We start from the raw sequence: 72,089 nt of genomic DNA, 5'->3' as shown, positions 1-72,089 counted from the left end.
TCCGGAAAATGTCAGCGGGTTAGATTGTGACTGCGACTGCAGACTGTTCGACCGACATAAGACCCTGAAGCCTCGCCTTAAACTAACACCTCAACACCCAGGCAACACAGCCCCCAACACAGTCCTCAACACAGCATAAAAACAGACATCCAGCCTGTGACTATCAAGAAGAATTTACGAAACGTTCAAAATTACAACCAAACGGTGATTGAAGAACCCAAGGCTGAAGACTGGCTGTGTGACGCCTGGGATGACATGCTGAAGCTTTCTACGGAACCGCTGACCCTGACAACTCGATTCCACTGGCATACCCAACATGAAACTACCATTGGATTGACCAGATTGGTGTTCAGCTAGGACTTCTTAATCTGTCATACCTTTCAAATACCTTTCAAACAAGAGTTATCACAGAATGGACAAACGCCTTGCACCATAGGTTTTAAAGATCATCAAAGCAACATTGGGTATGATTCTAGAAAACGTTGTTGGGGCTGTACTCCACAAAGCATGCATTGGATGTGAAGTGGACCACCTGAGCTAGAAGAGACAATCTTGTCTCGATCAGGCTGATAATTTTTTTGAGACCCATTATGATGACATTGTGGAGACAGTTTTAACACAGCAACTAAAACATGTTGGTCAAGGCTTTGAACGCATCGGGCTTTCATGCACCTCTGACCGATGTTCTGGTGCCCGCTGAGAACTTTCTGCATGAGCTCAAGTTGGAGTTGAACATCACACAGATACTGAGTGAGAACAGGGATGAATACATGGAGAAATTTAATGAGGGTGCTGTATGTGACGTAGTGGCATCATGGTGTGATGAATGCAAAGAGTCTGTTGTTTAAGGATGGGTAACTTCAGTTCTCGTGTTAACATGTATATAAACAAACCCTATGAGAAATCTGAATGCTTGTGTAACTTTTCAGATTTTCTTGGATGTGTAATTTCTAAAATTCTAATAAATAAACAATGTTAAACATGTATTACTTCTCATTACTCCTCGATTGCTCTACAATATCTGAACAGGTTATGAAATGTATTTACTACGACCCGGCAAACCCTGGTGCTTATGGGGGTAGAGAGGGTTTGAAAAGAGCATACTTGGAGAAAACCGGGGAGATCCTCAAAAATGGTGAGGCCAATGACTGGCTGCTCGACCAGTATACATACATGCTACACAGGCCTGTAGCTATACATTTTCAAAGAAATAGAGTTATTGTTCATGATATAAATTCACAATATCAGCTGGATTTGGTTGATACGATTGATTAAGGTGTGGTAAACGATAACATGAAATGTATGTTAACATGCATAGATGTATTAAGCAAATACGCATGGATTTGTGTGCTGAGAAATAAAAGCGCTATCGAGGTAAAGCGAGCATTTGAATACATATTAAAAGAAGGAAGAACAGCACAAAAAGTCAAAACGGACAAGGAGAAGAAGTCTTTTAATTCACATTTTGAAATGTTAATGAAGAAGTACAACATAATTTCCTGTAGCAAAATGTTTTATGTCCAAGCGAGTATCGTTGAGACTTTTAATAAAACAATGAAATCATGAATGTGGAGGTATCTCACAGCTGCCAACACTCATCGCTATGTTGAGGTTATTCAAGATTTAGTTCAAAGACACAACCATAGCTACCATCGGTCTATTAAGATGAAGCCTGCTGACGTTTGTAAAGAAAATGTTAGGCTGGTTCTCAAGAACCTGTATGGAACAACAATAATGAGAAATTGTAATCAAATTTAGAATTTCCGGGTTGGGGATACTGTGAGACTCTCAAAGTTGAGAGGAGCGTTTACAAAAGGCTATGAAAAAGGGTACACAGATGAATATTTTACAATAACAGAATGCATTCCTCGGGTACCTCCTGTATATTGAAAAAAAGATTACGATGGTGATGTGATAGTTGGGACCTTTTATGAACAGGAATTACTGAAAATTATCGTGACTAAGGATGACACTTTTAAAGTGAAAGCAGTTCTGGATGAGAAAGTAAAGAAAGGGAAGAAAATGAGTCTTGTGAAATGGCTTGGTTGGCCTGAGAAATTCAACAGCTGGATACCCTCAACACAGGTTATTACAACGGCATAGTAAAACTAATGGCAGAGCTCAACAGTTATATAAAACCACATGGTGTATGGGTGGGATATGATGAATATGAAAACAGAATGTTTCTAAAAGGCAAGCCCCGTTTTAGTTTTAAATTTAGTGCAAAACTGGAACAGATATTAGGCTTAAAACCAGGCGAGTGGTGGTTCGCCCCATGGTACGGAACATACCCCACAGATATTCACAGATATACCCGATACATCCACACAGATATAATTGATTATCAATGTGTTAGTGACAGTCATGTCCCGCTGTTGAGACCTGTACATATTGCAGGGAAAAAGAACAAAGTTGTCACAGTGACGTACGACAAGCCACACTATGTACCTCTTAGTAAGAGTCAGTTTGATGAGATATGTATTGAAGTAAAATCTGAACAAAACCAGCTGGTTTCATTTGTAGTGGGGAAGGTGATTGCAGAATTACACTTCAGACCTGTCAAACGATATTTTAGACTATAAGATGCAGCATCAGAAACTCTACGATGATCCTCCAAGGTATGTTGAATACTACACAACACAGGCCGGTAACGGTTTACTGGGGTATCATGGTAGTGCTGCAATATATGGGACTGGTCTAGGGGGGCTTTTCTAAGGACTTTTCCGGATGGCAATACCTTTGTTGAAGCGCAGGTTCTCAATAGCAAAACCACATCTGAAAAATGCAGCGAGGAATGTAGTTGCCGATGTTGTCAGCAGTGTTATGTCACAACAAACAAAACAGCAGGACGAATCTGGATTGATGGTTCTGACTCGAGGTGTTAGAAAGAGACCAACTGGCAGGAATCCAGAAAATCACATTGTATGATTTTTAAATAATTAATTTGCATAACATGGTGGAGGGGTTTTGAGTACCCGAGTGACCCTAGGAGCTATGTTGTCTGGGGCTATATGCCCCTGGTAGGGTCTCCCAAGGCAAACAGGTCCTAGGCGACGGGTCAGACTAAGAGCGGTTCAAAACCCTTTAATGATGTGTAACCTTTCGAGCACCGTGACGTCGCCCGGTATGGCGCAGCCGGGGCCCCACCCTGGAGGGGTTGGGGCTCGTATGCGAGCGCCTGGTGGCTGGGCCTTTCCCCATGGGGCCCGGCCGGGCTCAGCCCGAACGAGCGACGTGGGGCCGCCTTCCCATGGGCTCACCACCTACAGGAGGGACCATAAGGGGTCGGTGCGGAGAGGAGAAACGTGCTTACATTTAGTCAGTATTTCAATATTCTAATGTGTTCCAGGAATATGCATTTCTTATGTATTTCTATTTAGGTCATGGTCACAAATTTCTAAATTTCCTATTGCGTGATCCGTAGTTGGGAACGCTCTTCATGCGCGTTTTCAGCAGTTTGCTCGAGTGTGTTAAATTCACGTCGGCTATGTATATGCTAGCTCTCACGTGTTCATTTGTTAACGAGCTGCACGGTTAAGGTGCTATGATGTCCTGAATGTAGTTCACATGTATTTCTTATTAGTTTTAAAATGAGTACAAATGAAATACAACAGTAATAGTGCAAATTTGCCTTTATTCATGTGTAATTTGTCATTGCTCTTTTGTGTGTTGCAGTTTCACTATTTTCCTTGTAACTCCATTAAACCTGTGGAATTAAGAATCAATCTTCAGAGTCTTGGTGTTTGGAAAAAGTTTAGCTGGCTGTCAGGATATTAAGCAGACATATGGAGGACGGCACATTGTCTATTTGTTATTCTTAACGATTAAACTCGCTGCTACCTATCTTGGCAAGGATGCTCCTTAAAAACAGATTTTTAATCCCAATTAGCCTTTCCTGGTTAATTACATGAGTAAGCCAATTTGAACACTTAGTTGCCTTTTGCCAGACCACCTAAGCGGAGACGGCTAAGAAGAGCAAATATCACTGACTGACTGACTGACTGACTCTTGTTAAATAGCGTAGTGGTTAGAGAAGTGGACTTGTGAACTAGAGGTCCTGAGTCCCAATCTCCTCGCAGACTAAGCGAGGTATGCATTGTGAATTATTCAGTATTCACGATAACTTTGCTGGGTTAAACTTTATACGGTTATATTGTGACTGTTTCTGGCATGGAATAGTTCATTGTCAGTCACGCTAGCAATTGCTCAATTCTCAGGAAGTTAGTAGATACTAGTAAGCCTATTATTGGCTAATAAGCTGTTAAAACGGCCGGTGGCAAAAGCAATACAGTTCATAGGCGGTATGTGTGGTGGGGGTAAACTTTATAAGACGTTTGTCAGTTTAACACAATCCTCAATCGAGTCTAGCAACTGCCAAATTGTGTAATGCCGTGGCGTAGGGGTTAAAGACAGTGCCTCTCATGTGGAAGACCTAAGTTAAAATCTATTGAGAGCAACAGTATTTATTTAATTATTTCTGGTAGATTCCACAATTCTCTCATCTTTTCACTTGATGAAAAAGTTAGTTATCATCCCCTTTATTGATAGTTATTGTATAAATGTCATTTACAAATGAAAGAAAAAATGTTGTTTTGCCATGAATGAAAAAAATACATTATGTCATAAAATGAAATAGCATTGGCAGACTCGCTAGCAATTGCTCAATTTATACGACTATTCCAGTAAGTTAGTAGATATCGGTAAAGCTTTTTACTGGCTAAAAAAATACATTATGTCATAAAATGAAATAGCATTGGCAGACTCGCTAGCAATTGCTCAATTTATACGACTATTCCAGTAAGCTTTACCGATATCTACTAACTTACTGGAATAGTCGTATAAATTGAGCAATTGCTAGCGAGTCTGCCAATGCTATTCCATTGGCCAACGCAATACATAGCCACTATTTGTGCTGGAGGTAAACTGAGTAAGAAACGTTAGTCAGTTTAACTGTATCAATGTCATTCACGAATGGACAATTAACTATTAAAACAGCCAGTGGCAAAAGAGGATTTGTTCAGATAGAGACAAGAGGCTATACTGACACCTGGAAAATGTACAGCTCTCTGGTGTAGTGATTAATGACACAGCTTTTCACATGGGTGACCTGGGTTCGAATCTCAAGGTAGCAAATTTTTCTGTTGCGGGCTGGCTGAACTAGGCTTGCCTGGTTTCTTGTTCTTGAACCCAAGAACTGTTACATGTAGGGAAGTCTCAATCATAGATCTCCCGGTATACTGTAGGAATAACCATGTGTGTGTGAATGTAACATTAATAATGAGTTTGAGTGTAACATTGGAAGATAGTGTAATGGTTAGTTGTGCAGATTGGTTGCCATGACATGACAAATCAGTCAACTAATAAAGCACTGTTATTTCAAAACCCAATAGATGCCCATGTTTTGTAAGCTGTTTTACCACAGATTTACTTTGCGAATGTTGTCTGCTGTGCCTCTTTAAATTTTATAATTTGTATCAGAATGTACGTTTGGGTGTATATTTTTTACTTGCAGAAACCCAAATTAAGTTCAATACACAATCGCATGTCTATTCATTAATGTAACAAGCCTACAGTGTAAATGAACTGTAGCTGTTGATGTTGCTCAGTCTGATTGACCAATGGAGATGCATTTCCATCCTTAAACCCGCCCACTGTGAAATTTGTGTCAAAAACTCACAACGTAAAAAAGAAATTGAGAGAAAAATCCAGGGTCAAGTAACCAAAGATAGAAAAAAAAAATTAGCCAAAGATAATCTTTTTAACGCAATTGCTTTATCAAGAAAAAATATTTCCTCTCAAATCATTATTTGCATTAATTTTCAATCAATTTGTTTTCACATTTCAACAGATTTAATTAGCAATATAATTTTTTTTTATCTCAATACCTTTAAGTTGATGTTTTGCTTTGATATAAAGAATAAAATAGTTTTCAAATTCCTTTACAACAGTCTCCCTAGGGAGGTGTTCCAGGCATGTCCAGCTGGGAGGAGACCTCGGGGTAGGCCCACGACTAGGTGGAGAGATTATATTTCGACACTGGCCTGGGAACGCCTCGGGATCCCCCAATCAGAGCTGGCAAATGTGGCTCGGGAAAGGGAAGTTTAGGGTCCCCTGCTGGAGCTGCTACCCCTGCGACCCGATACCGGATAAGCGGATGAAGATGAGAGTTGCAAATAACTGTCCATTCCATTACCGCAGAAAATAAGCAGTTGTCATTAATGTTGAGCTCATACAAACCAATTATATTTATCCTAGAAGACATGCAGCGATGAGAGCAGAAATTGTAGAACATTTTAGAAAATATGAGTAGGACATACATTTTTATACATATATCACTTTTGATTTTCTAATTATAATTTAGTTTTTATTGTAGGCTAATTGTTAACGCATTCCTACTGAAAGTGACAGATGAAGACAAATAGAATATAATTTGTGCGGGCCAAAATTGCATTGACTCTGAATGATCTGCACAATACATGATGCGTACAACATAACGGGGAGCTGTTATAAAGAATTATACAGTTATTATAAAGAATCGACACATCAAATAAGCCCATCCTTAGCTAATTAGGAACTTAAAATGCTCAGGGAAGTGCATGCACCCACAAGTCAGTACCGGTAAGAAATGTAATCCATTTTCACCTCTGATCATCAGATAATTGACTTGAAAAATCACTTGCCAGTCACCGAAGGGTTCCTGATACAACGAAATGCAGTTAGCATCGAACAAGAAGTGTGAATAGAAGAGGGCAGACAATTTACTTGCATTAAGTATAATGTATGTTACAGATGTGACATACAGATGTGAAATGTATAGATGTGCAATGAAGGCAAATGCAGTACAAATGGCAATTCACAATGCCACCAAACATGCAACCATACAGAGATTTACATGTTATTGTAGTATTTGTTGTTTTACAACTGCTGTTGTAAAAAGGGCTTTATAAATAAATTTGATTGATTTTGATTGATTGATTTGTTAATTATTAAAAAATCTATATTATTTTATTGTAATGGCTTTTTAAATGCACTAGAACAACATTTATATAAGGGAAAAATATCCGATCACCCTTTTTGAGCTAGAAACCAGAGTTGCTATTGGGATTGTTAAAAATCGGGATAATTTTGCCCAGGATAATCGTGGCATGAAATTCTCATATCGTCCCACCCCTACACACCACCTAGCGTTGGTACCCAGGGAGATGCAAATGGTACCCAGGTGCTAATCACCCCTCACTGAATACATGACGTCAATGGATGAATGTGCAATACTCCTAGATGAAAGAAGTCTTGGTTGAATTTGAATGAACTTACAAATGAAATACAAGATTTCCATGACCATTCAACAAATGAATTAGGCTATTATTGAAACATAATACAAATTATATAAGCTACTCGAAAATTCGACATCAACTTGATAGTCCCACTACATCCCCCGGGAGAGATCTGCAAAGATGCACTTTTTGCATAGCCTGTTCATTTGGAGAAATGGACTCCTCTCAGTTAGATAACTTATTCATGTCAACTATAGACAATGCATGTCACCTATACATTTTGTTCATTTGTAGGGCCTAATAAACAACTGAACATACTATAGCCTGTGTACTTATTATCAAATTATTATTTGTATTCCTTTCTTAATTATTTAATTTATTTGTTATTTTTGTATGATAAGACCTTCATTACAAATACATTCTTGTATTCTTCAGATTCATTAAGATTTTAAACAAACAAATTCTCAAATTTATAATTTATTGACTGTTCTATATAGTTTGATAACGACCCAGTAGATTAACTGATGCTCTGGCTGAATGGTGATGCTGCAGAGGAGAATGTCCATGCTAATAGGGCCAAATCGTATGGTAATGACGCCAAACGGCATTTGTCTCTGGCGGATACTGGGGGTCTGAAAGGCCTGGTGTTAAGCTGGGGATCTGGGAACATCCTGGGCTTAATTTGGTGTAACTGCTGGGTTGGAATTTGGTCATGTAGGGAAGAACAATCGAAAGTCAACCTGGCACACACAAAAAGCCCAAGAACCTGGTTCACAGGAAGGTACTTGCGTGGTCTTCGGGTGGTTTTCCCTGGTGTTGTCTGTGTCATTTCTGGAAGTTGTGCTGGGGTGGAGCAAACAGGAAGGTACAATTGGAAAACAGGAACTGGGTTTTATTTTGGTGCTGGGTCAGGGTCTGTGTCCATGGTTGCAATGTAAATTGTTTGTTTTTATAGAATATACACCATTTCAACTGATGGTTGGCACATATAATAAAATAAATAAATTGACCATGCATTCACCCATTTAAAACAAGTACAGTATTTGAGTAAAGAAAACATCACCCAAAGTGTTATTCTCTGATGAAAACTATATACAGAGCTATTAGGAATAGATGGAGGACAGTTCACCATTCCAGACAGTTCATATCTTTGAAATCCACTTTGTCACACATGTCCAATGTGTTTCATTAGTTTTTAAGAGTTTACTAGCATTGTGATGAACTAAGTAAGACTTGAGATCCTGATCTCTGAATCATCTTGAGTAATTTAGTCTGTAGAATGTGCCCACAGGAGTTTGTGTATTGACCCGCTTGGGTTCTGGTCTGCAGGCCTATGTATTAGGATTAAAAAGTCAAAGTCATTTTTGATGAGATAGTAGACCATGTTGGTCCAGAGCAGGCCTGTGAGAAAGAGGCATAGTAAAGAGCTGGTGTATGGGTATCTGATCTGGACATGACCTCCACACCAGCAGTCACAGGGGGTGTCACTGTAAGGGGCTCTGAAGACACACCAGGCTCTCAGTGTCCGCTGGGGCTCAGTGTCCGCTGGAGTAGTGATGCCTAACAAAGTTTAAATATATGCTCTGTCAGAAAGGCAATCTTCTTTATTTGTATTATTTTCCATAATGAGTTGACCACACCCCTGTATCAACAATAAAAAAATATACAAATGAAATATAACTACAGATGTTATTTTTGTACTTATCCAGTTAATAGGTAATTCTGAATTTATGTAATGTAGTGTGATCATCACTGTGATGTACATGTTAATAAAAGAGTAATGAACTTTAAATACTAAAAAGTGCTTCTGGAAATTATTCAGGCTCCTTGTGTGAGATTTCGTTTATATAAAAAAAATAATTTGTTCCAATTCATTGAAAATAAAAACACGTTGTGTGTACATATAACTATTCAGACTATTTATTCAGGATTTATAGAAGCGCCAACAAACTGCGATATTTAGATTTTGGCCACTCAAGGACATTCACAGAGATGTCCTGAAGCTACTCCAGCATTGTCTTGGCTGTGGGATTTGGGTCGTTGCTGTGCTGAATAATATTTGTGCTCCAGATCATTCTTCATGGACCTCTGTGTATTTTGCTCCGTTGATCATTTAGTTCTGATTAGTATCTCATGCCCTGCTGCTGAGAAGCATCCCCATAGCATGATGGTTTTATCAAATCAAATTTATTTATAAAGCCCTTTTTACAACAGCTGGCCCTAAACCCCAAGGAGCAAACAACAATAGTGTTGAATTTCAGTGGCTAGGAAAAACTCCCTAAGGTCGAATTTTAGGAAGAAACATAGAGAGGACCCAGGCTCAGAGGGGTGACCAGTCCTCTTCTGGCTGTGTCGGGTGAGATATTAAGAGTCCAATTGGAATAATAAATACATTTCTCTGGGCTAAATCCAGAGTCTATTTGATTTTAGACTAGGTCAGAAATATGACCAGGTGGACAAGGACAGCAACGGGCCCCCCAAACCAGGTAATCCGCAGGTGTGGACCAGGACCTCATCTCCTCCTAAAATTTAAAACTGGAGGAGACTTTAGTAGTACATCCCTCATATCCCCCAGCACAATAATATAGCAGCGTAACACCTTGGAACTGAGACGGGGGGGTCCGGTGACACTGTGGCCCTACCCGGGGGAGGCCCCGGGCAGGGCCCAACAGGCAGGAAATCAATCCACCCACATTGCCAGGCATCAACCAAAGGGACACCCACCAACCGCAACCCTCCTGAATGAGGGCTGAGTATTGCTAGCAGCGTACAGCCCAATTGCACAGGTGCACAACAGAGAGTCAACAACAAGTCAGTGACTCTTCCCCCGAAAGGCATTGGAGGGAGGGCATCCCAGTGGCGACGAGAGCCCACCTGGCCAGACAGCAAGGGTGGACAGTATCAAGCCTACTGGTCACCTTCACGCCCCCGGGCCAGGCTACACCTAATTATAAACCGTGCTGTAGAGATGAGTTTTTAGTAGACACTTGAAAGTTTGCACTGAGATTGCATTTCTAACCTTAATTGGCAGATCATTCCACAGGAGTGGAGCTCTATGAGAAAAGGCCCTGCCGCCAATTAAAAGGCCTGCATCTTGCGATCTAAGGTTACGTGTAGGTATGTATGGCTGGATCATTTCAGCAAGGTAAGTAGGAGCAAGTCCATGTATTGATTTATAGGTTAACAGTAAAACCTTAAAATCAGCCCTAACCCTAACAGGCAGCCAGTGTAAGGACGCCAGGACAGGAGTAATGTGTTCCAATTTTTTTGTTCTAGTTAGGACTCTAGCAGCCGTGTGCAGCACTAATTGAAGTTTATTTATTAATTTGTCTGGATAACCCGAGAGAAGAGCATTGCAGTAATCTAGTCTAGAAGTAACGAAAGCATGGATAAATTTTTCTGCATCAGTTTTTGATAGAAAGTTTCTAATGTTTGCAATGTTTTGAAGATGAAAATAAGCAACTCTCCAGACATATTTTATATGTTGTTCAAAGGAGAGGTCAGGGTCAAGGGTAACGCCAAGGTTTTTTACAGTTTTTTGGGATACGACCATGCAGCCGTCAAGGTTCACATTGAGATCTGCTAACAACGCTCTTTGTTTTTTGGGTCCTAAAACGAGCATTTCTGTTTTATTTGAGTTTAAGAGCAAGAAATTCTCTGTCATCCACTTCCTAATATCTGAAACGCATGCTTCCAAAATAGCTAATTTAGGGGCTTCTCCATGCTTCATTGAAATATATAACTGTGTGTCATCAGCATAACAGTTAAAAGTTAATATTGTGATTTCGGATTACATCGCCCAGAGGGAGCATATATAGTGAGAACAATAATGGGCCCAGAACCGAGCCTTGAGGAACTCCAAAGCATACCTTTGACTTGTCAGAGGATATGCCATCCACACTAACGATTTAAACCAGGCTAGAACATGTGCACGTAGCCCAATATGGGTTTCCAGTCTCTCTAAGAGAAGGGAGTGATCAATAGTGTCAAAAGCAGCGCTAAGATCAAGAAGTAACAGGACGGATGCGGAACCTTTGTCTGAGGCCATTAGAAGGTCATTTGTTACTTTCACGAGTGCAGTCTCAGTACTATGATGGGATCTGAAACCGGACTGGAGTATTTCATAAATGTCTTTAGGAAGGCATTCATTTGTTGGGAAATAAATTTTTCTAAGATTTTTGAGAGGAACGGGAGGTTCGATATTGGCCTATAATTGTTTAGTATGTCGGGATCCAGATTAGATTTTTTTAGAAGAGGCTTAATTTCCGCTATTTCTAATGAGTTTGGTACGCATCCGGAGGAAGGGGAGCAATTTATTATGTTCAGCATTGGCTGACCTATCACAGGAAATAGCTCCTTAAGTAATTTTGTAGGAATCGGGTCTAGCTGAGAGTTTGTGGGTTTAGAACCCATTACAAATTTTGTAAATGTGTCAAGTGATACGGTATCAAAAAATTCAAGTGTCCCCATTGACACCTGGTCAGGGAGGTTCAGGACATTTTTTGGACAACTGAGATTTTGAGGACCATAACTATTTAAGGAGTCAGTTATTTGTTTTCTAATGGTGACGATCTTTTCATCAAAATATTCATTACAACTAAAGTGAAGACCCACTTCACTTGCTAAGCTTTGCTTTTTTGTTAACTTTGCAACTGTATCAAAGAGACATTTTGGATTGTTTTTGTTCGCCTCAATCATGTTGGAGAAATAAGCTGATCGAGCAGACGTGAGTGATTTTCGGTATTGTAGTGTACTGTCTATCCAGGCTAGTCTAAATACTTCCAACTTGGTGGAGCGCCACTTTCGCTCAAATTTTCTGGAGGCTTGCTTAAGTGCTCTAGTATTGTCTGTGTACCAGGGAGCAAGTTTCTTGTTGCGTATTTCTTTTGTTTTAAGTGGTGCAACTGTGTCTAATGTATTTCGCAGTATTGAGTTTAGATCCTCAATTTGATCGTTTACAGATTTATTTACTCTGTCGTTAATGAGCGAACTTGTTTGAATATCAAGGAATTTATTTGTAGTCCGAGAATTTATAGTACGGCTTTTGAAACTCATTGTTTGGGGGGCAAGTGGATTTCTTGTTTTAACGGTAAATGTAATAAGACAGTGATCCGATAATCCAGAATTTTGGGGGTGAATTATTATATCTTCAATATCTATTTCTCGTGACAGGACTAAATCTAAGGTATGATTGTGGCAATGTGTTGGACCTGAGACATGTTGGATGAAACCCATTGAGTCAATTATGGCTTCAAAGGCTTTTTGAAGAGGATCATTGGACTTTTCCATATGAATATTGAAATCGCCAAAAATTAGAATACTATCTGCCATGACTACAAGGTTAGACAAGAATTCTGGAAACTCATTGAGGAACAATGTGTATGGCCCGGGGGGCCTTTAAATAGTAGCTATGTAAAACGATTTATCGGCCTGGTTAACTTTCATGAGTAAAACTTCAAAAGAATGAAACTCAGTGATATGTTTGAGAGTAAATTTATATTTACTGTCATAAATATTAGCAACAACCCATCCTTTTCGGGACGCACAAGGGATATGATCACTAGTATAACCAGGAGGAAAGGCCTCATTTAAGGCAATGAATTCATTAGGCTTTAGCCACATTTCACATAAACCAATAGCATCTAGTTTATGATCAGAGATTAATTCATTTACTGCAACTGCCTTTGGAGCAAGGGATCTAACATTTAGGAGTCCCATTTTGAGATGCGAAGTGATACAATCATTTTTATTTTTGACCGAGGTGGATGAAGGCTTTATCTTAATAAGGTTGTTTTTGTTAGCACTACCTTTTCTCAGCCTGGAACGAGTCACAGTGGCAATAGGTAAAGCTGTACTAACTACTCTGGCTATGCTATTGACAGACTCCACTATGCTAGCAGGCTGGCTAACAGCCTGACCTGCACCCTATCTCATGTTAAAGCTATAGGAGTGAGACTCCTGTCAATGTTCCTAGATAAAAGAAAAGCACCACTCCAGCTAGGATGGAGTCCGTCGCTCCTCAGCAGATCAGGCCTGGCCCTATTTCTGGGAGAGTCCCAAAAAGAAGGCCAGTTATCTACAAACTCTACCTCCTGTGACGGGCAGAACTCTGTTTTCAGCCAGCGATTGAGTTGCGCAAGTCTGCTGTAGAGCTCGTCACCACCCCTAGCTGGGAGGGGGCCAGAGACAATTACTCGATGCCGACACATCTTTCTAGCTAGTTTACACGCTGATGCTATGTTCTGCTTCGTAACCTCTGACTGTTTCATCCTAACGTCGTTTATCACCATACTTCATCATAACTTCAGAATTAACGCTTGACATGCAGGTCTAACAGTTTGATTTTGGTCTTATCAAACAAGAGAATCATTTTCCTCTGCACAGATATCTAAAAAACAGTTTTTGCTTCATCATTATTGGGTATTGTGTCTTGATTAATTGTAAAAAAATATATAAAATACATTTTCAATTAAGTATATAACACAACGAAGTATGGAGAAATATGATTATTCCCACACAGAAGTATTACATTTTGACAAATATTTCAAAAGCCATATATAGCCATATATTTCTTACATATATTTACATATTAGATATTTACCCAATATATTTTAATATGTCTTACATACATGAAAAAATTATAGTTGGTAATATGCATTTAGCATTTACATCTAACCGATATATTTCCATATTTGTACTTTTTCCTGTTGTGTGTTTATTATGTTATCTAGACATTTTTAAACTACTTCTACAGAAAGGAATGGCATTCATTATACTGTGTGAAAATGCATGTTTTCATAATGAGTCTGTTTTGAAATGTATACTTGGAGTAAAAAGTGGTTCATTAGAGTAAAATTGAATAAGGTGCTTTATGCTAAAGTCAAAACTTTGGTGTATTAAAAAAATGTATAATTAATTGTGACACAATGGCAGTTGTAAATAAAGGTCCTTATTAAATTAAGATCACTGACACTAACCAGTTGTTTCTTTACTTGCATTTAAAATGTTTATTAGAAATTATTGTAAATACATACTGTATAATCTACAAATAGCTCTTGTTTGTGAAAGATAATAATTGTCTTTTTCACAGTAATTAATGAAATGCAATATGGCCTAGACTGGTGGTTATGTTGGTCTGCTCCCCATTTTGACAACGATAATTAGTTAAACTAACTATAACAAGGAGATTCTCAGAAAAATAATGTCTTGAAGGTTAATTCCACAATGTGTTGATGAGAAATGCTTAAAGTACTATATATTCATATATTTTATGATTGTAACACATAATATTCAACGTTAAAATATATGAGATGCATTGTATTATGCGCAAGTTATATATTACATAAACATATTCAGAGCACATATGTAAATATATGTTGAGAAATTCTCTACATATATGTGCATACATGTTTTGGATGAGTTTTCCATGTAGATTTGTTCATAATGATGTTTCTTTGTTCGTGTTCATTATGTGAAAAAGGCCAGTCATCGGTATAACATATAAATTATTTTGGAATCAATAAATCCCACCCTACACTATGTTCATTTAATCATGTACATGTATATCATTGGACGTTTTACCCATTACATGTTTCTTAGTGTTCCTCTCTGGCCTCAGTAATATAATAAAACATTTAGGAGCAAAAATACAAAAAAGTAAACCAAAACTGGAGGCCAAAATAGCGAATATCTCTACAGCTACAGTGAACTTCCCAGGAGAGCTGACATAAGCAGGGATAAAGGTGATCCAAACTGCACAGAAGATCAGCATGCTGAAGGTGATGAATTTGGCCTCGTTGAAGTTATCAGGCAGCTTCCGGGCCAGAAAAGCCAACACAAAACACAAGACAGCCAGGAGTCCTATATAACCCAACACAGCCCAGAAACCAATCGCTGAACCCACATTACACTCCAGGATGACTATTTCCTTATAGTGTAACATATTCTTGTAGGGGAATGGAGGAGAGATTGTTAACCAAATAACACAGATCAGGACCTGTATGAAAGTTAAAGCTAGAACACAGAGTCTCTGCAGTGGAGGTCCGAACCATTTCATGACATTACTGCCTGGAAGTGTAGCCCTGAAGGCCATCAACACCACTAGTGTTTTCCCCAGAACACAAGAGATACAGAGGACAAAGGCAATCCCAAAAGCTGTGTGACGCAGCATACAGGACCACTCAGACGGCCGGCCAATGAAAGTAAGAGAACACAGAAAACACAGAGTCAAGGAGAAAAGGAGCAGGAAGCTCAGCTCAGAGTTGTTGGCCCTGACGATTGGAGTGTCTCTATGGATAAAAAACACAACAGCTACCAGGGTAGTAACACCAGTCCCAAACAAGGAGAAACAGACCAGAACTATACCCATGATTTCTTCAAAGGAGAGGAATTCAACAGGTTTCAACACACAGTGATCCCTGTTCTCATTTGACCAATACTCCAAGTCACAAAGATAGCACACATTAGAATCTGTAGGGAGATTAAAATGTGATTGTTAATTCAATTCCATGGGGCCTAACATCTTATATCTGTTTGTCATTACATTGTGGTAGAAGATAAAATGCACATATACAGTACATAAATATATATATATATATATATATACCTGTGATATTGCTGATTTCTCCCTCAGCACACGGTATACAGTCATAACAGCAAACATGCTTTCCTTTCTGCACGGCCTTACGAGTACCAGGAGGACAGCTCTGACTGCAAACTGAAACAGGCACCTGAAGTGGAATAAAAATATTTAAAAAACTATTGGAATTAATTTAATAGGAGTTAAATGTAAACATGTATAGATTGTTTTGATAAAGTGATTTGAAAAATATAATTCAGGAATGAATATTTTCATCATTAGTGCTAACAGAATAAAATACATTTAAAAAAAGAAGTGCATTTGAAAGGTTTTCATTAATGCAAACACAAAAAAACTAAATAAAGCATTATGTTTCAAGATTAATCACAAGTGCTTGCTTCTTGTTTCTGCAACACAGTCAACATTTAGTTTTTTTCTACCTCTGCCTGGCCGCCTGCCCAGACCATTTTCTTCTGGTTGATCATCAACGTTTTTTCAGGGGACATTGAAGTGTCATACAGTCCAACTGAATGGAAATTTAGGGTCCCATCCGCCTCCTGCTGCCAGTTTATCAATTCGTATCGTGCCACTGTGTCCCCGTGGCCATTGAACAATATCTCCTCTCCTGTCTTCATTGTAAACCTCACTTCCCTTAGGTAGTCCAGCACCTGAAAACATGGAGGGGAAGAGTGAGAGAGATGAGACTCATATGATGGTGGTGGTTATATTATGGAGCATCTGAATCTTGATAGTACACACTTGCCTGCTGTGGTGTGTAGGTAGTAACTGATCTGTTGCTTCTGCCACTGTCATTTTTTAAATCTGTTAGAAGGTCGTGCAAAGAGTGTGCGATAGCATATACAGCTGTGTACACTTTGCTGGAAATTCGAAGATCTGACACGTCATTGTACTGGTTCTTCAGCCCTGCTAAGCTCTCTGCCCCAGTGCACAATGTGCCTCTGTTTTCCTCTCTGCTCCTGTTGAAGGAGCACTGAAACACCGTCTCCCAGAACTCCCTCAGCAGGGAATTGTCTGGGTCCTGTGAAGGGTGGACACTGTCAAGAAACCACTCCAGACCATCCAGCTTGACGTTTCCAAAGGCAAAGCCCACTGCCCCCCTCAGGAAGCTGTATGACTGTTTCTCCGCCAGCATTCTTGCTGTGATCCAGGACTCACTGCCAACCCACTGCAGCCCTGGGTCCCCTTCCTGGGCCAGCACATTCAGCAGGGGGATGAGGTCCCCCAGTCCCACGAATAGTACCACGACCCTGGCTGTGGCTCTCCTCATCACCCTTACCATCTTCAGGAGCTTCTCTCTGGAGTCTGTGCGGAAGATTGCCTCTTGGTATTCCACACAGACCCCCTCCTGATGTGCAGCCTCTATGAAGGTGGCCATTCCGTTGTTGCCATAGTCACTATTGCTGTTCACCACACCAACCCAGGTCCAGCCAAAGTGCTTCACCAGCTTTGCTAAAGCTTGGCTCTGATAGAGGTCACTGGGGATGGTTCTGAAGAAAGAAGGGTATTTTTTTCTGTTACTCAGACAATCACAGGTGGCGAAGTGGCTGATCTGTGTGGAAGAAATGGGAAGATTTGTATCAAATATTAAGGCATAGCTAACAATGAGCGTACTGACTCTGAAGAGCCAAAACCTGACTCTCTCACCACAGGCATGCTGAATGGTCCAGCTACAGATAATATTCCGATGGTAGGAGTGGAGCTGGACTGCCCTACGATTCCCAGCACTGCTGGATGTCTGGAACAAGAGGAGGGTTCACTCAGACTGTCATGAATCCCTGGGCTGTTCATCAGTGCCAGGGCTGATTGAATGGCCTTAGGCACAGATCCGCAGGCGTCATAGACCTGGTAACCCAGAGATAAACCAGGCAACAGATCACTACGGTTGTTGATCTCCTCCAGGGCAAAGATCAGTGTCTGAGCAAACTGGAATTCACGCAGGTTAAAGCTGGTCAAGAAGAGAAAAGTTCATGCCATTAATTAAATATGCTGGTATTGTTTGTCAATTGTGTCTATTTGAATTAATATTTGTTTCTAAAAGTAAACACACATTAAATATGCAATAGTTTTTCAGCTGTGTGAATATTTTAATTGCACAGTAATAAAAGTATGACATAATATACGAAAAATGTAGAATAACCCAGATAGTTGTTTTCAAACAGTTACCTGATACAGGCCGTCTTCTCTGGTATAGAGGTGAACGAATGGACCTTGAAGAGAGGTTGGCTGTGTATGGAGAACACCGCCCCGATGTTAACGTCCCCATCAGCAGACAGCACAGGCAGAGTGGTTTGGCCCAGCAGGGAACATGATTGGTCTCCTACACACCCCACCACCATCACCAGTACCATCACTGTCCTTAATGCCATGCCAGCCTTCAGCAGGGCAGATGTGTCTGATATGGCAGACAGAGAGGTTCCTCTCTTTATAGACCTTAGAGTCCCCCCCTCCGCAACACATTGCCGAAACCCCCTGTCATAATTTCTGCATGTGGTCTTAGTGTTTGTTCAGTCCCAAGGGAACATCATTGGAGAAGAAGAGGTTTGCCGACAGAAGCAAAAGAAAGGATGCTAGTTTTATCTAGCTGGTGTTAATTGTATGGTTTAGGAATGTTGGGTAAAAAAGAAATCCAACAACATCCTGCAAGTTTTCCCATGTTTATTTTTAAATAAATCATGAAAACTTCACTGATGAGTTTTTACAGTTAAATTGAATTAAAAGGATTTTTACTGGTACTTATCAAAATATGTTTGTTCCATTTTTGTTTTTGTTATCATTCCATTTGTATTATAATTATTTATCCTATTCAATACTTTTTAGGATAATTACTTCCTGTTTAATAGCGAAGCATTACATTTTTTGGAGCTAGTTTACAGACTAGTAAAGTAGAAATTGCAAATGGACCCTGTTGGGTGCAAAATGTTTCACTCTTTTCTTGATGTACAGCAAAATGCATGGCTCAGACCACTTGCGAATGGACCTTCACATATGCAGTATTTAGCTAATTACTTTGATGTTTATAGCTATGGAAACGGACAGACACACATAAAGCTCTGGAAAACATTGAGACCACTCCTAATTCTTAATAAATCAGAATCTCTACATGTATGAAAGCCATTCCATTCCAGTGTCTGTTAAATTCCAACACAGGCACACCTCATTTTACTGAATGAGGTACTGCTTAAGGGATTACCTGAACCAAATCTAATTTAATGAGGAGTATAAAAACCACTGCTGTGGTCATCACTATCCTATTGCAATAGGACCAGCTGGATGGCAAAAACAGTGCAAGTAGTACCTAAAGGTAAAAATGACTATTCAGCATGATAAAGAGTTGAAAAGAAAAGCCTTGAGTGATGAAAAGAAGGGTTAAATGCTGACTTTACTGGCTGAGGGATACAGTGAGCGTCAGGTTGCTTCCATCCTGAAAATGTCAAAGACGGCGGTTCATAAGAACAAGGTCACAGACACTGGGGACAACAAAGCTCCAGACTGGCAGAGGGCAAAAACAACTGTCCACTGACCGAGATGACCGCCAACTCATTGAAATGTCACCCAACAACCGTAGGATGTCATCAAGTGACCTACAAAAATAATGACAAACAGCAGCTGCGGTGAAGTGCACAACGAGGATGGTTCAAAACAGTCTCCTAGGGGCAGGGCTGAAGTCATGCAAAGCTAGAAAAAAGCCCTTCATCAATGAGAAGCAAAGAAGTGCCAGGCTGAAGTTTGCAAAAGACCATAAGGATTGGACCATAGAGGAATGAAGTAAGGTCATCTTCAGTTTTCATGACGTATGAGTCCATGAGTCCAGTTTTCAGCTTTGCCCAACACCTGGTCATCTAATTGTTAGACAGTGTGATGGTATTTCTATCGATCGACACTCTTAAATAAGGAAGTACAGAGATGAAGTTCTCTAGGCACAATTAACAGTTTTTTAATGATTTATTTGCAAATAAGAGAGACGCGTCAACCGCTTACCAACATAATCGTCTGAGGAGTCTCTAACTCAATATAGCTCATTCAACAGTATATATCACATACAAAAAGGGGTGTGGTAAGTTGTTAGCCATCTGTCTTGTGTCACATAGGTTTTACCCAAAGGGCGGGCTGTCCCCCCACTTTATCCTTCCTGCCATAATGTTTACTGTAGTGTTTACCTAAAGGGGCCAACTGATCTTACTTCCCCCAAGGATCACATTCCTGAGGAACAAAAGACTGACACCCTTCTTTATCTAGGCATGAGGACATGGCCCAAATACCTAATAATCCTCTGATATTATACAGACATGTGTGTCACAATCAAAGTAAAGATTTACATACCAGCCAATGGAAAGACAGACATTTCTCAAATGCACCTTAGTTAAAAAGTTCCATAACAACAGAGACCTGGAGAGGCCTACTGTGAAATTTGGTGGAGGATCATGATGATCTGGGGATGCTTCAGCAAGGCTGGAATCAGGCAGATTTGTCTTTGTGAAGGATGCATGAATCAAGCCAAGTACAAGGTTATCCTGAAGAACACCTACTTCCTTCTGCTCTGACAATGTTCCCCAACTCTTAGAATCGTTTTTTCCAGCAGGACATCGCTCCATGCCGCACAGCCAGGTCAATCAAGGTGTGGATGGAGGACCACCAGAACAAGACCCTATCATGACCAGCCCAGTCTCCAGACCTGAACCCAATTGAGAACCTCTGGAATTTGAACAAGAGGAAGATGTATGGTCACAAGCCATCAAACAAAGTCGAGCTACCTGCATTTTTGTGCCAGGAGTGGCATAAAGTCACCCAACAGCAATGTGACAGACTGCTGGAGAGCATGCCAAGATGAATAAATCAGGGATATTCCACCAAATATTGATTTCTGAACTCTTCCTAAATGAAAACATGAGTATTTTGTGGTTGAAAATTTAATTTGAATTTGTCTTCTTTGCATTATTTGAGGTCAGAAAACAATGCATATTTGTTTGGTTATTTTGAGCAGTTGTTTTTTTGCAATTTGGGAGTAATGTTGTCAGAGGATTATAGAATAAAACAAAAATGTTCATTTTACTCAAACACATACATATTAATTTTAAAACCAGAGAAACCGATAACTTTGCAGTGGTCTCCAAATTTTTTCCATAGCTGTATATTCTGTAAGAAGATGGTCGAGGGTGTGTTCAAGAACTGAAACATCCACTAGTCAGACTATCAAACACACACCCTTTTCACCACCACCATGTGCTTGGCATAACCATCCCCTCTTCACATGTGGCAAACACCACAAACTGTGTGTTCTTTCAATGAACCAGAAAAGGAGCAGTGACACTTCCAGTAGTGGTGACCCACTGTAATCAAAACATAAAACAAACACCACCACATTGTAAACCCCCAACTATTTACTATTATTTAAGTTACAGTACTTACTGACCAGCAATGTAACTTTGCAACAACCTAATTTGTCAAATATTCTCCAACAAAGCTTAAACCCACTGTTTTGAACAACCTTCCTACCCCAACATCCACTTTGAGTGGAACTCTTTGATCCACAATACACTCTTGAGAGCCCATCAACATTTTCATTCATTGCACCACTTCATCTTTCATCTATATCAGACGAGCATGATCTGTAACCAAGTTGAACCTGCAACCCAGTAAGTAATATTTCAGGGCTTCCACCGACCACATGATCGCTATGCATTCCTTTTCAACTACTGTATACCTAGCTTCCCTGGGTAGCAGTTTTTGGCTGAGGTACATTGGGGGTTCTCCTAACCATCAATCCCCTTGAAAAGTCTGCCACTGCCAGTACAGGTTTGCTGCACAACACTTTTGACATCATAAAGGCTGGTCCATGTAGGGTGCAGTATTTTTTATTATTAGTTGCCCACCAACCTGCTACATAACCACATAACAATGCACTTACTTTTATTCACCTTGTTGTGTGCATGTCTCTCCTCTTCCGACCTATGAACTATATACAGTCAATTCTTTTTTTTAAAAATCAGAATCTGAGCCAGTGTCACTGCCACTGACCATGATTATGTCCATTTCACTTGGCCACTGAGTGTAGTTTGGCCGTCTCCTCCTCTTTTTTGCAGAAAGCCAGCGTTTGACACATGGTTCTGGATCAAACTGTTCAAGTGATGGGCCTTCAGTGCTGATCCTGATCAAATCTTCCAAGGTTGACACATGGAGTGAATTGCGAACTTTAGATTTGATCCTGTTTTGAGCTGAAAAACCACGTTCACACTGAGCAGCCGAAATTGGTAGGACAAGCATTATCTCAACTAGATGCAAAACATTCTGGAAATCTGTGCAGTAGGGCTCTTTTGTTAGTAGGACTTCCCACAAGCTGCAATAGGATTTATCTGAAAACTGTCCTTTAACAAGGGTTTTCAACAATCTCCATTCTGCCTGTACAGCAGTGATGTCACATCCATTTTTCAGCAAGTCTTGATACCATTTCAGCAGTGTGTCAATTTAATTTACCCCAAACATATAGATGTCGTTTGGCCAAGAATCATGACAAAAGATTGAGAAGCACTGAATGATCTCTGTCCCTTGTGTGTTTTTGTGCTGTGTGTTGTCTCTCATTATTTCAAACCTCCTTTCAAGCTCCTTAACTGTAATGTCTACAGTTTCATCAATGAGGTGGTTTAGTTCTTCACTGAAACCTTGGAGATCACAGCCTTTCAGCTGTATGTTTTGAAAATAAATGCCCACATAGTCAGATGAGGCTGCTTTTTTCTGCCTTCTGGTCTGTTTTTCTCTTTGGCGGTGTCCTGCTGCACCACATTTTCATGCTGAGAAACTGAATTTAAGTTTGTGTGACTGAGAAATTCCTCCAACTTTCCATTTCTCACTGGTTTGTCCTTCATTCCCTTGATTGTACAAACACAGGAATCAATACCTGCTTTAGCCTGAGGTAGAATAAGCGAGTTCTTCTGAAGCACAAGACTCAACTTTGAGATTTCTCCAAACAGGTCATGGAGAAAGTGACAAAACCCCACAAAAGGCAACTTTTCTATTTGTTGTGATATGTGTTTTGCTCTTCCTTTTATTTCAGTGTTTTTGGATGAGGCAGCAAGGTGTTGCATGTAGGAGGTGCACAGCTGTATATTGGCCCTGGCCTGGCCTAGTCTGATCAGATGCCAGAAAAACAGAAAGGGCTCTGTAAATGTGAGGCAGCCAGCGCTGGGTCTTCACAGAAGAAGGTGTTCGTATGGCACAGCCTAACTCCATGCCAATGGCTTTCAACTCACGCTTGCTTTTGGGGATAAAATGGTAGGTTTTCCATATTAGCTGTAGCAAGTCATAGACATTTTCAATCATTGGAACAGACTTCCGAACATCCAGCATGGCTAATTCCAGTCTGTGTGGCATACAGTGGAAGGAAAGAATGTGCTGTCCTATTTCTTCCTATTTCAGCAGCTCTTCCCGTGCGATCATATAGGCTGTGTTAAATTACATTTTTAACTCCTTTCATTCCTTTTTGTCCCGCAGCTCGCATGCACAAGAAACTGCATATGGTGTAGTCTGTTGAGCATTCTTCGCGATTATGTGATCACGTGCATTTTTATGCTTGTTACTGTCCCCGTGTTTTCTCACAGTCTCTTTATTGAAATGGTTAGAACTCTGTTTTCCCCGTTATTTCTTTGCCCGCTCTTGAACAAAAGTCACAAAAAAATTTTTGAGTCTCGTGATCATACCTCAGCCAAGAAAACTCCTGAATCCAGGACCTTTTGAAATGTCTTTCGGCACAGTGTTCACTAACTGATGCGGAAAGATTAACCCCTGTGTCTGAATCTCTGGCGTTCTCTAACACGCTCGTGCTGGCACAGCTGCTGGAGCCTGCTTTTTTGTTAGCAGGTGTATCATCCGTGCTGGTGATTGACAGAGATGAGGATTGCTTGAAAAAGTCAGATATTTTTCCCTTTGACATTTTTGTCTGGCATGGAAAGGTGACATTCACTTTACCCGTTCATATAGGCCTACTTCAACAGAATACCCGCTTTCGTTACGACCAAACGTTAGCGATTGGTTATGGCAGATCCAATAGTTATAAACTTCAACAGAATACCCGCCTTCGGTTAAACTAATTGGTTAACCGGTTTCAACCGGCTAATGAGGCTTGGCGGTCGGTCAAGAACATTTTTAGTTTTCGCCATAGTGGAAGGGGGCCAGACTATGTACAAATGAATGACGTCAACAAAACAAATGAAGCAATAGGCTACTGGTTATAAAACATGCACGTAGGATGCAAATTTTACAATCAAAGGGAGTACATTTGTATTGTCGCCAATGGCGACCTTGGCAGAAATTTCACTCGCAAATAAATATATTTGGTGGCAAATGCGACCATTTTAGTCACAGTTTGGAGCCCTGTATTAGGCGCTGAGCAACATGCAGCCCAGATGGCATTACCTTGTACTGGTACAGGCCCCACAAAGTGACAAAGGCCCTTTGGTTAAATCAAAGGTTGTCAGATATTTTGCTTTTCCTAGCTACTCAATGATTTAATCAACCTGTTGCATTGGGTATGCATCAAACTTGGACACATTGTTCAACTTGCGGAAGTCATTACAAACCCTCAGCAACCCATTCAGTTTTGGAACCAGTACAATTAAATGAGTTAATTTTAAATTATTTTCCTTCGTTACCTTTTTTACTTGTCGTGATATGCTTATTTTGCTCGTGTGAAGCTGTCTGGTTGCTTTTGATCACCTACATCGAAATCAGGGCAGGCAAAATAAAGTAATTTTCGCTCAAAGAAAACCTTTTTCTCCTGCTGCCAAATACGAGCCAACAAGATGCTGCAGTGAAACTTGGTGTTTCTCAGACAAAACCACGATCCAGCCATCAATGGACAGGTTTGTGAAATTATGTTTCCAGCTGCACAGAACCCATACGTCATAAAACAGAGGAAAGCAATTTTTTGTTGGCTAGTTATTGTTATGCAGCTTTAATTTTTTTACTAAGATCAGAATATTTTTGGTTACATTTGTTTTAAAACTCTGCAACCAGTTTGGCATTGACAGCCTACAGTTTACTTAATGTATTTTATTTCAAATGCACTGAAACTATTGTAGCCTACCAGAAAGCTGTTGTTAGCTTAATTGCAATGACGTACTGTGAAAGTCAATAAACTTCAGTTAATAGCAAAGCTGTCCATTTCATTACTTTATATTTATGTAATAAATACATAAATGTTAATGAAATGGTAATCTGCATGAGAAATACATGTAGAGAAAATAAAATGTAAAAAAATCGGTTATAAGTATCATCCGCTTATAAGGATCACATTTGCCAGGTCGGATGTGTTCGCCATAAGTGGACTCCACTGTATATCTGTTCAGGCTTTCACCGTCCAAGCTGTCTAACTCTGTAATCTACTAGACTGACTTGCTCAATTACCTCATAGGGTCTCTGCCAATGAGTAAAATGCTTACTTTCTGGAGTTTGCACAACCAACAGTACTCTGTCCCCAGGTTGGAAAGTTCTTGCAGACTTGCTAGTAGTGTGCTTGCAGAGTCTGAGCTTCTTCCATATGCGATTGGGGCTACCATCTCAATCCAATTAATCTTGCATTTATAACACATGCCCCACCACATTTTTACCTGTAGAGCCTTCCTCTTCCCACATCTCCTTTGCTATGTCCAGAATCCCAGTTTCTTTTGCAATTGAATTGTTCACATTATAGGTCACATTAAAAGTGGAAAAAGTTCTGACATGATTTATCTTTGTCTCATTCTTTTACATCACAAAAACCTGGCATTTTAACAGGGGTGTGTATTCTTTTTATATCCACTGTGTATATATATATACTGTATATGCAGAGTTGGGGAGTAACAGACAGTAACTGTAGTCCATCATGTTACCAACAAAAATATTGTAATCAGATTACAGATACTTTTAAAGAAAGAAAACAATGATGACTTTTGGATTACATCAATTAAAAAAGAGTAGGTGCATGAAATAATTATGACATTTTGTATGTAATGTTTAAAAAAAACAAAATAACAGTAGTGCGCCTCAGTTGTGTGTGTGAGCATGCTTGCAAAGGTGGGTGCGCACAACCAGCTTAGTGACTGATGAAGTGCTGGTGGAATTTTCACAGATTTTGGTTGGTTGGATGGCTGGTAAAACAGACTCGGCATATATCTACGATATTAGCTGACTCATATAAAATATGATTTAGCTATCTACTCGACTCATCTTTCTCAGATAATCCAATCGTACTTCCCATTCGTGTTCTAACTGAGTGCAGTATGCAAATTCAAAGTGGGCATTTTTCAAGAAACAATAAAACATTTCAGTTTCAACATTGGATATGCAGCCGACGGTTTGCAGCCGAGTGTGAAGCGGTGGGGATGAAAATCAGTACCTCCAAATCCGAGGCCATGGTCCTCAGTCGGAAAAGGGTGGCTTGCCCACTTCAGGTTGGTGGAGAGTGCCTGCCTCAAGTGGAGGAGTTTAAGTATCTAGGGGTCCTGTTCACGAGTGAGGGAAGGATGGAACGGGAGATTGACAGACGGATCGGTGCAGCTTCTGCAGTAATGCGGTCGATGTATCGGTCTGTCGTGGTGAAGAAAGAGCTGAGCCGCAAGGCGAAGCTCTCGATTTACCGGTCAATCTACGTTCCTACTCTCACCTATGGTCATGAGCTTTGGGTCATGACCGAAAGGACAAAATCCCGGATACAGGCGGCCGAAATGAGCTTTCTCCGCAGGGTGGCTGGGCGATCCCTTAGAGATAGGGTGAGAAGCTCGGTCACCCGGGAGGAGCTCAGAGTAGAGCCGCTGCTCCTCCACATCGAGAGGGGTCAGCTGAGGTGGCTTGGGCATCTGTTTCGGATGCCTCCGGAACGCCTTCCTGGGAAGGTGTTCCGGTCCTGTCCCACCGGGAGGAGACCCCGGGGAAGACCTAGGACACGCTGGAGGGACTATGTCTCCCGGCTGGCCTGGGAACGCCTCGGTGTCCCCCCGGAAGAGCTGGAGGAAGTGTCTGGGGAGAGGGAAGTCTGGGCATCCCTGCTTAGACTGCTGCCCCCGCGACCCGGCCCCGGATAAGCGGAAGATGATGCTATGCTATGTATTGGATATGCAGTCTTCGTACTATTTTCTATTAAATATAGAGTTTAAATGATTGGCACATCTTTGAATTCTGTTTTTATTTCCATTTTACAGTGTCCCAACTTTTTTGGAAACAATGTTGTATCATTTAGGGAAAAAGATACAGAAAAGCAGCCCATAGCTAGAAGCCAGAATAGCAAAGATGACCGCAGCTACCACAAGATAGAGCTGTCCACATTGGAAAGCGTGTTTTATGCCAGGAACATTGTGATTGGACACTTGAGAACAAACAATCAGATGAGCACAGTCAATCAAGCAGCACACAAACAGGTTTCAGTGCTTCCTTGTCTGTTATGGATACATAATTTTGTTGCTTTGAGAACTTTTTAACCAGAGAATTTATCTCGTTGGCATGTGCCAGGTCGGGAAGGCTGGACAAAACCTACACAACTCAAGTTGTGTTCTCCACTTCCCCTTTATAATCAGATTTAACATTCATAATAACACATCACTCCCGACATCCCCCAAATATTTATATTGGCCTACATGGCAGGCATACTATACATTGATATATGCAATTATCATGTAATAAGAAATGTTGGTTGAGGAAGAGTGGAAGTGTATTTGACAATGAGTCTCCAACACACCCTTGGTCATGTTAATCAGTGGTCATGCATAACATTTGCTTCTCTAAAGATCTGGAGCACCAGGTGTGGGCCATCAGCCCCACCCTCCTGTGCTCACCTGGAGAGGTATGAAACTCTGAGCAAACTGGAATGTACTAAATGGATGAAATTGTGGATACTATTCTGTAGTGTTTGGATTTCCCCTGTTCCCCATAAGGGGCAGAAAAGGCTGATATAAACTTCACAAAAACATTGTAGAAATGATTGTCCTTGACAACAACTAGCAGCAACGCCCCATCCATTCAATAATTTTGCACCCTCTCATCCACTGGGGTATACTCTGCATTTAGCGGCACTCTTCATAGCGGAGTATCCAAACCCTCACCCGGCGCCTCACACCCTGGGGAACTCCTGAGAAGAACAGAGTCCATCCCCTATCCAGGAGTACGGATCCAGAACCGAGACTGTGTGTAGACGTAAGCCCCACCAGGTCTAACTGTTAGCGCTCCACCTCCCCTACAAGTTCCGGCTCCTTCCCCCACAGAGAGGTGAAGTTCCACATCCCCAGAGCAAGCCCCTGCCGCCCGGGTCTGATCCATCGAGGCCCCTGGCCTTCACTGCCACCCATATGGCAGCGGCCCCGACCCCATTGGTTCCTCCCATGAGTGGTGGGCCCATAGGATGGAGAGGTGGGTGCCACGTTGCTTTTTCGGGCTATGCCAGACCGGGCTCCGTGGCAAACCCGGCCACCAGGCGCTCGCCGGCGAGCCCTCCCTCTGCGCCTAGCTCCAGGCGGGGGCCCCGGGCTTCCTCCTGGCAGGGTAATACCTCCTCTTCCTCGTTTGTGCATAGTTATTTTTTTACCATTCTTAGTCTGGCTCCTCCCCTGAGACCACTTTGCCATGGGAAACCCTACCAGGAGCACTAAGGCCCAGACAACACGGCCCTCAGGTTCATAGGAACACACAAACCTCTCCACCACGATAAGGTGATGGCTCCCCAGAGGACTCCGGAGACGGTTGCAGTGTACCGACGGACCCAAAGGGCTGCGACCTCTGTTGTGAAAGAGGCAAAACAGCTGGTGTGGGAGGAGTTTGGGGAAACCATGGAGAAGGACTTTCGGGCAGCACCAAGGTGCTTCTGGAAAACCGTCCGCCACCTCAGGAGGGGAAAACGGGGAACCATCCAAGCTGTGTACAGTAAGGATGGGACACTGTTGACCTCAACTGAAGAGGTAATTGGGCGATGGAAGGAACACTTTGAGGAACTCCTAAATCCAACAAACATGCCCTCTATAGTGGAGGCCGAGCTGGAGGCTGATGAGGAAGCATCGTCAATCTCCATGGCAGAATTTACTGAGGTAGTCAAACAACTGCACAGTGGCAAAGCTCTGGGGACTGACGAGATCCGTCCAGAAATGTTGAAAGCATTGGGTGTGGAAGGGATGTCTTGGATGACAGGCCTCTTCAACATTGCGTGGGAGTCAGGGACAGTGCCAAAGGAGTGGCGGACCAGGGTGGTGGTTCCCCTGTTCAAAAAGGGGGACTAGAGGGTGTGTGCCAATTACAGGGGTGTCACACTTCTCAGCCTCCCTGGGAAAGTCTACTCAAAGGTACTGGAAAGGAGGGTTCAACAGATAGTCGAACCTCAGATTGAAGAGGAACAATGCATAACATTTGCGACCGTCCTGGTCGCGGAACAACCGATCAGCTCTTTACTCTTGCAAGGATCCTGGAGGGGGCCTGGGAATATGCCCATCCAGTCTACATGTGTTTTGTGGATCTGGAGAAGGCGTATGACCGGGTCCCCCGGGAGATACTGTATGAGCTGAGGAGGTCCCTTCTGATGACTATCCAATCCCTGTACGTCCAAAGCGAGAGCTGTGTTCGGGTTCTCGGTAGTAAGTCAAACTCGTTCCAGGTGGGGGTTGGCCTCCGCCAGGGCTGCGATTTGTCACCAATCCTGTTTGTAACTTTCATGGACAGGATATCGAGGCCTAGTCGGGGTGGAGAGGGGTTGCAGTTCGGTGGGCTGGGGATCTCATCGCTGCTTTTTGCGGATTTGTGGTCCTGATGGCATCATCGGTCTGTGACCTTCAACACTCACTGGACCGGTTCGCAGCCGAGTGCGAAGCAGTTGGGATGAGGATTAGCACCTCTAAATCTGAGGCCATGGTTCTTAGCAGGAAACCGATGGAGTGCCTCCTCCGGGTAGGGAATGAGGCGTTACCCCAAGTAAAGGAATTGAAGTATCTCGGGGTCTTGTTCGCGAGTGAGAGGACAATGGAGCGGGAGAATCGGAGCAGCGGGGGCAATATTGCATTTGTTTTACCGCACCGTTGAGACGAATAGAGAGCAGAGCCGGAAGGCAAAGCTCTCGATATACCAGTCAATTTTCGTTCCTACCCGCACCTATGGTCATGAAGGCTGGGTCATTTCTCAGAAGGGCGGCTGGCTTCTTCCTTAGAGATAGGGTGAGAAGCTCAATCATCCGTGAAGAACTCGGAGTAGAGCCGCTGCTCCTTTGAATCGAAAGGAGCCAGTTGAGGTGGTTCGGGCATCTGGTAAGGATGCCCCCAGGACATTTCCCTAGGGAGGTTTTCCAGGCATGTCCAGCTGGGAGGAGACCACGGGGTAGGCCCAGGACTAGGTGGAGAGATTGTATTTCGACACTAGCTTGGGAACGCCTCTGGACCCCCCAGTCAGAGCTGGCAAATGTGTCTCAGGAAAGGGAAGTTTGGGGTCCCCTGCTGGAGCTTCTGCCCCCGTGACCTGATACCGGATAAGCGGATGAAGATGAGAAAGCCACAAGCGTGGGAAATTCAACGCTGAAAACGTCTAAATGATTAGACCTACATAAATAGTATCTGTTCAGGATGTGTAAGATCACAACCGGGCAGTCCAACTGACACCGATGCTTGTTACGTGGTCTGAAATAAAAACAGAGGGTTAACAGACAACCAAGCGTATACAGGTATTTAAAGCTGATGATTAATAATATTAAAAGACTGCTTACCAATGTTTGAAAGTTTTATTCCACTCAACCTAAACCATAAAAATAAAACAGACAATATGAAAGACAGATAGAAGCTTAACATTTGGATTGCTCCATCATGTTCATTATGTAATTTTTTTATACATTCCTAAAAAGTTCAAATGTGTCGTTTGTTAGCGTTTATTATTGCAACCCAATTCAATTAAATTATTTCAAATGAAATAACTTGTACTTACTATGTAAGTGCCCTACTCCATGCTGGGAAACAACAGATGTCTTCTGTGGCAGCTACAGATTTAATAATGACAACAAAACCGGGATGCCTCCAAAAGGTTACGCCTCTTAACTTTGTCATCAGCTCAGCTGCGACTTTAAGTAATTTTATTTGATCTATTAATGACAAACTCATCCGATTACATACTAGCCAGCGTTTATCTTAATATTGCCATTAATCGCTTCAAACATTTAACAAACATAATATAAGTTCATAATATAGCAATCAAAAATCTGATTTCTTGACTTGCTTCAAATCATTACAAGAACACAACACATCTTACCTGGAAATCCCACATCCGCACACACTAACACACACACATAGTTTGTAAGCATCGTTGCCTATTAAACATTTCTACCAATGTGAAGAAAACAATCTAAAGCTATGGTAAATTGTTTTGTGCCTTGTAACAGTTGGACATTATTATTCAACAAAATGGTGACAGGGTCCAGCAATTCTAAACCCCCCCCCCCCCAGAGTTTTATACCAGATGTGGTATACGAGATGTCCTACAACCATTGTTTGTTAACCTTCCATGTTTTTTGGGATGATTGGCGTGGTCTGTGTATTTAAACCACGCAGACATCGGTGATGGTCATTCAGTCTTGCCTGAGTAAACTTACCTACACATAACAAAACATAGCGAATGTTTTGGGTGTTTTGGGTGAAACAACGTTAAAAGGTAATTTCTTAAACGCAGCTCAGCGATTTGGTAAGAAATTACAAATGGACAGCAGAGATGCAATCAACAAGGCAGCGCCGAAGAAACCGATGCAGAGTTTAACCCAAATCCATCAACTACACTAGGATATGTTGGAACAGGAATGGAAATTGGACGATGGTCGGATCGGTGGATACATTTTCAACCCAGAGCTACTGGAGGTTGCATTTTATGAATTACCCGAATGCCATGAGTTTAAGGCGGGTGTGACTGATCATATGGTTTTTAATTCCAGTTTATGGGACACCTATTGAAAGGTGTTTTATTTGGGGCTAAAACAAAGCTCACATAATATGGTAGATGTACTGTTTAAAGTTGTCGAGGGGATGAAACACTATGATTGGAACTATTTCCGGAAAATGTCAGCGGGTTAGATTGTGACTGCGACTGCAGACTGTTCGACCGACATAAGACCCTGAAGCCTCGCCTTAAACTAACACCTCAACACCCAGGCAACACAGCCCCCAACACAGTCCTCAACACAGCATAAAAACAGACATCCAGCCTGTGACTATCAAGAAGAATTTACGAAACGTTCAAAATTACAACCAAACGGTGATTGAAGAACCCAAGGCTGAAGACTGGCTGTGTGACGCCTGGGATGACATGCTGAAGCTTTCTACGGAACCGCTGACCCTGACAACTCGATTCCACTGGCATACCCAACATGAAACTACCATTGGATTGACCAGATTGGTGTTCAGCTAGGACTTCTTAATCTGTCATACCTTTCAAATACCTTTCAAACAAGAGTTATCACAGAATGGACAAACGCCTTGCACCAAACGTTTTAAAGATCATCAAAGCAACATTGGGTATGATTCTAGAAAACGTTGTTGGGGCTGTACTCCACAAAGCATGCATTGGATGTGAAGTGGACCACCTGAGCTAGAAGAGACAATCTTGTCTCGATCAGGCTGATAATTTTTTTGAGACCCATTATGATGACATTGTGGAGACAGTTTTAACACAGCAACTAAAACATGTTGGTCAAGGCTTTGAACGCATCGGGCTTTCATGCACCTCTGACCGATGTTCTGGTGCCCGCTGAGAACTTTCTGCATGAGCTCAAGTTGGAGTTGAACATCACACAGATACTGAGTGAGAACAGGGATGAATACATGGAGAAATTTAATGAGGGTGCTGTATGTGACGTAGTGGCATCATGGTGTGATGAATGCAAAGAGTCTGTTGTTTAAGGATGGGTAACTTCAGTTCTCGTGTTAACATGTATATAAACAAACCCTATGAGAAATCTGAATGCTTGTGTAACTTTTCAGATTTTCTTGGATGTGTAATTTCTAAAATTCTAATAAATAAACAATGTTAAACATGTATTACTTCTCATTACTCCTCGATTGCTCTACAATATCTGAACAGGTTATGAAATGTATTTACTACGACCCGGCAAACCCTGGTGCTTATGGGGGTAGAGAGGGTTTGAAAAGAGCATACTTGGAGAAAACCGGGGAGATCCTCAAAAATGGTGAGGCCAATGACTGGCTGCTCGACCAGTATACATACATGCTACACAGGCCTGTAGCTATACATTTTCAAAGAAATAGAGTTATTGTTCATGATATAAATTCACAATATCAGCTGGATTTGGTTGATACGATTGATTAAGGTGTGGTAAACGATAACATGAAATGTATGTTAACATGCATAGATGTATTAAGCAAATACGCATGGATTTGTGTGCTGAGAAATAAAAGCGCTATCGAGGTAAAGCGAGCATTTGAATACATATTAAAAGAAGGAAGAACAGCACAAAAAGTCAAAACGGACAAGGAGAAGAAGTCTTTTAATTCACATTTTGAAATGTTAATGAAGAAGTACAACATAATTTCCTGTAGCAAAATGTTTTATGTCCAAGCGAGTATCGTTGAGACTTTTAATAAAACAATGAAATCATGAATGTGGAGGTATCTCACAGCTGCCAACACTCATCGCTATGTTGAGGTTATTCAAGATTTAGTTCAAAGACACAACCATAGCTACCATCGGTCTATTAAGATGAAGCCTGCTGACGTTTGTAAAGAAAATGTTAGGCTGGTTCTCAAGAACCTGTATGGAACAACAATAATGAGAAATTGTAATCAAATTTAGAATTTCCGGGTTGGGGATACTGTGAGACTCTCAAAGTTGAGAGGAGCGTTTACAAAAGGCTATGAAAAAGGGTACACAGATGAATATTTTACAATAACAGAATGCATTCCTCGGGTACCTCCTGTATATTGAAAAAAAGATTACGATGGTGATGTGATAGTTGGGACCTTTTATGAACAGGAATTACTGAAAATTATCGTGACTAAGGATGACACTTTTAAAGTGAAAGCAGTTCTGGATGAGAAAGTAAAGAAAGGGAAGAAAATGAGTCTTGTGAAATGGCTTGGTTGGCCTGAGAAATTCAACAGCTGGATACCCTCAACACAGGTTATTACAACGGCATAGTAAAACTAATGGCAGAGCTCAACAGTTATATAAAACCACATGGTGTATGGGTGGGATATGATGAATATGAAAACAGAATGTTTCTAAAAGGCAAGCCCCGTTTTAGTTTTAAATTTAGTGCAAAACTGGAACAGATATTAGGCTTAAAACCAGGCGAGTGGTGGTTCGCCCCATGGTACGGAACATACCCCACAGATATTCACAGATATACCCGATACATCCACACAGATATAATTGATTATCAATGTGTTAGTGACAGTCATGTCCCGCTGTTGAGACCTGTACATATTGCAGGGAAAAAGAACAAAGTTGTCACAGTGACGTACGACAAGCCACACTATGTACCTCTTAGTAAGAGTCAGTTTGATGAGATATGTATTGAAGTAAAATCTGAACAAAACCAGCTGGTTTCATTTGTAGTGGGGAAGGTGATTGCAGAATTACACTTCAGACCTGTCAAACGATATTTTAGACTATAAGATGCAGCATCAGAAACTCTACGATGATCCTCCAAGGTATGTTGAATACTACACAACACAGGCCGGTAACGGTTTACTGGGGTATCATGGTAGTGCTGCAATATATGGGACTGGTCTAGGGGGGCTTTTCTAAGGACTTTTCCGGATGGCAATACCTTTGTTGAAGCGCAGGTTCTCAATAGCAAAACCACATCTGAAAAATGCAGCGAGGAATGTAGTTGCCGATGTTGTCAGCAGTGTTATGTCACAACAAACAAAACAGCAGGACGAATCTGGATTGATGGTTCTGACTCGAGGTGTTAGAAAGAGACCAACTGGCAGGAATCCAGAAAATCACATTGTATGATTTTTAAATAATTAATTTGCATAACATGGTGGAGGGGTTTTGAGTACCCGAGTGACCCTAGGAGCTATGTTGTCTGGGGCTATATGCCCCTGGTAGGGTCTCCCAAGGCAAACAGGTCCTAGGCGACGGGTCAGACTAAGAGCGGTTCAAAACCCTTTAATGATGTGTAACCTTTCGAGCACCGTGACGTCGCCCGGTATGGCGCAGCCGGGGCCCCACCCTGGAGGGGTTGGGGCTCGTATGCGAGCGCCTGGTGGCTGGGCCTTTCCCCATGGGGCCCGGCCGGGCTCAGCCCGAACGAGCGACGTGGGGCCGCCTTCCCATGGGCTCACCACCTACAGGAGGGACCATAAGGGGTCGGTGCGGAGAGGAGAAACGTGCTTACATTTAGTCAGTATTTCAATATTCTAATGTGTTCCAGGAATATGCATTTCTTATGTATTTCTATTTAGGTCATGGTCACAAATTTCTAAATTTCCTATTGCGTGATCCGTAGTTGGGAACGCTCTTCATGCGCGTTTTCAGCAGTTTGCTCGAGTGTGTTAAATTCACGTCGGCTATGTATATGCTAGCTCTCACGTGTTCATTTGTTAACGAGCTGCACGGTTAAGGTGCTATGATGTCCTGAATGTAGTTCACATGTATTTCTTATTAGTTTTAAAATGAGTACAAATGAAATACAACAGTAATAGTGCAAATTTGCCTTTATTCATGTGTAATTTGTCATTGCTCTTTTGTGTGTTGCAGTTTCACTATTTTCCTTGTAACTCCATTAAACCTGTGGAATTAAGAATCAATCTTCAGAGTCTTGGTGTTTGGAAAAAGTTTAGCTGGCTGTCAGGATATTAAGCAGACATATGGAGGACGGCACATTGTCTATTTGTTATTCTTAACGATTAAACTCGCTGCTACCTATCTTGGCAAGGATGCTCCTTAAAAACAGATTTTTAATCCCAATTAGCCTTTCCTGGTTAATTACATGAGTAAGCCAATTTGAACACTTAGTTGCCTTTTGCCAGACCACCTAAGCGGAGACGGCTAAGAAGAGCAAATATCACTGACTGACTGACTGACTGACTCTTGTTAAATAGCGTAGTGGTTAGAGAAGTGGACTTGTGAACTAGAGGTCCTGAGTCCCAATCTCCTCGCAGACTAAGCGAGGTATGCATTGTGAATTATTCAGTATTCACGATAACTTTGCTGGGTTAAACTTTATACGGTTATATTGTGACTGTTTCTGGCATGGAATAGTTCATTGTCAGTCACGCTAGCAATTGCTCAATTCTCAGGAAGTTAGTAGATACTAGTAAGCCTATTATTGGCTAATAAGCTGTTAAAACGGCCGGTGGCAAAAGCAATACAGTTCATAGGCGGTATGTGTGGTGGGGGTAAACTTTATAAGACGTTTGTCAGTTTAACACAATCCTCAATCGAGTCTAGCAACTGCCAAATTGTGTAATGCCGTGGCGTAGGGGTTAAAGACAGTGCCTCTCATGTGGAAGACCTAAGTTAAAATCTATTGAGAGCAACAGTATTTATTTAATTATTTCTGGTAGATTCCACAATTCTCTCATCTTTTCACTTGATGAAAAAGTTAGTTATCATCCCCTTTATTGATAGTTATTGTATAAATGTCATTTACAAATGAAAGAAAAAATGTTGTTTTGCCATGAATGAAAAAAATACATTATGTCATAAAATGAAATAGCATTGGCAGACTCGCTAGCAATTGCTCAATTTATACGACTATTCCAGTAAGTTAGTAGATATCGGTAAAGCTTTTTACTGGCTAAAAAAATACATTATGTCATAAAATGAAATAGCATTGGCAGACTCGCTAGCAATTGCTCAATTTATACGACTATTCCAGTAAGCTTTACCGATATCTACTAACTTACTGGAATAGTCGTATAAATTGAGCAATTGCTAGCGAGTCTGCCAATGCTATTCCATTGGCCAACGCAATACATAGCCACTATTTGTGCTGGAGGTAAACTGAGTAAGAAACGTTAGTCAGTTTAACTGTATCAATGTCATTCACGAATGGACAATTAACTATTAAAACAGCCAGTGGCAAAAGAGGATTTGTTCAGATAGAGACAAGAGGCTATACTGACACCTGGAAAATGTACAGCTCTCTGGTGTAGTGATTAATGACACAGCTTTTCACATGGGTGACCTGGGTTCGAATCTCAAGGTAGCAAATTTTTCTGTTGCGGGCTGGCTGAACTAGGCTTGCCTGGTTTCTTGTTCTTGAACCCAAGAACTGTTACATGTAGGGAAGTCTCAATCATAGATCTCCCGGTATACTGTAGGAATAACCATGTGTGTGTGAATGTAACATTAATAATGAGTTTGAGTGTAACATTGGAAGATAGTGTAATGGTTAGTTGTGCAGATTGGTTGCCATGACATGACAAATCAATCAACTAATAAAGCACTGTTATTTCAAAACCCAATAGATGCCCATGTTTTGTAAGCTGTTTTACCACAGATTTACTTTGCGAATGTTGTCTGCTGTGCCTCTTTAAATTTTATAATTTGTATCAGAATGTACGTTTGGGTGTATATTTTTTACTTGCAGAAACCCAAATTAAGTTCAATACACAATCGCATGTCTATTCATTAATGTAACAAGCCTACAGTGTAAATGAACTGTAGCTGTTGATGTTGCTCAGTCTGATTGACCAATGGAGATGCATTTCCATCCTTAAACCCGCCCACTGTGAAAATTGTGTCAAAAACTCACAACGTAAAAAAGAAATTGAGAGAAAAATCCAGGGTCAAGTAACCAAAGATAGAAAAAAAAAATTAGCCAAAGATAATCTTTTTAACGCAATTGCTTTATCAAGAAAAAATATTTCCTCTCAAATCATTATTTGCATTAATTTTCAATCAATTTGTTTTCACATTTCAACAGATTTAATTAGCAATATAATTTTTTTTATCTCAATACCTTTAAGTTGATGTTTTGCTTTGATATAAAGAATAAAATAGTTTTCAAATTCCTTTACAACAGTCTCCCTAGGGAGGTGTTCCAGGCATGTCCAGCTGGGAGGAGACCTCGGGGTAGGCCCACGACTAGGTGGAGAGATTATATTTCGACACTGGCCTGGGAACGCCTCGGGATCCCCCAGTCAGAGCTGGCAAATGTGGCTCGGGAAAGGGAAGTTTAGGGTCCCCTGCTGGAGCTGCTACCCCTGCGACCCGATACCGGATAAGCGGATGAAGATGAGAGTTGCAAATAACTGTCCATTCCATTACCGCAGAAAATAAGCAGTTGTCATTAATGTTGAGCTCATACAAACCAATTATATTTATCCTAGAAGACATGCAGCGATGAGAGCAGAAATTGTAGAACATTTTAGAAAATATGAGTAGGACATACATTTTTATACATATATCACTTTTGATTTTCTAATTATAATTTAGTTTTTATTGTAGGCTAATTGTTAACGCATTCCTACTGAAAGTGACAGATGAAGACAAATAGAATATAATTTGTGCGGGCCAAAATTGCATTGACTCTGAATGATCTGCACAATACATGATGCGTACAACATAACGGGGAGCTGTTATAAAGAATTATACAGTTATTATAAAGAATCGACACATCAAATAAGCCCATCCTTAGCTAATTAGGAACTTAAAATGCTCAGGGAAGTGCATGCACCCACAAGTCAGTACCGGTAAGAAATGTAATCCATTTTCACCTCTGATCATCAGATAATTGACTTGAAAAATCACTTGCCAGTCACCGAAGGGTTCCTGATACAACGAAATGCAGTTAGCATCGAACAAGAAGTGTGAATAGAAGAGGGCAGACAATTTACTTGCATTAAGTATAATGTATGTTACAGATGTGACATACAGATGTGAAATGTATAGATGTGCAATGAAGGCACATGCAGTACAAATGGCAATTCACAATGCCACCAAACATGCAACCATACAGAGATTTACATGTTATTGTAGTATTTGTTGTTTTACAACTGCTGTTGTAAAAAGGGCTTTATAAATCAATTTGATTGATTTTGATTGATTGATTTGTTAATTATTAAAAAACATCTATATTATTTTATTGTAATGGCTTTTTAAATGCACTAGAACAACATTTATATAAGGGAAAAATATCCGATCACCCTTTTTGAGCTAGAAACCAGAGTTGCTATTGGGATTGTTAAAAATCGGGATAATTTTGCCCAGGATAATCGTGGCATGAAATTCTCATATCGTCCCACCCCTACACACCACCTAGCGTTGGTACCCAGGGAGATGCAAATGGTACCCAGGTGCTAATCACCCCTCACTGAATACATGACGTCAATGGATGAATGTGCGATACTCCTAGATGAAAGAAATCTTGGTTGAATTTGAATGAACTTACAAATGAAATACAAGATTTCCATGACCATTCAACAAATTAATTAGGCTATTATTGAAACATAATACAAATGATATAAGCTACTCGAAAATTCGACATCAACTTGATAGTCCCACTACATCCCCCGGGAGAGATCTGCAAAGATGCACTTTTTGCATAGCCTGTTCATTTGGAGAAATGGACTCCTCTCAGTTAGATAACTTATTCATGTCAACTATAGACAATTCATGTCACCTATACATTTTGGTCATTTGTAGGGCCTAATAAACAACTGAACATACTATAGCCTGTGTACTTAGAAAAAAATATTATTTGTATTCCTTTCTTAATTATTTAATTTCTTTATGTTATTTTTGTATGATAAGACCTTCATTACAAATACATTCTTGTATTCTTCAGATTCATTAAGATTTTAAACAAACAAATTCTCAAATTTATAATTTATTGACTGTTCTATATAGTTTGATAACGACCCAGTAGATTAACTGATGCTCTGGCTGAATGGTGATGCTGCAGAGGAGAATGTCCATGCTAATAGGGCCAAATCGTATGGTAATGACGCCAAACGGCATTTGTCTCTGGCGGATACTGGGGGTCTGAAAGGCCTGGTGTTAAGCTGGGGATCTGGGAACATCCTGGGCTTAATTTGGTGTAACTGCTGGGTTGGAATTTGGTCATGTAGGGAAGAACAATCGAAAGTCAACCTGGCACACACAAAAAGCCCAAGAACCTGGTTCACAGGATGGTACTTGCGTGGTCTTCGGGTGGTTTTCCCTGGTGTTGTCTGTGTCATTTCTGGAAGTTGTGCTGGGGTGGAGCAAACAGGAAGGTACAATTGGAAAACAGGAACTGGGTTTTATTTTGGTGCTGGGTCAGGGTCTGTGTCCATGGTTGCAATGTAAATTGTTTGTTTTTATAGAATATACACCATTTCCACTGATGGTTGGCACATATAATAAAATAAATAAATTGACCATGCATTCACCCATTTAAAACAAGTACAGTATTTGAGTAAAGAAAACATCACCCAAAGTGTTATTCTCTGATGAAAACTATATACAGAGCTATTAGGAATAGATGGAGGACAGTTCACCATTCCAGACAGTTCATATCTTTGAAATCCACTTTGTCACACATGTCCAATGTGTTTCATTAGTTTTTAAGAGTTTACTAGCATTGTGATGAACTAAGTAAGACTTGAGATCCTGATCTCTGAATCATCTTGAGTAATTTAGTCTGTAGAATGTGCCCACAGGAGTTTGTGTATTGACCCGCTTGGGTTCTGGTCTGCAGGCCTATGTATTAGGATTAAAAAGTCAAAGTCATTTTTGATGAGATAGTAGACCATGTTGGTCCAGAGCAGGCCTGTGAGAAAGAGGCATAGTAAAGAGCTGGTGTATGGGTATCTGATCTGGACATGACCTCCACACCAGCAGTCACAGGGGGTGTCACTGTAAGGGGCTCTGAAGACACACCAGGCTCTCAGTGTCCGCTGGGGCTCAGTGTCCGCTGGAGTAGTGATGCCTAACAAAGTTTAAATATATGCTCTGTCAGAAAGGCAATCTTCTTTACTCGTATTATTTTCCATAATGAGTTGACCACACCCCTGTATCAACAATAAAAAATTATACAAATGAAATATAACTACAGATGTTATTTTTGTACTTATCCAGTTAATAGGTAATGCTGAATTTATGTAATATAGTGTGATCATCACTGTGATGTACATGTTAATAAAAGAGTAATGAACTTTAAATACTAAAAAGTGCTTCTGGAAATTATTCAGACTCCTTCTTGTGTCAGAGATTGTGTTTATATAAAAAAAATACATTTGTTCCAATTCATTGAAAATAAAAACACGTTGTGTGTACATAAAACTATTCAGACAATTTATTCAGGATTTATAGAAGCGCCAACAAACTGCGATATTTAGGTTTTGGCCACTCAAGGACATTCACAGAGATGTCCTGAAGCTACTCCAGCATTGTCTTGGCTGTGGGATTTGGGTCGTTGCTGTGCTGAATAATATTTGTGCTCCATATCATTCTTCATGGACTTCTGTGTATTTTGCTCCGTTGATCATTCAGTCCTGATTAGTATCTCATGCCCTGCTGCTGAGAAGCATCCCCATAGCATGATGGTTTTATCACCATACTTAACACCATACCATAACTTCAGAATTAGCCAGGTAATGAGCGGTACCTTGTTTTTGCCAGATGTAGCGCTTGACATGCACGTCTAACTGATTTTGGTCTTATCAAACAAGAGAATAATTTTCCTCCGCACAGATATCTAAAAACCAGTTTTTGCTTCATCATTATTGGGTTTTGTGCCTTGATTGATTGTAAAAAAATATATAAAATACATTTTCAATTAAGTATATAACACAACGAAGTGTGGAGAAATATGATTATTCCCACACAGAAGTATTATATTTTGACATATATTTCAAAAACATGTGCCTATATATTTTGTAAACATATACTAATATATGTATTATACACTCAGTTTCTGGGATTTTCACGCACAACCATTTCTAGGGTTTACAAAGAATGGTGTGAAAAGGGAAAAACATCCAGTATGCGGCAGTCCTGTGGGCGAAAATGCCTTGTTGATGCTAGAGGTCAGAGGAGAATGGGCCGACTGATTCAAGCTGATAGAAGAGCAACATTGACTGAAATAACCACTTGTTACAACCGAGGTATGCAGCAAAGCATTTGTGAAGCCACAACACGCACAACCTTGAGGCGGATGGGCTACAACAACAGAAAACCCCACCGGGTACCACTCATCTCCACTACAAATATGAAAAAGAGGCTACAATTTGCACGAGCTCACCAAAATTGGACAGTTGAAGACTGGAAGAATGTTGCCTGGTCTGATGAGTCTCGATTTCTGTTGAGACATTCAGATGGTAGAGTCAGAATTTGGCGTAAACAGAATGAGAACATGGATCCATCATGCCTTGTTACCACTGTGCAGGCTGCTGGTGGTGGTGAAATGGTGTGGGGGATGTTTTCTTGGCACACTTTAGGCCCCTTAGTGCCAACTGGGCATTGTTTAAATGCCACGGCCTACCTGAGCATTGTTTCTGACCATGTCCATCCCTTTATGACCACCATGTACCCATCCTCTGATGGCTACTTCCAGCAGGATAATGCACCATGTCACAAAGCTCGAATCATTTCAAAATGGTTTCTTGAACATGACAATGAGTTCACTGTACTGAAATGGCCCCCACAGTCACCAGATCTCAACCCAATAGAGCATCTTTGGGATGTGGTGGAAAGGGAGCTTCGTGCCCTGGATGTTTATCCCACAAATCTCCATCAACTGCAAGATGCTATCCTATCAATATGGGCCAACATTTCTAAAGAATGCTTTCAGCACCTTGTTGAATCAATGCCACATAGAATTAAGGCAGTTCTGAAGGCGAAAGGGGATCAAACACAGTATTAGTATGGTGTTCCTAATAATCCTTTAGCTGAGTGTATGTATTACTAATGTATAGCCATATATTTTATACATATATTTACATATTAGATATTCTCCCAATATATTTTAAAATGTCTTACATACATGAAAAATTATAGTTGGTAATATGCATTTAGCATTTACATCTAACTGATATTTCCATATTTGTACTTTTTCCTGTCATGTGTTTATTATGTTATCTAGTAATTTTAAAACTACTTCTACAGAAAGGAATGGCATTCATTATACAGTGTGAAAATGCATGTTTTCATAATGAGTCTGTTTTGAAATGTATACTTGGAGTAAAAAGTGGTTAATTAGAGTAAAACTGAATAAGTTCCTTAATGCTAAAGTCAAAACTTTGGTGTATTACCAAAAAGGTATAATTAATTGTGACACAATGGCAGTTGTGAATAAAGGTCCTTATTAAATTACGATGACTGACACTAACCAGTTGTTTCTTTACTTGCATTTACAATGTTAAATAGAAATTATTGTAAATACAAACTGGTGGTTATGTTGGTCTGCTCCCCATTTTGACAACGATAATTGGTGAGACAAACTATAACAAGGAGATTCTCTGGAAAATAATGTCTTGAAGGTTAATTCCACAATGTGTTGATGAGAAATGCTTAAAGTACTATATATTCATATATTTCATGATTGTAACACATAATATTCAACGTTAAAATATATGAGATGCATTGTATTATGCGCAAGTTATATATTTCATAAACAAATTCAGGGCATATATGTAAATATATGTTGAGAGATTCTCTACATGTATGTGCATACATGTTTTGCATGAGTTTTCCATGTAGATTTGTTCATAATGATGTTTCTTTGTTCGTGTTCATTATGTGAAAAAGGCCAGTCATCAGTGTTACATATAAATGATTTTGGAATCAATAAATCCCACCCTACACTATGTTCATTTAATCATGTACATGTATATCATTGGACGTTTTACCCATAACATGTTTCTTGGTGTTCCTCTCTGGCCTCAGTAATATAATAAAACATTTAGGAGCAAAAATACAAAAAAGTAAACCAAAACTGGAGGCCAAAATAGCGAATATCTCTACAGCTACAGTGAACTTCCCAGGAGAGCTGACATAAGCAGGTATAAAGGTGATCCAGACTGCACAGAAGATCAGCATGCTGAAGGTGATGAATTTGGCCTCGTTGAAGTTATCAGGCAGCTTCCGGGCCAGAAAAGCCAACACAAAACACAAGACAGCCAGGAGTCCTATATAACCCAACACAGCCCAGAAACCAATCGCTGAACCCACATTACACTCCAGGATGACCTTTTCCTTATAGTGTAACATATTCTTGTAGGGGAATGGAGGAGAGATTGTTAACCAAATAACACAGATCAGGACCTGTATGAAAGTTAAAGCTATAACACAGAGTCTCTGCAGTGGAGGACCGAACCATTTCATGACATTACTGCCTGGAAGTGTAGCCCTAAAGGCCATCAACACCACTAGTGTTTTCCCTAGAACACAAGAGATGCAGAGGACAATGGCGATCCCAAAAGCTGTGTGACGCAGCATACAGGACCACTCAGACGGCCGGCCAATGAAAGTAAGAGAACACAGAAAACACAGAGTCAAAGAGAAAAGGAGCAGGAAGCTCAGCTCAGAGTTGTTGGCCCTGACGATTGGAGTGTCTCTATGGATAAAAAACACAACAGCTATAAGGGTAGTAAAACCAGTCCCAAACAAGGAGAAACAGACCAGAACTATACCCATGATTTCTTCAAAGGAGACGAATTCAACAGGTTTCAACACACAGTGATCCCTGTTCTCATTTGACCAATACTCCAAGTCACAAAGATAGCACACATTAGAATCTGTAGGGAGATTAAAATGTGATTGTTAATTCAATTCCATGGGGCCTAACATCTTATATCTGTTTGTCATTACATTGTGGTAGAAGATAAAATGCACATATACAGTACATAAATATATATATATATATATATATATACCTGTGACATTGCTGATTTCTCCCTCAGCACATGGTAGACAGCCATAACAGCAAACATGCTTTCCTTTCTGCACGGCCTTACGAGTACCAGGAGGACAGCTCTGACTGCAAACTGAAACAGGCACCTGAAGTGGAATAAAAATATTTAAAAGAACGATTGGAATTAATTTAATAGGAGTTAAATGAAAACATGTATAGATTGTTTTGATAAAGTGATTTGAAAAATATAATACAGGAATGAATATTTTGATCATTAATGCTAACAGAATAAAATACATTTGAAAAAAGAAGTGCATTTGAAAGGTTTTCATTAATGCAAACACAAAAAAAACTAAATAATGCATTATGTTTCATGAATAATCACTAATGCCTTCTTCATGTTTCTGCAACACAGTCAACATTTAGTTTTTTTCTACCTCTGCCTGGCCGCCTGCCCAGACCATTTTCTTCTGGTTGATCATCAATGTTTTTTCAGGGGGCATTGAAGTGTCATACAGTCCAACTGAATGGAAATTTAGGGTCCCATCCGCCTCCTGCTGCCAGTTTATCAATTCGTAACGCGCCACTGTGTCCCCGTGGCCATTGAACAATATATCCTCTCCTGTCTTCATTGTAAACCTCACCTCCCTTAGGTAGTCCAGCACCTGAAAACATGGAGGGGAAGAGTGAGAGAGATGAGACTCATATGATGGTGGTGGTTATATTATGGAGCATCTGAATCTTGATCAATAGTACACACTTGCCTGCTGTGGTGTGTAGGTAGTAATTGATATGTTGCTTCTGCCACTGTGATTTTTTAAATCTGTCAGAAGGTCGTGCAAAGAGTGTGCGATAGCATATACAGCTGTGTACACTTTGCTGGAAATTCGAAGATCTGACACGTCATTGTACTGGTTCTTCAGCCCTGCTAAGCTCTCTGCCCCAGTGCACAATGTGCCTCTGTTTTCCTCTCTGCTCCTGTTGAAGGAGCACTGAAACACTGTCTCCCAGAACTCCCTCAGCAGGGCATTGTCTGGGTCCTGTGAAGGGTGGACACTGTCAAGGAACCCCTCCAGACCATCCAGCTTGATGTTTCCAAAGGCAAAGCCCACTGCCCCCCTCAGGAAGCTGTATGACTGTTTCTCCGCCAGCATTCTTGCTGTGATCCAGGACTCACTGCCAACCCACTGCAGCCCTGGGTCCCCTTCATGGGCCAGCACATTCAGCAAGGGGATGAGGTCCCCCAGTCCCACGAATAGTACCACGACCCTGGCTGTGGCTCTCCTCATCACCCTTACCGTCTTCAGGAGCTTCTCTCTGGAGTCTGTGCGGAAGATTGCCTCTTGGTATTCCACACAGACCCCCTCCTGATGTGCAGCCTCTATGAAGGTGGCCATTCCGTTGTTGCCATAGTCACTATTGCTGTTCACCACACCAACCCAGGTCCAGCCAAAGTGCTTCACCAGCTTTGCTAAAGCTTGGCTCTGATAGAGGTCACTGGGGATGGTTCTGAAGAAAGAAGGGTATTTTTTTCTGTTACTCAGACAAGCACAGGTGGCGAAGTGGCTGATCTGTATGGAAGAAATTGAAAAATGTGTATAAAATATCAAGGCATAGCTAACAATGAGCGTACTGACTCTGAAGAGCCAAAACCTGACTGTCTCACCACAGGCATGCTGAATGGTCCAGCTACAGATAATATTCCGATAGTAGGAGTGGAGCTGGACTGCCCTACGATTCCCAGCACTGCTGGATGTCTGGAACAAGAGGAGGGTTCACTCAGACTGTCATAAATCCCTGGGCTGTTCATCAGTGCCAGGGCTGATTGAATGGCCTTAGGCACAGATCCGCAGGCGTCATAGACCTGGTAACCCAGAGATAAACCAGGCAACAGATCACTACGGTTGTTGATCTCCTCCAGGGCAAATATCAGGATCTGGGCAAACTGGAACTCTCGTGGGTCAAAGCTGGTCAAGAAGAAAAAAAGAAAGTAGTTAAAGCCATTAATCAAATATGCCGGCAAATTAATCTTTGTTCCTAAAAATAAACTGCAAATAATATGCAATAGTGTTATTCAGCTATGTGTATTTTAACTTCAAGCTACAGATAGTTGTTTTCAAACAGTTACCTGATACAGGCCGTCTTCTCTGGTATAGAGGTGAACGAATGGACCTTGAAGAGAGGTTGGCTGTGTATGGAGAACACCGCCCCGATGTTAACGTCCCCATCAGCAGACAGCACAGGCAGAGTGGTTTGGCCCAGCAGGGAACACGATTGGTCTCCTACACACCCCACCACCATCACCAGTACCATCACTGTCCTTAGTGCCATGCCAGCCTTCAGCAGGGCAGATGTGTCTGATATGGCAGACAGAGAGGTTCCTCTCTTTATAGACCTTAGAGTCCCCCCCTCCGCAACATATTGCCCGAAACCCCCTCTCATCATTTCTGCATGTGGTCTGGGGTTAATTGTATGGTTTAGAAATGTTGGGTAAAAAAGAAATTCAACAACATCCCGCAAGCTTTCCCATGTTTATTTTTTTTAAAATCATGAAAGATTTCACTGATGAGTTTTTAGAGTTAAATTGAATTAAAATGATTTTTACTGGTACTTATCAAAATATGTTTAAGTAACTTTTTTGGTTTGTTATCATTTCATATGTATTAAAATGATTGATCCAATTTATTATTTTAGAGGATTATTACTTCCTCTTTCACAGCTAAACATTTTTTGGAGCTAGTTTACAGACTAGTAAAGCAGAAACAGCATATGTACCCTGTTGGCTGCAAAATTTTTCACTCTTTTCTCCATATAGAGCACAATGCAAGGCTCAGACCACTGGTGAACAGGCCTACATACAGCTCTGGAAAAATTCCCCAGATCATCACAGATTTTATTTTTTGAGATCACTGCACCTTTTTCTTTCCTTTGCAAAACAGTCGAAAAGGAAGATTTTGAGTGAGGAACAGGGGTTTAAAATTAAGAGACCACTGCAAATTCAATGCTTCTGTTTCTCACTCAAAACATTCCTTTTCGACTGTTTTGCAAAGGAATGAAAAAGATGCAGTGGTCTCAAAAATAATTTCTGTGATGATCTGGGGATACTTCAGCAAGGCTGGAATCGGGCAGATTTGTCTCTGTGAAGGACGCATGAATCAAGCCAAGTACAAGGTTATCCTGGAAGAACACCTGCTTCCTTCTGCTCTGACAATGTTCCCCAACTCTGAGAATTGTTTTTTTCCATTAGGAAAATGCTCCATGCCACACAGCCAGGTCAATCAAGGTGTGGATGGAGGACCACCAGATCAAGACCCTCTCATGCCCAGCCCAGTCTACAGACCTGAACCCCATTGAGAACCTCTAGAATTTGATCAAGAGGAAGATGGATAGTCACAAGCCATCAAACAAGCCATGCTACTTGAATTTCTGCGCCAGGAGTGGCATAAAGTCACCTAACAGCAATATGACTGACTGCTGGACAGCATGCCAAGACTCATGAAAGCTTATTCCACCAAATATTTATGGACTCTTCCTAAGTTACAACATTAGTATTTTGTTATTGAAAAATTAATATGACTTTGTTTTCTTTGCATTATTTGTGATCTGAAAACAATGTGTCTTTTTGCATTGTTTTCAAAAATGTTAAAATTAAGAGACCACTGCAAATTGAATACTTCTGTTCCTCACTCGAAATTTCTTTTTCAACTTTTTTGGCAAGGAAAGAAAAAGGTGCAGTGGTCTTTTAATTTTTTCACAGACCTGTTAGTTTTTCTTTAAGAAGCCCTCCTGTTCTCCACTCATTACCTGTATTAACTGTACCTGTTTAAACTCGTTACCCATATCAAAGACACCTGTCTACACACTCAATCAAATAGACTCCAACCTCTCCACAATGGCCAAGAACAGAGAGCTGTGTAAGGACATCAGGGATAAATTTGTAGACCTGCACAAGGCTGGGATGGGCTACAGGACAATAGGCAAGCAGCTTGGTGAGAAGGCAACAACTGTTGACGCAATTATTAGAAAATGGAAGAAGTTCAAGATGACGTCAGTCTCCCCCAGTCTGGGGCTCCATGCAAAATCTCACATTGTGGGGCATCAATAATCATGAGGAAAGTGAGGGATAAGCCCAGAACTACACGGCAGGGCCTGGTCAATGACCTGAAGAGAGATGGGACCACAATCTCAAAGAAAACCATTAGTAACACACTATGCCATCATGGATTAAAATCCTGCAGCGCACGCAAGGTCTCCCTGCTCAAGCCAGTGCATGTCCAGGCCCATCTGAAGTTTGCCAATGACCATCTGGATGATCCAGAGGAGGAATGGCAGAAGGTCATGTGGTCTGATGAGACAAAAATAGTGCTTTTTGGTCTTAACTCCATTCGCCGTGTTTGGAGGAAGAAGAAGGATGAGTACAACCCCAAGAACACCATCCCAACCGTGAAGCATGGAGGTGGAAACATCATTCTTTGGGGATGTTTTTCTGCAAAGGGGACAGGACGACTGCACCGTATTGAGGGGATGGATGGGGCCATGTATCGCAAGATCTTGGCCAACAACCTCCTTCCCTCAGTAAGAGCATTGAAGATGGGTCGTGGCTGGGTCTTCCAGCATGACAAAGACCCGAAATACACAGTCAGGGCAACTAACGAGTGGCTCCATAAGAAGCATCTCAAGGTCCTGGAGTGGCCTAGCCAGTCTCCAGACCTGAACCCAATAGAAAATCTTTGGAGGGAGCTGAAAGTCCGTATTGCCCAGCCACAGCCCTGAAACCTAAAGGATCTGGAGAATGTCTGTATGGAGGAGTGGGCCAAAATCCCTGCTGCAGTGTGTGCAAACCTGTTCAAGAACTACAGGAAACGTATGATCTCTATAATTACAAACAAAGGTTTCTGTACCAAATATTAAGTTCTGCTTTTCTGATGTATTGATTTTCTGGATAATTTTTTTAGATTCCGTCACTTACTGTGTTACAAATTATAGACTTCTACATGCTTTGTAAGTGGGAAAACCTGCAAAATCAGCAGTGTATCAAATACTTGTTCTCCCCACTGTAGGTGCTCTTCAAAAATGTCTAGTGCTTCTTCATTTGGTTGACAATTCTACTGACTCTATAGTCTTTATGTATTTTTCTCTTGAGTCCCTAACTGTAAAAACTTTAATATCTCTCTTTGTAGGATTGACACATTTTGCATTGTTTTCGGTAGGGTTTGGATGAAAAGTGCATCAAGACAGCCACTGAGGAGACTACTGTTGGTATCTACATTATCAAAGACAGAAAGTGGAAGATACAGGAATTGTCCTTGAAAGAGTCAAGGTGCCTGTGAGATCTGGAAAACGTGGCTTTTGCTGTCGCTATTCTGTTTAGTTTAATACAGTGGATATAAAAAGTCTACACACCCCTGTTAAAATACCAGGCTTTTGTGATGTAAAAGAATGAGACAAAGATAAATCATGTCAGAACTTTTTCCACTTTTAATGTGACCTATAATGTGAACAGTTCAATTGAAAAACAAACTGAAATCTTCAAGATGGAAAAATGTAAAATAAAAACCTTACAATAACCTGGTTGCATAAGTGTGCACACCCTTAAACTAATACTTTGTTAAAGCACCTTGATTTTATTACAGCACTCAGTCTTTTTGGGTAGGAGTCTATTAGCATGGCACATCTTGACGTGGCAATATTTGCCCACTCTTTTTTGCAAAAGCGCTACAAATCTGTCAGATTGCGAGGACATCTCCTGTGCACAGCCCTCTTCAGATCACTCCACAGTTGTTCAATTGGATTCAGGTCCGGACTCTGGCTGGGCCATTCCAAAACGTTAATCTTTTTCCGGTGAAGCCATGCTTTTGTGGATTTGGATGTGTGCTTTGGGTCTTTATTGTGCTGAAAGGTGAACTTCCTTTTCATCTTCAGCTTTCTAATGGACGCCTGAAGGTTTTGTGCCAGTAGTAACAACCAAAATATCTTGTTAAATATTAAGTAGTTAATCAGGTATAGGATACATGATAAAATCACTTTGAAGCTACAAAAGTAAATCATATTAAGTTAGCTTAAACATATGAAGTTCATTTTGATACATTTGTGTTGAATTTACCTGATTTCATTATGCGCTTGACTAAAATAAATTACTTAAACTTATTAAGAATAATTGTTAATTCTATGTATTTCATTCGGGTATAACCAATGTACACATTTGAATCAAGTAAAATACATTTTCATTTTGGAGAGAATCTGCATAATGTGTAGGAATGCCAATACGGGGCATAAATAAATTACTTTTGGTGTTCTCTGGCAAATGCCAGTCGAGCTGCTGGGTGCTGGGGTGTGAGCACAGGTGCCACGAGAGAATGTCGGGCCTTGTGCCACCCTTGTGGAGTTTTATCAGAAATATGCACACCAGTAGCCCGCTGAAGGTCATTTTGTAGGGCTTTGGGAGTGCTCCCCCTGTTCCTCCTCGCACAAAGTAGCTGATACCGGTCCTGCTGCTGGGTTGATGCCTTTCTACTGCCCTGTACAGCTGTCCTCAGGTAACATCCTGTCTCCTGGTATCTCCTCCATGCTATTGAGACTGTACTGGGAGGCACAGCAAACCTTCTTGTGAAAGCACGTATGGATGTGCCATCCTGGAGGAGCTGGACTGCCTGTGCAACCTGAATGGGTTGCAGGACCCGTCTCATGCTACCAGTAGTGACATGGACACTAGCAAAATGCAAAACTAGAGAAGACTCCATCAGGAAGGACAAACAGAGAGCATTTGTCTGTGGCCACCACTTGCAAAACCATTCTTTTTTGGGGCGTTGTCTTGCAGTTGCCTCTCCAGTGCACCTGTTTTCACTTTCTTTTGCACCAAAACAGCTGACATTGATTCACAATCACTTATCCTTCCTAATTGGACAGATTGATATCCCTGAGGTTTAATTGACTTAGTGTTATACTGTGATGATTACATGTTCCCTTAATTTGTTTGAGCTGTGTAGATTTTAGCTCCGGCCATTTGTGAATGATAATTTTATTTTTTATGATTTGTCTGTATCTCTGGAAACACACAGCATGTCTCCTTGCCTTTTTTTCAAATGAAGTATACCACTTTTTTTGCAAATGGTTCAATACGTACATTACATTTGAAGTTTGTACATCCTGTATATCTAAAGTCCTTTTTTTGAACAGGTCTCAGATATCATCAGCACAAACACAGTTATGGGTACAACAGATGTGATGATGTGTAATTGACATCAGGGGTTTACCGTCAAAAAATCAGCAAAAGAAAAAAATCTGGAGACAGAATTTTATGACTGTTGCACAGATCATGATATGAACATTATCTAGAAACATGACATTTAACGCTCACACACATACAGTATAGGTTACATGACAGCTTTATTCAAAATGTATTGATTTAATTTCTTTCCTCATCAATCAACAGATTCCCTAAAATTACAAATCAAAAACTATTATTTTTATTAAAATGAATACTAAACTCTTATATCCCACATAAGTAGTCAGACCCTTTGTTATGGCACTGTGAATTTAACTCAGGTGCATCCTGAGTCCCCGTGAGATCCAGAGGTCCTTCGTGGAGATGGAAGAGGGATCATCATCTCTGCATCACTCTACCAATCAGGTCTTTCAAGCTAAAGAGGCCTAACAGAAGCCAATCCTCAGTAAAAGGCACATGACAGCCTGTTTGGAGTTTGCCAAAAGGCACCTAAATGACTCCCAGACCATGGAAAACACAATTCTCTGGTCTGATGAAAGCCAGCTTAAACTCTTTGGCCTGAATGCCAAGCGTCACGTCTGGAGGAAACCAGACCCCACTAATAAAGGGCAATATTAAATTTTATGGCAGATCGGTGTAGATGGCCATATATTCAGTTGGGACTGGGAGAAAAAAGATGAATGGTGCACAAATATAGACAAATTAATGGAGCACAAATACAGAAAGGTGAACAGGGCAAAATTACAGACTGAGCATATAAAAGAGGAATCCTTGATAAAACCTGCTCCAGAGTGTTTCTGAACTCAGACTGGGGCAAAGATTCACTTCCAACATGACAAGGACCCTAAGCACACAGACAAGACAATAAGAGTGTCTTCTGGACAAGTCTGTAATTGCCCTTGAGTGGCCCAGTTAAAATCCGGACATTAACCGACTGACCTGGAGAGACTTGAAAATGACTTTGCAGGAACTTTCCCAATCCAAGATGGCAGAGCTTCAGATGATCTGCAGAGAACAATGGGAAAACTCCCCAAATACAGGTTGTAACTGCAGCCAAAGTTGCTTTAACAAAGTACTAATTGATTAGGTCAGAATGCTTCTGAAAAAATTGATATTTAATTTAGCTATTTGCATACATTTGCAAACATTTCTAAAAAGCTTTTTTTCCTTGGTTGTAATGGGGTATTTTGTGTAGATTAATGAGTAATCTACAAAATACATTAAGTGCCCACGCTTATTACTCAATAAAAAGTTTATGGACTATACTATTTTACATGTTAATAAGGTAATAGTCTGATTATTAATAATAATTTATTCAGTAAATGTAAAGTCAATAATAATGAATTCAAAGTGATTTTGCAATCGTTTTACGCATTAATTGTTTTTTGGAATTTTTCTCAGGTTTGCATAAAATAATGTAGCATTTCGGGAGAAAGATACAGAAAAGCAGACCATAGCTAGAAGCCAGAATAGCAAAGATCTCCACAGCTACTGCTAACTTCCCAGGAGAGCTGACATAAGCTGGGATGAAGGAAATCCAGACTGCACAGAAGATCAGCATGCTGAAAGTGATGAATTTGGCCTCATTGAAGTTATCAGGCAGCTTCCGAGCCAGAAAAGCCAGCACAAAGCACAATACAGCCAGGAGTCCTATATATCCCAACACAGCCCAGAAACAAATCGCTGATCCCACATTACACTCCAGGATGACCTTTTCCTTATAGTGTAACATATTCTTGTAGGGGAATGGAGGAGAGATTGTTAACCAAATAACACAGATCAGGACCTGTATGAGAGTGAAAGTTAGAACACTGAGTCTCTGTTGTGGAGGACCGAACCATTTCATGACGTTACTGCCTGGAAGTGTAGCCCTGAAGGCCATCAACACCACTAGTGTTTTCCCCAGAACACAAGAAATACAGAGGACAAATGTGATCCCAAACGCCGTGTGACGCAGCATACAGGACCACTCAGAGGGCCGACCAATGAAAGTAAGAGAACATAGAAAACACAGAGTCAAGGAGAAGAGGAGCAGGAAGCTTAACTCAGAGTTGTTTGCCCTGATGATAGGAGTCTGTCTGTAATGAAAAAATACCAGCGCTATTGTCATTGTCAGGAACCCACCAAACACAGAGAATATTACCAATAAGATACCCATGAGATCCCTGAAAGTGAGGTATTCAATGTCTTTCAAATCACAGCCATTCCTCTCTTCATTTGACTTGTATTCGCGCGGGCATGGGCTACATGCAACTGCATCTGAAAACATGAACAATTTAAATCTGTACAGTGAGTACAACTTCAGATTGGCCAGTAATGTGTGAGTCGAGATTTTCCCAAGTGTTAACATTATGAAGATTAGCAAAATGGCAACAAGCCAGGGTGTCTCACTTGTGGCATTGCTGAACTCCCCGTCTGCACAGATGATGCAGTCAAAGCAGCAGACAGGCTTTCCGTTTACCGAGGCCTTTCGGGTTCCTGGCATACAGCTCTCACTGCAGATAGACCTGGGTACCTGGGAAACAGACAAACACGATCACGTTACACCACGAAACCGTTCATAATAAATCATGATTGCACACAACGAAACAGTATTCCATGTTCTATATTTATTACATGTATTTAAATAGCCTGAATGAACACAGTCATGGTTGTATTCAATGATTAAAGGAGTCTAACAGGTCGTCACCTCAGTCTGATAACCGGCCCAGACAGCACTCACGTCCTCATTCATTTGAAATTCCCGGCCCTCTGGCCAGGACGCATCGTAGTGGCCGATGGTCTGAAACACAATGGACCCCGTTTTATCCATCTGCCAGTTCACCAGTGCGTACCGTGCCGGTGGGTCTCCCTGCTCATCAAAGAACACCCTCTCACCGTTCTTAGTGGTGAAATTCACCTTTGTCAGGTAATGCAATACCTGGAGGCAGAAAATAAGAAAACAATTTTAAATCTGTTTTGCCATGTGTTACCTCTCAAGGTTCACACTTTATTTCTCAGTGTAGTCGAATTGCGTTGGTATTACCTGCCATGGCTCTATCTGATTCTCATCTGCACATGTGTTATTCTCAAATGGTCCCTGCCCACTCTGGCAGGTGGTGAGCAGGTGTAGAGCGTGGCCCACAGCATACACAGCCTTGTAGATGTTGTTGAGCAGACTGGCGTCTGACACATCTGTGTAACGGGAGTCGGTTTCCCTCAGGGACTCCCTGCCTGTGCAGGCTTGGTTTGACAAGCCGTGTGAGTGGGGAGTCATGCTGCAGCAAAACATTGTCTCCCACAGCTCCACCAGTCCCCTGTCCCCAGGCCGGGTGGAGGGCCGTGTGTTGGCCACAAACTTCCCCAGGCCTGGGATGGCGGCGTTGGGCACAGCGAATCCCACCGCCCCCTGGACCACAGCGTAGTTGAGGTGAGAGGCAATATGGCGGTAAGTTACCCAGCCCTCGCTGCCCACCCACTGCATTCCTGTCACGTTCTGACTGTACAGCTCTTTGAGGAGGATTTCCAGGTCATTGCCGTCTGCAAACGCAACGATTACTTTAGAGGTGGACCGCTTGATGATGTCCACCACCTGTAGAAACCAATCTCTGGGGTTCGTCCTGTAGATGGCCACTGAGTATTCAACGCACACTCCTTCACTGACTGCCGCCTCCAGGAAAGTGGCCATTCCACTGTTGCCATAGTCACTGTTGCTTCGGATGGCTCCCACCCAGGTCCAGCCAAAATATTTTACCAGCTTTGCCAGAGCTCTGTTCTGGTAAAGGTCACTAGGAATGGTTCTGAAGAATGATGGGTATTCCCTTCGGTTGCTGAGACAAGCACAGGTGGCTGAATGACTAATCTGGAAGGCAGAGTAGAAATAGAAACACACTTCAGACATTTCCAACAAACTGCTCCAATGAGGCCATTCTCTAAATTGAGCTAGTGTCTACATTTCAATCGTTTAGCACACGCTATCATCCAGACTGACACACAGTAGCATGTGTATATATTTTCATGCTTTTTCATCATGTTGCAAGCACCGTGCTCTAACTGAGCTACTCAGGACATCACAAAGCTAAGATTTCTTTTTGCATAGTTTAATCTCTGCATTTATCTGTCTGTATGCACGCTCCCTCACCACAGGTATGTGAAAGGGCCCCATGGTACGTGCGATGCCTATGGTAGAAGTGGAAGTGGTGTCCCCTATGACAGCGTGCACTGCGGATGTCTTGGAGCATCTCTGCGACCCCTCCTCATATCCGTTCATCAGAGCCAGCGACGCCCGCACAGACAAAGGGATGCTGGGACACGACTCGAAAATCCTGTAGCCCAGAGAAAGCTCCGGCAGCAACTCAGAACTGTTGTTGATCTCTTCTATGGCAAAGATCATGGTCTGAGCATACTGGAGCTCGCCTGGGTCCAGCCTGCAGAGAGGACATGTGGCACGTCACATTAATTCTAGTCAGTGACCTTCCAGGCAAAATATTTTAAAACTCGTTGAATTTTACTTTTGTTACTCAACTGTGACTGTATACCATACCTGTGATCAAATTATTGCATGTGAACAAAAATACAAGCCTGACGTTCAATACTTTCTTACCCCTCACACTGGATTCTTCCTGGATTGACCAGCAGAGTTGGATTCACACTGATGGGCTTTTGGTGAAAAGAGAAAATCCCCCCTATGCTGATGTCACCCTCCTTTGAGAACTGTGACAGTTCTTCTGTCCCGTAAGCTCTGCATGCCATCCCCCCAGCTTGGACTGTGACTGTCAGCAGAGTGAGCACCAGGAGGTCAGGTAGCAGCAGCATAGCTGTCTCAGAATGTCTCACTTCTTAGAGTGATCACTGCTCTATCTGGTTTTGTTTTTATGTTGCCATTAATTACAGGTATGATGCTTTAGGAGCACCCTTTGTCAACACGCACAAATGACATCATTCACAGAGTGATTAACATAACAGTTGGCCTATCAGATGTTAAGCAACTGTAGCTGTAGCGTGGTCCCATGTGTTCTCCTAAAACATTTTTTTTTTATATGGTGAAAAGGCAACTAAAATCATAGAGAGATTATCTACAGATCACCAAAATACATACCTTTTGTTATTAGATTTTGCTTTTACAAATGAAAATACAATCAATCAAAGAGGATTAGAAAAATAGTTGAACAGACGAAAAAGGAGACAAAGTTCAAGAAGGTAGAGAAAGACATCAAATTTATATATGCTTTTATAATCTATTCAACCATTTTATTTTCTTTATGATTTTTTGTCATTTGCATTCACGATGAAGAGATTTGCATGTACCTTACCTGCAGGGAATCTGAAATAATACTTGCACTCAAGTACATACTCAAAACATGCTATTATTGCTCAAATAATTTCTTAGGATTGGAATTTCTTTCACTGTTAAGCAGGCAAGTTCTGACAAATTGAATAGTTCCAGAAATTACTTCAAATGATACATTTAACTGATAATCAAATAAAACACATCCTTTTAAAGTGCAACTTTATCACTTTACTGTGATTTTTAACAACTGTGTTTTTTGTATTTTTCTCTGGTGCCCATAATATAACATAACATTTTGGAACAAATATGCTGAACAACACCCCAAAACTGGAGGCCAAAATAGCAAATATCTCCACAGCTACAGTGAATTTCCCAGGAGAGCTGACTTAAGCTGGGAAAAAGGCGATCCAGATAGCACAGAATATGAGCATACTGAAAGTAATATATTTCTCCTTATAGAAGTTGTCAGGTAACTAGCAAGCCAGAAAAGCCAATAAAGAGCAAAAAAGAGCCAAAACACCGCAACACAGCCCAGAAACCAGTAGCTGAATCCAAATTACATTCTAATACAAATAATTTCAGAACATTTTCCACCTTTAATGAGACCTATAACGTGAACAATTCAACTGAAAAACAAACTGAAATCTTTGAGATTTTTTATATTAACTTACAATAACCTGGTTGCATAAGTGTGCACACCCTTAAACTAATACTTTGTTGAAGCACCATTTGATTTTATTACAGCACTCAGTCTTTTTGGGTAGGAGTCTATTAGCATGGCACATCTTGATCTCTTTTTTGCAAAAGTGCTGCAAATCTGTCAGATTGTGAGAACATCTCCTGTGCACAGCACTCTTCAGATCACCCCACAGATGTTCAATTGGATTCAGGTCTGGGCTCTGGCTGGGCCATTCCAAAAAGTAAATCTTCTTCTGGTGAAGCCCTGCTTTTGTGGATTTTGATGTGTGCTTTGGGTCATTGTCGTGCTGAAAGGTTAATTTCCTCTTCATCTTGAGATTTCTAACGGGTTTCTAAAGGTTCTGTGCCAAAATTGCCTGGTATTTGGAACTGTTCATAATTCCCTTCACCCTAACTAAAGCCCCGTTTCCAGCTGAAGAAAACCAGCCTCAAAGCATGATGCTGCCACCACCATGCTTAACTGTGGGTATGTTGTTCTTTGGGTGATGTGCAGTGTTAATTTTGCGCCAAACATAGCTTTTGGAATCATGACCAAAAAGTTCAGCTTTGGTTTCATCAGACCATAACACATTTTCCCACATGCTTTTGGAAGATTTGATGTTTGTTTTTGCAACATGTTATGTTACATCCAACATATATTTTTCCCAGAATATAAAACATAGATGATAGTTAATTCCTAAAGCTATTTAGGCTATTTTCATTACTTTCTAGTTGAGACCAAATGGGATTAATGTTACAGCCTAATCACATTTTTAATAGTCACGAATTGCAATAAGATGTTATCAAATATCACCAAATGTTTGTGAAGGATTGATCAGGTCCTTCCTGAACGTTAGTATCATATTGAAGAGATACAATATTTTGTGTATTTCTATTTCATATTTAACATTAGGTTACTTGAAATGGTTCACTTTTTTTTGTTTAGGGTTAGGGCTGAGGACAGCTGTACAGGGCAGTAGAGTTAGGGCTCATTCATTCATGTATATTCCATTTTTATGTTATCATCAACAATGGGGGATGACTTCAGGTCTCTACCCTCACTTCAGTTGGTTTCAAAATCATAAATTTCAACATTACAGCTATTGAAAGGAAAATATATTTAGCTCATTTAATGTTTGATTATCCCAAAACTGAATAAGCTCATGTTGAATTAATTACCGCATGCGAGACCAGTCTGAACACAAATTGAACCCATAGATTACCCTGATTTAAATGGAAAACAATGGTAGGGGCCATCCTAGTGGGTCTGACCCCCTACCTGGAGCCCATGGCTTTACCCAGTTATGATGAGCCAGAAACACAGGCCAAATGCTTTATTTAATGTATGTTTAATATATGAAATGTAAGTTTCTACACACAAAAAATCGGACATGGTTCTTAGACCGTCTATAGTAAGATATGTTATCCTTTCAACTTAGCTGATATCCTTCGCTAATTATATAATTTAGATTTATTGTCCTACCCATCTAATATTGTTGTGGTTTGTAAACATGTGCTTGTCATATCCAGGCAGCAACTCAACATTAGGGTGGAAATTAAGAAAACTTATAGGAAAGGTGATGTTGACAGAAAACAGATATATGAAGTCACAAAAATCAAGGTACGGTGTAATTCAGTTCAGAACGCTGTAACGCTGAGACTATATTTTACCAGATTAGAAAATCATCATTTTACAAATTTCTAATTTATCATGTATCAATTCTAAACAATTCCATTAACACATTATCTTTCCTATTGTCTGTCCACGTCAAACTCATGAATATAATTGACCAACCAACATATCAAAATGTCACATTTAATAATTAAATATCCTTCTCATATATCTTTTATTGACTAACCAACATTGGACAACATCACCAAAAGTATCACTGAAACTACTTCTCAACAATCAACCTTCTCCTGTTGTCCTCCTTCCACATACCACAAGACTATAAACAGCAATGCTCTCTATTCTCAATAATCCAACATACGGAAATACTATTGAATTACACATCTGGCCAATATCAAGTCTGAGACTGTGTATTAGATTGAACAAAATGTCTGGTCATGTGATATACATTTAGTAACTTAGACTGATGCACGGAAAGACTTATAACCAAATAATTTAGAGGCCACACCTATCATCCCGCTGTGCTGCACCCGTTTGTTTCCACATGTCCCTATTCTCCATGTGTCCTGTAGGAATTACTCAACTATTTAACATTCATCCATTGAACATAAGACTGTCTCTTTGGCTAAAGGGTTTGCAACCAGTTGTCAAATATCTCAGATTTTTACATACTAGGCCAGAATGAACATACCACTTAGCATATCGGGCATAGCACTACCCGACACCGCCAGCCACAGAGACCCACAGAAAAGGTATCACCACTCACCCCCCTCACGACCGCCCAACCAACTGTACAGTGGTCGGCATTTTCAAACAGCAGCGATGCGGGCCCCGTGTCAGGTATCAGGATGTAGCGTTCAACCTTGAAAGCATTGCGGACACGAACATGGGTATTTCTTTCAGGGTATTTCTTGAATCAGGAGAATGAAATAAAAAAATTACGATTTCTACAGGGTCATTATTATGGTGCAGTGTCACGGAATCAAGGCGTGACATCCTCCAATAAACCAAGTTTATAAACCTGGCTATAAAACCTCATCAGACTACACCATGAGGACTCCCAGAACAGAGTTCTGGTGTGTGTAGGCCCAACTGCAAACGCGGCTGGGACTACCCAGGGTAACAGAGTTCTGGGGTGTGTAGGCCCAACTGCAAACACGGCTGGGACTACACAGGGTAACAGGGTTCTGGGGTGTGTAGGCCCAATTGCAAACGCGGCTGGAACTACCCAGGGTAACAGGGTTCTGGCACACCTGGGACACAGTACAGTGTACAGGTATCAAAATGCTAGACTGCAAAATAGGCATTTCCCAGGGACTCAAGTCCCAGCTAACACCCAGGACACAAAGGCCTAACGTGTCCTGGGGTTCCCAGAAGAACTACCAGACTAATGAGACCAGACACCTACCTTGTTAAAGTTCCTTTAGTTTCGATCTGTAAGATCTCGGTAGGACCTCCATTTGGTGGAACTGGATTTGCACCTGTTTTAGATTAATTCCAAATTAATTTAACCAATGGATTTAATGTATAAAGGACCCACATAGCTCTTTAAGCAACCTTCACGGCCAACTGGGTGATCAGTAGCACCTGTTATGGTCCCAACCACCTATGCTGATGCCAGTACTTCCTACGGAGGTCCCTCACGACAACCCAGTCACCTGGTTGGATCTTGTGGTGTGGTCCTCCTTTTGGCTCAAGCAGGGCTGCTTTCACCCTAGGAAAAATATACTTCAACACATTGTTAAGTGCGATGCAATAACTCACCAGCCCTGCAATGTCAGTCTATTCTGTGGGAAAGGAGTGGTGATCATCCTCATCGGTCTGCCTGTAAGCACTTCATGAGGAGAAAGACCCGTAGCGCGATGCTCTCTGCCTCGCAAGTACATTAAGGCAAGTGGCATCACTGTTACCCATGAAAACCCTGTCTCAGCCATTCATTCGGTCAATTTGGTCTTTAGAGTCTGATTAGCTCTCTCAACCAAGCCACCACTGGCTGGATGATAGAATCATCAGTGCACACATTGTAGCTATCTGCAGACTAGTGCAGATGCATTCAATTACACTATTTAGAAAATGGGAGCTATTGTGTGATGTCAATATTGATGGTAGGCCCCATCTGGGAATAACTTTCCCGCATCAAATTATTTGCGACAGTGATGGCTGTGACATGTTTGCAAGGAAACGCTTCTACCCACTTAGAGTATGCATCCACCATTACCAGGCAATATTTGTATCCCTGGCATAGAGTCAATTCAATGAAATCCATCATTAAGTGCTCAAACTGACACTCAGGCCTAGGGTGGGTCAACATAGGCATCAGTGTGCCTCAACCCAGATTGGCATATAGGGAAAATCCTGGTGTAAACCAAAAGTTATGTACAATATTCACAACCCCACCCTTGGACACATGGTCTTGGCCATGTGCCAACTTAGGGGTAACAGGAGTAAGGAAGGACAGGGAGGCCATTAGGGCCAACCCAAAGCTTCAGATTCTGGTCAAAGGAGCACTTCAACTGCTTCCAACAAGAGACCTTTCTGGCGCCACAGAGTACCAAAATCATGCATGACCCCAAAGGCATATCTGCTGTCTGTGTAGATATTAACAGACTGATGTTGGGCTGGAATACAGGCTCTAGTGAGTGCAAACAGTTCAGCTGCTTGAGCAGATAGGTGTGAGGGTAATCTAGCACTTTAAACAACCTCTAATGCTGAAGTAATGGTATATGATACCAAGGGCTCCCCTTTGGGGGAACGCTGGGCTGAGCCATACACAAAAAACTCAAGATCAGCATTATCAATGGGTGTGTCTGAGAGGTCGGGTCGTGGTTTACTGACTTTTTCTAATATGGCAGCACAGTCGTGAGGGTCACCATCATCATCTGCAGGCAAAAGAGTAGCAGGGTTCAGAACAGTGCATCTCTTTAGCGTAACATGAGACATTGTCAGGAGAATGTTTTGGTAGTGCGGTAACCTAGCAGGGTGCAAATGTGCTGTCTTAGCCTGTGAGATGAGAGCATGAACAGCATGTGGAACATGAACAGTGAGAGGGCACATGGCAACAATATCTGCACAAGTCAGAACAGCCTCGGTAGCTGCGGCAACTTCCCCTAGGCAGCAGACCAGAGCCCGAGAGACTAGATTCAAAAACTTGGAGTAGTATGCCACTGGCCGCTGCTTTCCACCGTGGTCCTGTGTCAAAACAGAAGACATCAACCCATTTTTTTTCCATAAACAAAGAGGTTAAACAGTTTCGCATGATCCGGTAAACCTAAACAGGGAGAGGTAGACAGGGAGTGTTTGAGACGATCCAGGGAAGTAAGTCCGTCAGTGGTCCAAACTATTTTGTGACCATGAATGAGATCAGCCTGTGTGAATTCAGCAAAGTCTGGAAGCCAGGCTCTGCAGTAGCTGGCCACACCCAAAAGGCTCATCATTTGGGCTTTGGTTATTGGTTTGGGGAGTTCCAGCACCGCTTTAACGCGTTCTGGACCCAACGATCTACCGTTAGGCGTGATGTCATGGCCTAGGTACCTAACAGATTGTTGGACAAGTTGCAATTTTGTTTTGGAAACTTGTGGCCATTCTCAGCTAATAATTCCAACAACACTCTGGTATCAGTTTCACAATCCTTCTGAGTCTCAGGGCACAAGAGTAAATCATCAACATATTGAATGAGCTTACTTCCTGCCAGAGGTACGAACCCTTCCAAATTCTGAGCAAGCGCTGCAGAGAAGACAGTCGGAGACTCAGCATACCCCTAAGGGAGGACGGACCACGTCCATCGCTTCCCATGGAACGTAAAAGCAAACCAATATTGAGATTCCTTTGCCACAGGAATATTGAAAAATATGTTACCCAAATCTATAAACTGAAAACCAATTTGCGGTGGGTGGAACATCAGATAAGACAGTGACCGGGTTGAGAACGACAGGGGAACAAGCATGTATTACTTCATTAACAGGTCTAAGATCTTGAACAAATTGCCAATCCCCATTAGCTTTATGAACAGGAAGGATGGCAGTGTTACACAGAGAATCAGGGCAGAGTATTATGGCACCAGGGAAAAGGAGCTACCAGGGAATCATGAACAATAGCAATCCCTTCTTCAACTTCCTTACTAAGAGGGTATAGGGCCCTACTGGGGGGGGGAGAATATAGAACCATCTTTCTTGGTAATCCAATCATTCATGTCAAGCAAAGTTTCCAGCCAGGGGCCAGGATCCTCCCAGTTAACCTGATCTGTCTTTGCTATTGAAATGTGGGGTATCCTATCAGAAAAGCTAAACAATCATTGTTGTTTGCCTATTAACTGGACCGCAAATACACAGTGGTCTGGTCCTATATACAAATTACTGCATATCACAGTCTCGTAGTTTAAGTCCTTAACCAATGGGGAGAAATGAGAAGTGCAATACAATCCCGCTTCAGGCATGACCGTACCATTTTGTTTCCAGAAAGAGCGCACAATGGAGTAGATTTCACCAAGGCGCATAAGGTCTACATCTGGTCGTAAATCCCATGCATAATGCCAATCTGGACCTGTCTGAATGTCAGACAGCATCAATCTCTGACAGTCCTCCTGTGGTATTACAAGACCATCCGGTTCACAGGTAACTTTCATACCCAAATTGCACATGAGGTCTCTGCCAGCCAAATTGCAGGGACAACATGTAGATAAAATGAATTGGTGATGATTTGGAATACTATCTACAGATAAAGGCATAATTAAATTCAATCATATCTACACAAGAAGCACAGTTTCACTGGACATGGAAAAATTCTACATGGAGTCATGCATGATAACAGACATTGCAGCACCAGTATCTACTAGAAAACTTAAGGGCATACCTTCGATCAGAAGGGTAACACAAGGGGTACCTTTGGACTTGGTAAATCTCTTAAGAAACTGCTTCTATGAAAATTTGTCAGCTGTCTCCGCTACACTTCAGTCATCCTTAGGTTTATTGAGTGTGACATTGTGTGGTGGTCACGTCTGCCATCCGCTACCCACAACTTCCTGTCTCTCCGGTTCAGGGCACTCTCTATAAAAGTGACCATATTTACTGTAATTGTAACATGACTGATCTCTTGTCTGGTCCCCGCTCTGCCCCTGTCCACCTCTCCCTCGGCCTCATCCTCCTCTCTGATTTCTTCCACTCTTCCGAAAACCACCAGTTCCTCCCCCCTTTCTGCCAAATTGCTGACCTTGTCCCTGATACATGAGCTGAGCAGCCTGGAGCTTGGTGTTTTCCTTTTCTTGTTTGGATATAGCCTTGTTATCAGCGGACTGCAGCAGCCGTTCTGCATGTTTACAATGTTCAATCACAGTCTGTAAAGGTGCTGTCTCCCAACCTATGCAAGTTAGCTTCACAGTTTTGCTCAAAGCAGGCTGGAGGCCATGCACCAGGGCAGCCTTTATAAGGCTATTAAAGTTCTCAGAGCTGGTCAGGCTACTGTATTTCCTGAAAAACTTCTCCAACCTGTCTCTGTAGTCTTCCAGGGATTCTTTAGGACCCTGTACACAACTGTGGATTGCAGCCCAATCAGTCACTGTGGGGTAGGCAGTCTATATTCTCTCCAGGAGAAGAGTGAGTTGAGTTTGGTATGTCCCCTTTGCGGACCATAGAAGGTCCTCATTGAACCCCTCCTGGATGTCTGCCCAGCGTAGTTTCATCCTGGAGCGAGTGATGTGTGCAATCTCTGCTCCTGACGGCTTGTAAAGGTGCACCAACTTGATCATGTGAATCCCAAACTCAACTGAGTCCTTGGTGGGATCTGGCATTTCATTAGCAATGTCCTTCAGTTCATCCTGTCTCCAAGTCTTTTGGATGATGACCGCAGACCTCCATTCATTATGGCCAGCCTGTCCTTGGCTGTGGATTAGGGTAAGACACCAATGGAGCCAGAAGGAAAGCCTGGTCAGGGTCGGCTGATCGTCCGGACCTGGTAGTCATGGGAGCTGGTTCAGGAGAAGGAATAATTGCGGTGTGGGAAGAGGGAGTGGAGGCAGACAGAGGGTTATACCCTGTAGGGGAGACCATGAGGTTTTCCAGCTTCGGGTAGATGAACGGCAGGGGCGGCGCCTGGGTTGGAGATAGAGATGGGCCCGGGACCGGTGCTGGTACAGGAGCTGCAGGGATTGGAGTACAGTAAGGAGGTGGAATGTCACATTCATCATCCTCTCTATTCCTATTCCTTTTCTTCACTTTCTCATCACGCTCTGTCACACTTTCCTTTACCATTATCTTTTTACTCCAACTCTATCCTTCTCTCAGCCTCTCTCTCCCACTTACCATAGTTATCCCACTTTACTTTATCTTTCTTTCCTTTCTTACACTTTTCAAACTCCTCTAACTTCCTGTTTTACTCAAAACAGATGATAACACACACACAGACACAAAAACGTTTTAGTTTATGAGGGAGACATCTCTATTTTCACACTTGTCAACAAACCATTAAAGAATTCTGGCAATTCTTCTATCTTTTTATTTATTAGTTTTTATTATTTTTTTGTTTATTTCAGGTTTTCTAATATTTTTGTTTTGTTTTCGTCATCTTTCATGTATACATCTATGTCATGTTATAGAAATGATCTTTTCTATACATGCATTTTATATTCATCCTTGACTAATTACAGTTTCCCAAAAACTGTTTACTGCGCAGCCTGTTCCACGCAGGGCCCCACGGGCCCAAAACAGGTTTTATCAAAAGGTCTTTAGAACCTTTCCCTGAACAGGTTTTATCAAAAGGTCTTTAGAACCTTTCCCTGAACAAGTTTTATCAAAAGGTCTTTAGAACCTTTCCCTGAACAGGTTTTATCAAAAGGTCTTTAGAAACTTTCCCTGAAAAGGTCTTATCAAAAGGTCTTTAGAACCTTTCCCTGAACAGGTCTTATTAAAAGGTCTTTAGAACCTTTCTCCCAATGGAGTTTTTGTAAGAAGAAACTCAGTCTCACCCTTTAATTTTTAGGGTCGGGATGGCGTATCCATCTACTGACGCTCCTGCCAGGTCCGAGGCGGGTCCCTTCTACTCCGGCCTAGATGGAGTGTGAGCTCCCTGAACCACACTGTTGTGGTCCCTGCGCGCAGTTAACCTTGGAGTCCCCGGGAACGATCAGTGAACGGAGTTAGCCATCCCGTCCTCGTCGCCAAATTGTCGTGGAAATTACGAAAAGGGAAAGGCACAGAGACTGTAGATGCTTTTCACAAGAAAAGCTTTATTCAAGATTTGCAAACCTGGAGCAGTTAACAATACTCAACAGAGTCAGGTCAAAAGCTCTCCGTTGAAGGTTGAGCTCAGGTCTATATACATTCAGTACAGCCCACTGTGTCCCCCTCCTTTGCATGGTTAGTCTACATGTCTTTGGCTTAGAAATATAAGATGTTTACAGCCCTTGAGAAGTTTAACTAAAACTAAAGCTATATGTTGTGAGTGAGCAGAGTGAGCAGAGTCAAAACAAACAATGGCCTTTCTAAATGACTGGATTATACTTAGAATATGATATTAATGTACTATAGAATAAGAAAATATCTACCACACGTCACAGTCGGGCCACCCGACGGCGGCTAGCCGCTTTTATGCAATAAACCCAGCGGGATGCCTCACAACTCAATATTAGGTTTTATTTATAATAATACTTTATAATAATTTTGGTCATATCACAAATGACAATGAACTGAATAAAATCTATTCAAGATGCATGTGCAAATGATTATTTTTTTTTTTTACAAAATCAAATAGTGCAAGAAAACATGTCCAGCAACAGACATAGTAAAATTACAGTATTTTAATGTGAAAACTTACAAAATAAACATGATACAATACAAAATAAACAAGGGCTAGAATGGCAGTAATATACATAAGTATGACCTAGCAGCAATCGATAATTATTGAATCATAGATACATCAGTGCAATAAGCTTATGAATGGAGGCATAACACTACAACTACAGCTAGAATTAAGAACATTCACACAGAACTATAAATATATTAGGATAATGCAATCATATATATAACACTGTACATAACTTTCATGGATGTGATGTCAAATTAAAGAAGATGGTGTGCTCTTTAAAACAAATTTAACGTGTAAAAGAAAATATTATTTATTTTGAGAATTCTCACCCAGATAGCACACATACCTCTTGCCGGTAAGATCAGAAGATCGAAAGCAGTTTAGAGCGTTGAGTGGGGGTCGGCTGTACGTGTGAATCATTGAAAGAAATCTGTTGCCAGGAAATGGGTCTGCGATGTGTGGTTCTATGGGTTTACTTTGTACAATCCTGCGCGGTCTTTTCCGTGGCCATTTATTTCCTGACCTAAATCCGATAGACCTTATCCGGCGACAACATTGTTTTGCTAGAATACAGCTTTCATAGAACATGTGAGTACACAAACTCTATGTCAAAATCAAGTTAGCTAGCTTTGTTATATGCGTAGGTAAGCACATGGTTAAGGACTTCTATCTAATAATGTGAACTACAACAATGTGCTAGCTTTTTTTTTTTAACTGGGGCTTTCTATGTGTTTTGGCCTTTCGTCCAAACGCAAACTGCGTTTTAGGTAACTGAAAATGGACCTTGAAAAACTCGTTTCAAGGTGAAGATATTCAGAAACTCAGTTTTCAGTGTTTACCGGGGAAATTGAGGTTTTGGCTTGTAACGTCGAGGTGCCTCTTATCTCCGGTTTGACGTCAGAGTGTGCGCCGTTCTCGTTTGTTTACATGAGGCGATTTTGTACAATTGCGGACGTAGCCAAAATAGTGCTGGTTTTAATCTTGCTAACAGGAATTTACATGTTTACTCAAATGTACAGTTACACTCCCACTCTGTTGAGGAACAGAGGCCAAGTAGTGGTATTCCGATGGTCTTGCACGGTGGCCCCCTTATGCTGTCAAAGCCAGAATTTTAAAAACATTTTTCAGATCTCAACCAGAACCAGCCAAATGGTGAAAGCAATACCCAGCATGAGTAGTCTTTGAAACAGGTAATATTCTGTGTACAGACATTTCTTTTTCGAATGTATGTATTTAATTATTTTTATTACCATCATTAACTGTGCATGGTCCTTGTAATCTGTTACAGAATAGTTTCACAAGATAACTTTGAATGTTACTAAGCCCTGTCTTTGTCTCTTCTAGCTCCCAGACCTTGTTTTCGGACCTGTGAGCAACGTGTCCCACCAAACTCTGCAGGTTCTTGTTGTTTAACATTATAAATAAAATGACTGGAGGGTCCCGTGGAAATACTTTTAAAGACTTCACACTTACTTCAAACACCTGATTCAACTAAAATGTTAAAGTAGTATGACAACCCCTAACAGTATCCCCCCATCAGACCTCAAAGTTGTCCTCAACCGGGGACAGAATGTTAAGCAAACCGTGTGGTATTTGTTCAAGAAGGTTTTCACACTGGACTTTGCAACCCAACTGAACTGGTGTGGTAGGGGGCAGAAGACTGTCATCCGGTCAATGCCACTGAAAGATGCTATTATGTGTAAGTTCAACACTTGCTTATTTTTATAGAAGTTAAACATTGGTGGACAAAACCAACTCATCATTGGAAATGTGGATGCTGCCCATACTTCAGTGTTTCCTCTGGAAATGTATCTTGCTGTGGTGGGAATGTTGTTGAGCATGGCCGCCCTCCATCTATTCTCTTCTCTCCCCTCCATCTCTTTCCTTCCTCACTTCCTCTTCTGTTATCTGCACCTCTTCTTTCCTCTCTTCTATCCTCTATGGTCCACTCTTTCCTCTTCCATGTACCTTGTTGGCCCTCTGCTTTCTGCACCACTCTGCCCTCATTATCAAGACTATTGTCTCCCCTGCCTACTAAAGAAATGTGTACACCTCTTATGAAAATGCAGCACATAACCTTTAAGAGATGGTAAAAACAATGTATCCTAATTAATAAGGTTATTCAGATTCCAGTATAATACATCAGTTTAATCCAACATTTGTTCCTGGTCCCCTATTCCTTTTTGTTGCAAGGGCTTAAACTATTTACTCCTGAAGAAAATCACATTGAAAACCGATACATTTATGTTGTATTTCATCTTGGATGAACAATCATGGATGAGCATGGAAATAGTACTGTTAGTGTTAGGTAGACAAATTTGCTTTACCTAACGTCTGTGTTTCTCAGTACGTGTCAATATGCAACATCTGGTGACTGGCCGTTTCTCTCCATCTATAACGTGTGTTCCTCTGATGACTGGCCCGATCCTTCCTTCTTCCTGCTGGCAAACACATATAATTGGTTTAGCGTAGGGAGAACGAGAGTTGCTTTGAATGCGATCTGGACGTCTGTTTTCCTGTTTCAACTCGTCTGCTTAGAGCGTATTGGTAGATGACTATGACAGTGCGATCTGTGTTTCTCAAATTGCATGCAGAAAATCGCTCAACGCTCTACATACCATAAGAACGGTTTTGTACACTGGCAATTTGTGTACGTTGTCTAACAAAAGACGTTTAGATTTGTTTTTCTTTTCGTGGCCCAATCACGTTAAATTGAATTATACATAATCACTGTTATACTTATTGCAATCGCTTCATATTTTGTCTTTCAGGTTCTGTTCTTAAAAACCCACGTTTGCCAGGAATTACTGAGTTCAAGGTTGAAAGGGCGGGGACGTCAGCTGGAGGGAGAGATCTGCAGAAGAGGACAATTTGTAGCCTATATAATGCACAATTGTTGGGTGTTTTTGTTTGGGCTTCTTTTGTTTTTTCTGTTTGTTAAATTGTACATTCTGTAAATTAAGGTAATTCCTTAGTCTTTATCTTGTTTCTTCCCTTTACGTCAGCAGTAGATTTATTAAATGTCCGCAGTAGATCTATAAACCGTTGGCAATAGAGCTATTAAATGTCGGCGGAGAAGCGGAAAGCGTCGTTCAAACATCAGCAGAAGGGAAAAATTGAGGTCTACTTGGCATCTTGCCTATGAGCAACCAATGTCTATACTGCATTCCGCCAACATCGGTAAGATGTACAGTGGGGAGAACAAGTTCTTCCAGGGGGACACTGAGGCGTTCCCAGGCCAGCCGGGAGACATAGTCCCTCCAGCGTGTCCTAGGTCTTCCCCGGGGTCTCCTCCCGGTGGGACGGGACCGGAACACCTTCCCAGGAAGGTGTTCCGGAGGCATCCGAAACAGATGCCCAAGCCACCTCAGCTGACCCCTCTCGATGTGCAGGAGCAGCGGCTCTACTCTGAGCTCCTCCCGGGTGACCGAGCTTCTCACCCTATCTCTAAGGGATCGCCCGGCCACCCTGCGGAGAAAGCTCATTTCGGCCGCCTGTATCCGGGATCTTGTCCTTTCGGTCATGACCCAAAGCTCATGACCATAGGTGAGAGTAGGAACGTAGATTGACCGGTAAATTGAGAGCTTCACCTTGCGGCTCAGCTCTTTCTTCACCACGACAGACCGATACATCGACCGCATTACTGCAGAAGCTGCACCGATCCGTCTGTCAATCTCCCGTTCCATCCTTCCCTCACTCGTGAACAAGACCCCTAGATACTTAAACTCCTCCACTTGAGGCAGGCACTCTCCACCAACCTGAAGTGGGCAAGCCACCCTTTTCCGACTGAGGACCATGGCCTCGGATTTGGAGGTACTGATTTTCATCCCCACCGCTTCACACTCGGCTGCAAACCGTCCCAGTGCATGCTGAAGGTCCTGGTTTGAAGGGGCCAACACGACAACATCATCCGCAAAGAGCAGAGACGAAATTCTGTCCATAAAAATTACAAACAGAACCGGCGACAAAGGGCAGCCCTGCCGGAGTCCAACATGCACTGCGAACAAGTCTGACTTACTGTAATGGTCCCTTCCTGAAGGGGCCATTCCGCTTCGTGTTTTCTGTGTTTCCTTGTCTTGTCCTTGTATGGTCTTTCCTGTGCTCCTGTGCTCCTGTGCTCCTGCCCCCCTGCCCCATTGGACTTTTCGTAGTGCCCGGCACTCAGTTTAAGTTATTCATTCTTTTTTGTTTAATAAAAGGGGGAAACCCTTCGAACTTCTGCATTTGCCTCCGTCTCCATATCAACCAGCGTGACACTTACTGCCGGCAATGCGGACCACGCTCCTGCTTCGGTCGTACAGGGACCTGACAGCCCTTAGCAAAGGACCCAGGACCCCATATTCCCGAAGCACTCTCCACAGGATGCCGCGAGGGACACAGTCGAATGCCTTCTCCTAATCCACAAAACACATGTGGATTGGTTAGGCAAACTCCCATGAACCCTCCAACACCCCATAGAGGGTATAGAGCTGGTCCAGTGTTCCACAGCCCGGACAAAAACCACACTGTTCCTCCTGAATCCGAGGTTCTACTATCGACCTTATTCTCCTCTCCAGAACCCTGGCATAGACTTTCCCGGGGAGGCTGAGAAGTGTGATCCCCCTATAGTTGGAACACACCCTCCAGTCCCCCTTCTTAAAAAGGTCGGGGACAGTGCCTGTATGATTTCTAAGTAATTAATTAGCATTTTATTGCATGACATAAGCATTTGATGCATCAGAAAAGCAGAACTTAATATTTGGTACAGAAACATTTGTTTGCAATTACAGAGATCATACGTTTCCTGTAGTACTTGACCAGGTTTGCACACACTACAGATCCTTCAGGTTTCAGGGCTGTC

The 72,089-nt window shown here is 41.5% G+C and overlaps 3 protein-coding genes across 3 annotated transcripts; all 3 read right to left on the bottom strand.

Moving 5' to 3' along the window:
* Positions 1-14,820: 14,820 nt before the first annotated feature.
* Positions 14,821-18,221, bottom strand: LOC114830217 (extracellular calcium-sensing receptor-like). Its single transcript, XM_029117237.2, has 6 exons — positions 18,037-18,221; positions 17,518-17,818; positions 16,616-17,422; positions 16,293-16,520; positions 15,880-16,003; positions 14,821-15,743 (listed from the first exon to the last, which is right to left on the bottom strand). Exons 1-6 carry the CDS (start codon positions 18,219-18,221, stop codon positions 14,821-14,823), a joined length of 2,568 nt encoding a protein of 855 aa, XP_028973070.2.
* A 25,393-nt stretch (positions 18,222-43,614) lies between these two features.
* Positions 43,615-46,984, bottom strand: LOC105029342 (extracellular calcium-sensing receptor-like). The gene is made up of 6 exons (XM_029117276.2): positions 46,782-46,984; positions 46,320-46,620; positions 45,418-46,224; positions 45,091-45,318; positions 44,676-44,799; positions 43,615-44,537 (listed from the first exon to the last, which is right to left on the bottom strand). Exons 1-6 carry the CDS (start codon positions 46,982-46,984, stop codon positions 43,615-43,617), a joined length of 2,586 nt encoding a protein of 861 aa, XP_028973109.2.
* Positions 46,985-53,223: 6,239 nt separating this feature from the next.
* LOC105029338 (extracellular calcium-sensing receptor-like) lies at positions 53,224-56,869 on the bottom strand. Its single transcript, XM_034291976.1, has 6 exons — positions 56,461-56,869; positions 55,999-56,284; positions 54,904-55,719; positions 54,568-54,798; positions 54,270-54,393; positions 53,224-54,137 (listed from the first exon to the last, which is right to left on the bottom strand). The coding sequence occupies exons 1-6, from the start codon at positions 56,670-56,672 to the stop codon at positions 53,224-53,226; spliced, it is 2,583 nt and encodes an 860-aa protein (XP_034147867.1). The 5' UTR covers positions 56,673-56,869.
* Between the last annotated feature and the right edge of the window lie 15,220 nt (positions 56,870-72,089).

This window comes from Esox lucius, chromosome 1, assembly GCF_011004845.1.
Source record: "Esox lucius isolate fEsoLuc1 chromosome 1, fEsoLuc1.pri, whole genome shotgun sequence".
In the NCBI taxonomy this organism is placed as follows: Eukaryota; Metazoa; Chordata; class Actinopteri; order Esociformes; family Esocidae; genus Esox; species Esox lucius.
Note: the sequence above shows the minus strand (reverse complement) of the source record. Positions and strands in the feature narration are given on the sequence as shown.

Coding starts and splice junctions, on each gene's coding strand:
- LOC114830217 (XM_029117237.2), bottom strand. CDS start 18,221: ATGGTACTGGTGATGGTGGTGGGGTGTGTAGGAGACCAATCATGTTCC. Junction 17,819..18,036: donor GAGAAGACGGCCTGTATCAG/GTAACTGTTTGA, acceptor CTTCTTGACCAG/CTTTAACCTGCGTGAATTCC. Junction 16,004..16,292: donor GGGCAGGCGGCCAGGCAGAG/GTAGAAAAAAAC, acceptor ATTCCACTTCAG/GTGCCTGTTTCAGTTTGCAG.
- LOC105029342 (XM_029117276.2), bottom strand. CDS start 46,984: ATGGCACTAAGGACAGTGATGGTACTGGTGATGGTGGTGGGGTGTGTA. Junction 46,225..46,319: donor GACCATTCAGCATGCCTGTG/GTGAGACAGTCA, acceptor TCTTCCATACAG/ATCAGCCACTTCGCCACCTG. Junction 44,800..45,090: donor GGGCAGGCGGCCAGGCAGAG/GTAGAAAAAAAC, acceptor ATTCCACTTCAG/GTGCCTGTTTCAGTTTGCAG.
- LOC105029338 (XM_034291976.1), bottom strand. CDS start 56,672: ATGCTGCTGCTACCTGACCTCCTGGTGCTCACTCTGCTGACAGTCACA. Junction 56,285..56,460: donor GGAAGAATCCAGTGTGAGGG/GTAAGAAAGTAT, acceptor TCCTCTCTGCAG/GCTGGACCCAGGCGAGCTCC. Junction 54,138..54,269: donor GGAGTTCAGCAATGCCACAA/GTGAGACACCCT, acceptor TCATGTTTTCAG/ATGCAGTTGCATGTAGCCCA.